Source organism: Silene latifolia, chromosome Y, assembly GCF_048544455.1.
Source record: "Silene latifolia isolate original U9 population chromosome Y, ASM4854445v1, whole genome shotgun sequence".
Taxonomy (NCBI): domain Eukaryota; kingdom Viridiplantae; phylum Streptophyta; class Magnoliopsida; order Caryophyllales; family Caryophyllaceae; genus Silene; species Silene latifolia.
The window spans coordinates 232,610,911-232,682,999 of NC_133538.1; positions in this window are offsets into that span (position 1 = coordinate 232,610,911).

Consider the following 72,089-nt stretch of genomic DNA (forward strand, 5'->3'; position numbering starts at 1 on the left):
CGATATGGATGCGTCAATTCTTACAAGGGCTTTCGGTAGTTCCTAGTTCGAATGACCCGATCACCATCTATTGTGACAATAGAGGTGCCATCTTCCAGGCTAAGGAGCCAAAGTCTAGCAACAAATCTAGACATGTACTTCGGAAGGCTCACCTGATCCGTGATTACGTGGAGAAAAAAGAGATAGTGATTGACAAGATTGCGACGGATGATAACATCGCAGACCCTCTCACCAAACCGTTGAATTATGATAAGCATGTAGGGCATGTTAATTCCATGGGAATTAAACATGTTCCATAGTTGTAGTACTTGATTATGGATTTGATACATTATCTTTTTCATATATTATTTATAACTTCATCGTTTTATATATAATATTTTGTTTTTCATGTGGATTGTACCGACAACATTGAACGCCACAAAGTGAACTGAATTACATTATAATTGTTTAGGTCCGTAATCGCCAATGTGAGCTGATAACTCCGGCTATTATATTGTGCAGTCGATTGATGGTGGGTTCAATGAGCCATAAGTTAAACGGTTGACTAATCAATCACAGATACGAGATTATGACGATACCTCGTAGGAAAATTTTTTTATTTGTGACAATGTAATGGAGTCATAAATGTTTAATAACATTCGGTGTCAGGTCGTGGATAGGACATCCATTGTGTTCCTAGAGTCGATTCTTTTGACTATCGATTGTCTCCTGAGATTAAGGCAGTCTTTGGGTGACTTTGGTTTCTTTCTCACGGTCTACCGTAACTGGGGCTAAGTAGATTTTTTCTGGGTCATTTCATACTGTGCTTACATCTGCAAGATTTGAGTTGAGGAAAATATCCAACCTTTATCAGGTATAGTTATTTCTCAGGGCCACTCGAGGAGTTGTAACTGAAATGCATGGCCATGCTCGAATGTTGATTCGTTTATCAGTTAAGTTACTCTCTAGTCGGCAAAACCACTCTTGATACTGATCTCTTGTAAAATACGACCTTTGTGAATTCGGATTTGAAAATTGTTTTACATTGAGTGGGAGAAATTTTAAAGGATATGAGAATCGGTTATCGCACATACACTTGTGAGGACAAGTGGGAGTTTGTTGGAGCTTGTGTCCTCCACAAATTAGTGAGATAACATTTGTAAATCCCTTACAGGTTCACAAGGGTATACTTCGTATATTTAATCAGTTGATTAACGTTTACCTAATAACGGTTGGCTTGCTAGAGAGTTTGAAGTTATTATCATACAGATGGCGGTGATCAACTGGTCCCTAAAGGTCACACCTATAGGACGTATTTGAGAAATGTGGTTATAGAAATATGATTACATTGATGCCCAAAATGACTAAAAAGTTAGTCAATGTGTTGATTAGATAATTATTTAATGAAAATTAAATAATATTAAGTTGAGACGAATTAACTGTCAATTCGTAAATTAAATATAATAAGTTATATTTAATTAAATATATATAAGGTTAGTTTGGACGAATTAATCTGTTAATTCGTAGTTAAATATAATCAGTTGTATTTAATATCAACAAGTTGAATGTGTCATAGTAGTAATAGTGAGGGTACTCATACCAAGAGGTCATGGGTTCGATCCTCACTAGATTACAATTTAACACACTTTATATATTTTTGGAAAGACCAAAAAAAATAAGGAAATTTTTTATTCATTATTGGCCGAAAATTAGGAGAATAATATATTTCCTAATTGAATTGGTAATTCGGTCTATATAAGATAAAATGAGAGAATTATTTCTACCCTAATGCTTTTTCTTGACCTTGCCTCCTCTTTCTCATCACAAAACACAAAGACAATAAAATTTTACAGAAAATTTTAGATTGATTTCTAGCATAATCAAAGGGTATATCTCAGATCGTCTTGGGTGCAACTAGTAGGCGAATATCAATTTTGATATTGTTCTTAGGCCATATTTGCTAGGACCAAAGTTTATTTCTGAATCCTTTACTTTTGTTTATGTATTTTATTTTATGACCATTGATCATCTGCATTAAATCGTTATAATCCTTCTAGTTTAAGGGAAGTATACAGTCTTATTTCCCACAAGCATATGAAGCTTACCACAAAGAGTCTGCCGCTATCAAAAATGTATTGATTTTTGCTATGGAGGCGGATCTCCATAGGAGAGCCTTTAAGATGGGCACCGCCTATCAAATCTACTCTAAGCTTGTGACAATATTTTCACAAACATCGAGGATCGTCCAATATGAGGCGGCCTCGGCATTCTTTGATCTCGACTTCAAAGAGGGCCAAAAGGTTAGCCCTCATGTACTCAAATTGTTAGAGTATGTTGAGACATTGAAAATTCAAAATGTTGAAATTCCCAAAGAACTCATCGTTGATAGAATTCTTCACTCCTTAAGCAAAGTCAAAGCATATGTGCAATTTCGGGTGAATTTCAACATGCAAGACAAGGATGTGTCCCTTGAAGAGTTGTACAAGTTACTTGTGCAAGCCGAAAGGGACATGGGGCTAAATTCTAGCTCCCCTAAGGATGTGTTCAATATATGCAATAAGAGCAAGGGAACCTTCAAGAAGAGTGGCAAAAAGGGCAAGAGGCAAGCTCCCATGAAAACCAAGGCTAGAACTTTTGAAGCTAGCACTTCCAAACCCAAGAAGGGTCCCCTTGAAAAGTGCCATTATTGTAATGGCATTGGACATTGGAAGAGGAATTGTTCCAAATATCTTGGTGACATCAAATCTGGAAAGATCACTGCAGTAGGTAAATGACTATCCCTTCTTTTATGTTTCTAATTCAACTATAGTATTTTGATACAAGTTGTGATAATGTATCCCTTTTTTATTGTAATTAGGGCCTCCTACAAGCAACAACAAGGGCAAGGAAAAGCAAGCTTGAGAGATCGTGAGGGAGCTAGGAGTAGCCACCCATGAAGCTTGGCTTTGTTTGTTGTCTTTATTATCATGTTGTATTTTGAATTTCTAGAACTATTTCAATTTCCTTGTTTGACATGGAAATTTGTTTTAATCCTTTGAACAATGGTTTTAATTTTGGATTAATAGTGACTTGGTTTGCAACCCAAGTCACTACGTTTATCGTATTTCTAATTGTTCTAAAATTCATCGTTATATGCTTGACATAGAATCATATGAATATCTACTTAAAATTGATCCAATAGACAATTATAAAGATAGATTCATTATATGTACATAAACTTGAAGTTTGTGAATGATCGATTATAACGTGATATTGAGTTAATGAACTCACTTAAGGGAAACTTAATGACCTACATACACCCATTAAATCTTTATAAATAAGTCTATTAATCTATGTGATATCTCTCTTTCTTCACCAAAACATCATTTGTGTTACGAAATCTATCTTTTGAATATTTAGGGTATTTATTCTAAAGATAGAGTGGGAGTAATATTAAGACACAAAGAATGCTTTGAGTCTAGTATACCTATGATTTGTATGCCTTGAGTAGATGAGATCTATGAATACCTATGATTTGTATACCTTGAGTAAATGAGATCTATGTAAGAGACAAGATTTAGTCTACATTTCTAATCATAGTAACTACGTGAGGAAACCAAAAGAAGATGTTCTTAAGGTAACTACGTGAGGACACCAAAAGAAGACGTTCTTAGGGTAACTACGTGAAGAAATCAAAAGATGTTGTTCTACTACCTGAAGAGACCAAAAGAAGATGTTCTTAAGGAAACTACGTGAGGAGACCAAAAGAAAGTACTTAAAGGAACATGACTAATGAAAAAACTTAACATAAAGATTCAACGTTAATGTTTACTTAAGAGCCTAATAAAACAAAAATACATCCTTGAATATAAATGAAATTTATGATTAAGAGTTGCATAGAAAGACATATCGATGTCTATAAATAGCTAAGTTAATGGTTAACCATGCTAGAGTCATTGCTAAACTTCATGGAAATGGACAAGTTGTACCTCCTTCCGAAATGAGTATTTTGAAAGGGACATATGAACTCCATGTTGAATTTTACTTTTGAGTAATGACATTGCTTCGTTTCATTTTAAGGATAAATAAGTTAAAGATTAAAGTCTCTTTCCATTGTTAGAGATCGAAACCTCTTTCCAAATAGGTATTTTGAAAGAATATGTTGATAACATATGTGGTTTTGTCAGAACAACATAGCAAAGCAAAAATGATTTCAATTCATGAAATGTTTCGATTGAGTGGTCAATCGTGAAACATGTGGAATTGAGTGGGAGTTTGAAAATTTCATATGCAGACATGAGATTTAGTGGGAGTAATCATCCTCCATGAATTTTACAACTTATTACTCATTGAGAATGACGAGCATATACTATCTTTGATAAAGAAAGCACTTAAGTTTTCAATTCTGGATGAATATGGACTAAGATGAATCCAATTAAAACATGGGATGTTGGATTGGTACTAAGATGCACACATCAAATCAACAAGATATGTAGGTTATTCATATCGATGAAGATGGAATTACCATGAGAAGGTCATGTTCATTCATTGAACCTAAGAACTGTTGACTACATGATTGAGATCACTAATGTTTCCGCCATTAGAATGATCATGCACATGTCCTAAATAAGTCACATGCTTAGAGCATGATGAGTCATTAGTAAGCCATATCAGAATCGTCATGAATTCTCGAGGAGAACTAATGAGCTATTCTAGAGTTTGGAAGAACACTCAGTTATGTGATAAGAAGTTACACATGCTGGAGTTTCCAAACACATAAGGATTTATGAAGATCCTAAGTCAATTACGATAAGAGAGAAATACGAATTTGGAAGGATACTTAGTTGTGGTAAGAAGTTACACAAAACTAGTATTTTTTCTAAAAGGGAAGGATTTGTCAGATGTCCCAGACCTGTCATCTTGACAATTGTTGCAGGATCCTACAAAACATATACCTAGTACATTGTGAGTTGGTGGAACACTTGACTAATGCAAGTTGTATCATCCACCATAATCCAAATTGCTGGTTATGTGATAACAACAAAAGGGTTTGTTACAAGTTTAAAGACCCAAGGTCTAGTTTGAAGACTAGACATGTGCTTGGTAGAGTTTATGCTATGAGAGATAACATGAAAATAAGGGAAATCGCAATTCGAAAGGTTGAGCACGTGGACACATGGTGTGCTAAACTTGTATTGCATCAACAAGTGTTAACACACTTGTAAGACATATTGTAGTAATATGGTATTGGCTACTCAAATTAAATGTCTACATTTATCGTTTGAGTTATGATTAACTCATCTTGTACTTTGTTACATCCAAACGGGTTGTAGAGACAATATTGAACCCCGTTAAAGTGAACCCGGATTAACATGGTATTCGCCCATAGTCACTTGTATGAGGTGACGTCTCGAAGTGACTAGAGTGTGATGCGATTGATGGCAAGTTCAAGTGCCATAGAGTCATATGAGATGACTATTCGAACACATAGGCAGACTATTATGAACACTTTGTCGAGCCTAATGACCGCTAATAGAGTTCTGGCAAATTTATATAGCCTGGTCGTGGCAAGAGCTACTATAGTATTCTAATGAGTCGATTCTTTTGACTAAAGACTGTTCGCCCAAGGTGGCACAGTTTCAGAGTAACTTTGATATATGATCCTACGACTTTCGTAAATGGGGTTAAAGGGCTTATTTTGGGTTAAAATGAGCTGTGGCTAGTCGAAGGGAATAGTGCGATAGGAATTGTCCACCCCTTTGTCAGGGTTAAAACAATATCTCAGGGCCACTCGAGGAGTAATGAACTGGAAATGCGTGGCCACGCTCAGAAGGTATCTATGGTAGACAATTTCGGTCAATGAGTTATTGTCCAGATCCAGGAAACCACTCTCGATATGATCACTTGCAAGTACGACCCGAAAGACACCTTGCATTGAGTGGGAGATAGTAATAGGACAAGAAAATTGGTGATGTACACTTGTCGAGGACAAGTGGGAGATTGTTGAAGTAAGTGTCCCCGACAATAATGCGATCACAATTGTCGCTCATGATGATCACATGTTTAAATCTCATATTTAAGAATGCATGAGGGAAAGTAATTTTTTTTTACCGTCAACTGGTCCACACATATCGGTAATGATTGGCTGACTAGAGTTTGACATTACTGTCATGCGACGGTGGTGATCAGTTGATACCCTGAGGTCATACCTATAGGGTAATACTCTTAATTGATCATTTAATTAATCGTATGCCGATACGAGTTAATTAAATTGCTTAAAATTGACGGATGATTTTATGAGTAAAATTAATGTGTCTCATTGTAATTCGATTAGATGAGATACGGTCTAAGTAATCGAATTGTTTTATTACTTAGATTGAATTATTGTTAGGAAACAATTGAAACAGAATGAATAATTTATTATAAATACAAGTTGTTATAAATTTATAATTTGATAAACCATTTTGGTACATGTAATTAAGAATTACTAGTTAATTTTGTGTGTGACATATTTTATTAATATGTTGATTTTTAATATGTTAAAAATACATTACATTGTAACATGTCATGTAACATGTAATATGTGACAAAAATTAACAAATGACAAAATAAAATGGACTACCCATTTTATCCAAGTGTACCGAAATATTGGAGGGGTTTAGGGTTTATATTGTGTTTTATTTTAAATAAAAACATAATGATTAAACCTAATACCTACCCTTGCATATCTAGTCTATTCTTGAGAAGAACGAGACCATGCATTGGCCTTAAAAACCACCCCCTACCACCCGGTTTTTTGAAGAGAAAACAATAGGGTTTTCTCTTATTTTTACACTACATACATTGATATTCTTGTAGTGTATTATTCATTCAACTACTCTCTACATTTTGTGAAACATTTTAGAGAAAGAAAACTCATAAAAATCCTCTCCTCTTAACCGAAATAAGAGAGAACAAAATTAATATTTTGTGTCAAGTTTATGTAAGATTTTAATTAATACTAGTTCATATTAATTATAATTATTAAGGGTATTACCTTGGGTATAATTCCTTAGGAGAGATTCTCAACTTGAATCTTATTCTTTCATTTTTGAAAGCTCAAGAACTAGTAAGTAGGTGAACTTACTAGTGCCTATTTATCCGAAATTATCAATGTAAGAATTGATTTTTCTCTTTATACTTTGTAATAGTTTTGCATGCATAAGATCTGATTTAATTTTATGACTAAATTAAATTATCATACTATGAATATGTAAACATATGAGATTAATGAATCCCAACAAGTGATATCAGAGCACATGGTTGTTGCATGCAAAATCGGGTTTGTTTTTCCGAGTTAATTAGTTAACATATAAAACTTGTTATTTAGGATTTATGAAGATAAATCATGAAATAATTTTGCATGTTAAAATTTTATGGTCCTAAATGGATTTTAGGTCATATGGGACGATTTATGGATTTTATTGTTCATTTTATATATTATTGGCATTAAAATGTGATTTTTATGAGGAAAATGTCATTTTTGGACGAAAAATAGCTAAACATCGAATTTTTAAGTGATTTTTGGATATATTTTCACAAATATTATCTACTAGTTGCATGTTAAATTTTATGAAAAACTAAGTTATTTTGCATAAAATATGGATTTTATAATTTCAAATCGAATTTAAAGGGTTTATTAGGTTAATATGAGTTATATTTCGAATCTGGTCATGAAAATTTTATATGTTGTCACATGAATTTTTAGTCAGTGTGTGTAAAAATATTAGACGAATTGAACTTCTTATGCATGATTTATGAATTTTTGAGTAAAAATTCAATAAATAGTGACTTAAATTAGCCTATAATGCTAAAACATATTTCATGACTAAAGAAAAACGTCATATGTTGCATTTTATCCCATATTTCAGATCTAAAAGTGAAAAGTTGATTAAAATTAATTTTCTCATATTTTAATGGTCATATTTGATAAAACCGGCAAACCGCAATGATGTTTTTCTCGGAAAATATTTCGGAATTTTTAACCTAAGTTTTGAACATTATGAGTGTCATGGTATTTTTTCCAGAATGTTCATGAGTTTGAATTTCAAATTTTGAAATTATTTGAAATTTTTATAATTTAATTTGTAGTTTATAGTATAATATTGTATTTTTGGGTCCATCATGAACAATATTAAGAAATCAAGTTGAATTATTGTCAAAATGTTAGTGAAGACTAAGTTTTGAGTCCTAAGATGGTTAGGGTAATTAACGTGAACATAAATATGAATTTATGTAACTTTTTGTGATTTTAACAAGTTTATAATCACGCAAATCCATAAAAACCGATAAAATATACGATATTGGCTCTTAAAAGGCGATTTAGTATAAAATAAAGCATGTTCATACATACTTTAATGCTGCATTTTATTTATGAGTGTCATATTTTGATTTATATAAATTTGAATTATGTAATTTTACTTAGTATGGCCTTAGTTTTTAACTGGTATTACCCGAAATGCATGGGAATATCGATTCGGTTGTAATTATTGTGATCTCGTATCACCATTTTGTAATTTAATAGATTTAAATTTTTATTACAAATGTAAAATAGGAAATTATGTAATTCTATTTATTATTTTGTAATTTCTCGGAGTTTCAATGAAGACGGTGTTACCTCGAGATGCGTGCCAAAACCGAAGTTCAAGGGACCAAAGGAGTTGGTTTCCGAATTTGTAATATTTTATTAGATTTACTATGTTAGAAAGGCCATACTAGGACTTTATATTTATGCTTTGCATTTTATTTATATGTTTGCATTCTTTGCTAAATCGCCAAATAACTAAACATGCATTTTATTTAATCGAGTCATCGACCGTGTCAATTATAATTATCGTAGTTCACCGCTTTAGTTCACTTAAAACGTGATAGATAATAAATTGACATGACTACCTCTCATTAAATTAATAATTGAGAAATAGCCTTACCAAATAGTAGAACCCATGAAGTACCAATTTCTTAAGGGAGTTGAGCCGGCTTTACCGTAATACAGATCTTGTTACATTGCCGAAGTGGGGTAGTAAAATGTTATTACATCGAAATTTGGATTGAGCTCAACGGAAGTATTCGTGACCGTAGTCACATGTGTTCCAGGCTAAAGATAAATATTAGGGTAATTTTATCGACCGAGAGTTCTAAAAGTAGAATCGATTAAAGAGTTAATCCACCGAGTTATATTAATAAGGGATGAATCGGCTCACCGTGCCCGAGTTAATATGAATTTGGATCTCGGGATCATTTATTCTAGTTGAGTAGAGGTCACTAGATAAATGCAATAAAACTTGTTTAAATAATCTACAAGTATTATTATTGAAACGATAAATGTTTTATTATTCCTTCTATTTTGTTTTGTAGACCGCTTTTATTTCTCAATAACAATGGCCGCACCAAACACAACCGCAAACACTCTCGCTAATGTTTCATGGCTCCGATCCTTTATGGATCGATGTAAACTTGAAAAGAATGGGTCAAATTTCTCCGATTGGGATGCCCTACTCAAATTAGCCGCTCCAGGTGACGACAAGCTTTGTTACCTCATTGAGGCCTCTCCACCCGAACCTAATGCTAGGTCAAGTGCCGCCACTAAGGAAGCATATGAAGCTTACCACAAAGAGTCTGCCGCTATCAAAAATGTATTGATTTTTGCTATGGAGGCGGATCTCCAAAGGAGAGCCTTTAAGATGGGCACCGCCTATGAAATCTACTCTAAGCTTGTGACAATATTTTCACAAACATCGAGGATCGTCCAATATGAGGCGGCCTCGGCATTCTTTGATCTCGACTTCAAAGAGGGCCAAAAGGTTAGCCCTCATGTACTCAAATTGTTAGAGTATGTTGAGACATTGAAAATTCAAAATGTTGAAATTCCCAAAGAACTCATCGTTGATAGAATTCTTCACTCCTTAAGCAAAGTCAAAGCATATGTGCAATTTCGGGTGAATTTCAACATGCAAGACAAGGATGTGTCCCTTGAAGAGTTGTACAAGTTACTTGTGCAAGCCGAAAGGGACATGGGTCTAAATGCTAGCTCCCCTAAGGATGTGTTCAATATATGCAATGTGAGCAAGGGAACCTTCAAGAAGAGTGGCAAAAAGGGCAAGAGGCAAGCTCCCATGAAAACCAAGGCTAGAACTTTTGAAGCTAGCACTTCCAAACCCAAGAAGGGTCCCCTTGACAAGTGCCATTATTGTAATGGCATTGGACATTGGAAGAGGAATTGTTCCAAATATCTTGGTGACATCAAATCTGGAAAGATCACTGCAGTAGGTAAATGACTATCCCTTCTTTTATGTTTCTAATTCAACTTTAGTATTTTGATACAAGTTGTGATAATGTATCCCTTTTTTTTATTGTAATTAGGGCCTCCTCCAAGCAACAACAAAGGCAAGGAAAAGCAAGCTTGAGAGATCGTGAGGGAGCTAGGAGTAGCCACCCATGAAGCTTGGCTTTGTTTGTTATCTTTATTATCATGTTGTATTTTGAATTTCTAGAACTATTTCAATTTCCTTGTTTGACATGGAAATTTGTTTTAATCCTTTGAACAATGGTTGTAATTTTGGATTAATAGTGACTTGGTTTGCAACCCAAGTCACTACGTTTATCGTATTTCTAATTGTTCTAAAATTCATCTTTATATGCTTGACATAGAAACATATGAATATCTACTTAAAATTGATCCAATAGACAATTATAATGATAGATTCATTATATGTACATAAACTTGAAGTTTGTGAATGATCGATTATAAAGTGATATTGAGTTAATGAACTCACTTAAGGGAAACTTAATAACCTACATACACCCATTATATCTTTATAAATAAGTCTATTAATCTATGTGATATCTCTCTTTCTTCACCAAAATATCATTTGTGTTACGAAATCTATCTTTTGAATATTTAGGGTATTTATTCTAAAGATAGAGTGGGAGTAATATTAAGACACAAAGAATGCTTTGAGTCTAGTATACCTATGATTTGTATGCCTTGAGTAGATGAGATCTATGAATACCTATGGTTTGTATGCCTTAAGTAAAGGAGATCTATGTAAGAGAAAAGATTTAGTTTACATTTCTAATCATAGTAACTACGTGAGGAAACCAAAAGAAGATATTCTTAAGGTAACTACGTGAGGACACCAAAAGAAGACATTCTTAGGGTAACTACGTGAGGAAATCAAAAGATGTTGTTCTACTACCTGAAGAGACCAAAAGAAGATGTTCTTAAGGAAACTACGTGAGGAGACCAAAAGAAAGTACTTAAAGGAACATGACTAATGAAAAAACTTAACATAAAGATTCAACGTTAATGTTTACTTAAGAGCCTAATAAAACAAAAATACATCCTTGAATATAAATGATATTTATGATTAAGAGTTGCATGGAAAGACATATTGTAACACCCCCATATTCCGAGGAGCCTTAACTAGGCCTTCCTTAGCATATAAGGGCGTTACCATCTCGGTTGCCCGAGGAAAGTAATTATCAAACGTCAACCAAAGAACTATTAAGTTATTTTACAAGGGATTCAAACCAAAATACAATAATAAGGTACAACTCAAAGACTACTCGCTATGACCACCACATCTCGTGAAGACTCATCCCTGCCCGGACCTCAGCTATCAACAACATCAACACCTGCTAAGACCGACTGCTCACCATAAGGGATCACAGCAGACACATAACAAACAACCACACAAGGTCAGTACGGAGACAAGATAAGACAACAGCAACTACAAACAACAACACAACAATAACATTAGACCCAACCACAACCACGATAATCCAACCGAACTCACATCGATCGTCCACCGGACCCGCCACTGCCGGGGGGACCGCAGCCGTTCCCACCTAAGCCCCGCTCATCATACGAGCGATAACCCTGCTCATTAATGTGCACATCCCCTTCCGTGGCGGGTTCCACGAAGGGCGAAACTAGGGCGTGAGATCACTCCCGCAAGTGACCCCACTCAGCCGAGAACGCATCTCGAGAACCATCAACAACGATCACAACCACAACCATAACACAACTCAATCACCATGTCAAGCAACCACAATACTATTACAACGACCGACACGCTAGACAATCTACAAAGAATCGAGTAGGCGGACCTACCTTTAAGCGACCGCAACCAATCCACGCCGACAAACAAAGTATCCAAACCGCACAAGCAAAGCCTATTACCATCACACAAACATCTATTACTAACAAGCAATCCTAACTATAGAGACAAAGGCACGGATGATGATTATGACATACCTATTAGGGGAAACTCAAAGAAAGACCGCTACCCGACTCAAGAGGCGCTATCCTAGGCACAAGAACCTTCCAAGAGGCATCCATGGAGGTTTTGAGGTGAAGGGAAGGGAAAGAGGCGGCTGAAGGATAGGAGGAAAGTGGCGAAAGTGATTTGCGGATTTAACAAAACGCGATATATAACCCTCGGCGAAAACCAGGCACTCGATCGAGTACCCAACATACTCGATCGAGTGACCCCTACTCGATCGAGTACCCTAGCTACTCGATCGAGTAGCCTCTACTCTATCGAGTACCACTCTTTCACCCAACTTCCGATGCCCTCGGCACTTAACTCTAAGGCTATTCCCGCTCCCAAGGTCGGTCAACGCTGGTCAAAGGGTCCCTAAAAGGGCGGGTATTACGATCTCCCCCCTTAAAAAGAACTTCGTCCCCGAAGTTCAACTCAACTCTCCCGCTCTCGACCCGGAACCAACACAGCCTTACCAAACTTCCCGGCCAAACCACCACTCCTTGTAAATACCATTCCCCCCCCCCCCCCCATGTCATCATCATCACCGTCCACATTTATACCTATCGATTCTTGCCACTATCATGTAAGCTTTATCACAACAACCAACGGTTATCTTATACATATAAAGCATCCAACTCGCAATGCGAATCGTCACACACGATCTCCGAACATACAATATCGACTATCAAACTATTGATCTAGAACATGTCTCGTATCAACTTTCACGTGGTACAACTAATGCCACCATATTACTTGGTAACGTGATGCAAACGCGGTTTATCGTACTATAGCTTTTCTCCATAACCGTATTTTGAAATATATTACCACACTCCCTTAAGAACTAAAGCAAGTCGTTACACATATATTTTATATTTTTTTTTTTTTTTTTACGCTACCAACCACATTATAAAAATTACCTACAACATTATAACCGAGCAAAACATCATTCAAACAACCTTTTTATTTTGCGACATTACTCTTCCCCTCTAAAAAGGAACTTCGTCCCCGAAGTTCACCACCCAAATATCAACACGTATTTACTTATTATGGGCATCAAAACATGAAAGGAAACCACATTATTCTGGACATTACTCACTAATTACACACTTGTTAAATTAAAATCATACCCACGCCACCGGAATAACTAGTCACCGTTGATAACATATAATAACATGGTATGCACAAATGTACGAGAAGCTACAACTCCGATAAATTAATCGCAATGAGGCGTATACAAAATCAAAGTAACAAGAAATTATTACCGCCTTGCTAGTTGTGACCAAAATGCTTATAAAACTTCAAACACGACTTCCAACACATGAATTTAACTGTCCAAAGGTGTTACTGCGCACTAATAATTATATGAAATGATAGACTTGCAATTATAAAACATTTGAACATTTTTAATTTTCGAAACCTCCTGTAACAGTGCTACTCGATCGAGTAACTAGAGGTACTCGATCGAGTGCCATGCTACTCGATCGAGTGCTTTGGGCTACTCGATCGAGTAGCCTACAGGTCAGAAGCTTTTCTTTCTCTAATTCCCGCAGCTACTTGATAGAGTACGAGGTACTCTATCTAGTACCTACAGGTCGAGATGTTTTATAAACCTGCGACAGATCGTGTAATGCATATCTTGGTCTCATAAAGATCAAGTCGGGACAATTTCCCCGACTTCTAATATCCTGCTACCTGTCAAAGTACCAAATCCGGCCTTATGGCCATCAATACAAGTCTAACAAAGTCTAGGAAGAACCAACCGCTAAAGTCTGGCAACAATATCCACATCTAAAACCAACTACTACTAACCAACATGAATGAAGATAGAAACAAGGAGTATCACTCCTCCCCTGCTTCGCCTTCCGCTCGAACATCGTCTCATCACCACCACCCGAAGTACCGCCCCGATGACCCGATCCCCGCATCCCCTCCTGCTCCTGCTGCTGAACTCGAGTACCATGGGGTCAAACCACCGTAAGAGAAGGACTGAGGTGTCCCCCACGTCGACTGATCCACCCCGTAGGAATGGAAAACCCCCGAGTAGTCTCCTACCCCACTCCACCAAACTGGATGCGGTCCCTCGGTCCCTATCCCCTGAGTGTACGCCATCTCATGCATGTTCCGGAGTGTCAAAGTAGATGACACTCTCTCCGACAAGTAGCTGGACCGCGTCTCCTGTATCAAGATAGGGGTAGTACGGGAAAGGCTGCTTCTGCTTCTGTGCCTCCGGGCCGTGTCCTAGTCTCCGGGGCCCTCTCTCTCACTCGACGGGGTCCCCTCACCACCCTAGGCCTCTCCGCCACCTGAACTCCCGCGTTCTCACCCTTCGTCGGCTCCGGCATCTCCGTGAGGATGGTGCCGTCGATGAGATAGGTCTGTAGCTGGCGGGGTGTGTCCTCATCCTTCTCCTCCTCCTCATCATCGGAGTCCACTGTCACTACAGTCGGCTCCAAGGGCTCCGTGGGTGGGAGGTGCTCGGAGCCGGGATCTTCATCCAACTCATCCCATGCACCCTCCATGCTAGGCTACCATCAGTCAAGGTCCTCAACCATTTCAGGTCGAGGTAGTATTCACGATCCATGGTAGGCACAGGGGTAACTAGAGGTACGTACGCCGAAGAAGCCTCAAAGGAGGTTAGCTTTTCAGCTAACCGAGTGGCAATAGCACCACAGCTCAAGTATCGAGAATTAGAAGAAGCCATCAAGGCGAGAGCAGCACAAACTATGGAAGGAGCATTGAAGACCACTTTCCTGGTCCGCTCCGGGTTCAGGTACGACATCAAAAGTAAGACCTCATGGTTGTTCAACTTACTGATATCCTTTCTATCGTAGAGGAGGTTTGAAAGAGAACGGAGGAAGATTCTCAAGGTGATGTGCTGAACGTCATTAATCAGCATATTGCTTGCGGTGGGAGCTTGCTTCCCAGTCAAGCAAGGCATTAGGCGGCAGACGCCGCACTCAGCTGGAATGTCGGTGATGGAGTCCTTGGGAGGCTTGGCCAACCCAAGGTGAGAGGCAAACAAATCCATGGTTAACAAGAAACTGGTATTCATCAATCAACTCAACATCGACCCGCTGGGTCATAGTTAAAGGAACTCATGAATTCTAGGGTAAGGAAAGGGTAAGTGTGCTTCCTCAACCAGTACAAACCCGTAAACCCCAAGGTCTCGAATATATGACGGACATCCGTCTCTATCTCCAACTCCTCTAACACAGCGGTGTCAATACACTTTGTAGGTCTCATCTTGCGTTTTTGTAAAGCTACAAAACGCTCTCTTTGCTTAAAGTCAACAAAAACGACAGAAGGGTACTCAGACACTGCGGGTACTACCGGTCCACTAGCCTCCCCCCTCTCAAGTGGATCAACCCTTCCCCGTTTACTCTGACGGGTTCCAAGGTTTAGTCTCGGCATCTGCTTTAGACATATGTTCAAAAAATTTATATAATCATGCAAGCATGTATTTCATGTAATTTAGGTTCTATATATTTAGTAAGTTTACTAATTCATCAACCAATTCCATATTTGAGGCACATAATTCATGTCACCAAACTTAGTTGCTCAGCTAGGTACACACCAAATTTCCAACCATTCTCAGCATGTGAAGCACATATTTCACGTTGTTACTTTCGTTATGGAAATGAGTATACATGTTCTTTAGCAGTTTATACGATTTCAACACACTAGTTCATATTATTACTACTCATAAGGCATAGTGGTGTAAGTAATTATCATGATGGCCGCATATGTTCAAATAATTTGAATACCCTATCATGCTTCTAAGGGTTGTTCCAAAGACATTGCTAGATACATGTTACTAGTTCAAGAGAATGTATAATTTATGACAAATCAATATCACCCTTCACTATTATGTAAAACAACTCAATCAAAATTTTCGACGGTCTTTACAGCTGTGAGATTTGTGGCATGTATTCATCAATCATTGTTTCTTTTATCATATTGGAATTCTATTCATGCTTATATTGTCAATTACAACATCAATTTTCTCATTCTAAGTCACGAATTTCTCATAAGACACTTTTAAGACGGAGTTTTAAGGCAACTTTCTAAGGGTAAAATCGTTAAAACCTATCCTCCAACATGATATAAACCATAATTAAAGCTCAATTTTGCTATCTAATCATTATAAAACAACCAAAAATCGATTTCAATTTGGAAACCCTAGAAATTTCGGGTTCAACTATTGTAATTTCTAATCTAATTTACAGCATATAATCACCAACAAGCACGATTAGGAGGCATGTGAATCATGTTTCAACAATTAAACGCACCAATTTGCTCATTATAATCGAAAATTTCAGATTACTACACTATTTTAACATATTCAAAATAACAAATCACATAAATTGAGAAGAATTACTTACCTTGATTGATTAGTCAGGTAAGAAACGAATTAAACTAAGAAATTAACCCCAAGATTCACTACTAACCCAAGAGAAAGCTAAGATTTTGGAAGAGGAAATAGGGAGTTGAGAGAAGTTTAGATGTGAGAGTGTCGAAATATAGAAGAATAAGAAGAAGATATAGGAGGATTAGGGGTTTTAAGAAAACCCGTAGAAGTCACTGTACAGTAACCTACTCGATCGAGTGCCTGGGGTACTCGATCGAGTACCACCCTACTCGATCGAGTAGGAGCTAAATCATCGAGTAATCAAGAAATTTTCCCACATCCCGACATCATAGCTCCCTAATTAGATCGAGTGAGGTCTACTCGGTCAAGTAAGCACTCGCACTCGGTCAAGTATAGTTAAGTACTCGAACAAGATATGAAGTAACTTTGAAGATTCCTGCAAAAACAACACCGCGTGTCGATTCCAACTAAGTTCGGAATTCGACACTAGTCATCGCATTCAATCACGTTTTATAACCATCGTCACACAAAATACAACTCTCCAACAACTAAGAGACATATCCCGTTACGTTATACAATTTACCCAACTCGGTCTACCTGTCACCGAGTTATGTATAAACCTAGCCGTGCCATTTTATTACATTTACTTACTTTATATGCTATTACTAAACTCGTGTTTACATCAAATTCAAACGTATGATTAACATTAATGTCCCCATATTTACTTATCACATAATTATATACATTGCCAATCACTTAATCAATTATGTATTATATGTGATTCTAAGCAATCTATTTTTGCATAATTCAAATATTTGCAGCGGAAAAATTTCAACTAGCTAACAAAGCATATACACATTACCATATATCGTGATCCGAATTATTACTCATCCATACTATAATTTTCATTATAGCTATCGCGGTATGATCTACAAGCTCACTTACAACTTCCGTCATCATAAATTTTATGACAAACACCTACGTGTTCGCTATTCATATTACACATTCAAGTTCCCACCTTCATGCATCCCCATGATGTATAATCTCGTCACATAACTCCTAGCTATCCTATAGGCTCACTAGTCATCCAACGAGCTTCAATAATCCCGTCACTAATTACTATACTCGGCCCGAACATTACTATCATACCTCTATTAATTCTAACAAAACTTAACCGGAGGTAGCTCTGGCACAATTAACATTCATAGCACACATAGACACACGGACTCCACATTCCCATCCCATGTGACTGGCTTAAGTGTCATGGGGCCAAAATTTTGAAATGAGGGCGCCTACTCACCCAAAATCTAGCATCAGCCGGGGCTCCCATTACACATACACCAGGTTCATTTTATTAGACTCTCTATGTTCATTATGTTCATTTGTTACAGGTTCCAAAATCGTCGCTCTGATACCACTTTGTAACACCCCCATATTCCGAGGAGCCTTAACTAGGCCTTCCTTAGCATATAAGGGCGTTACCATCTCGGTTGCTTAGGAAAGTAATTATCAAACGTCAACCAAAGAACTATTAAGTTATTTTACAAGGGATTCAAACCAAAATACAATAATAAGGTACAACTCAAAGACTACTCGCTATGACCACCACATCTCGTGAAGACTCATCCCTGCCCGGACCTCAGCTATCAACACCTGCTAAGACCGACTGCTCACCATAAGGGATCACAGCAGACACATAACAAACAACCACACAAGGTCAGTACGGAGACAAGATAAGACAACAGCAACTACAAACAACAACACAACAATAACATTAGACCCAACCACAACCACGATAATCCAACCGAACCTGTCACTGACTGTCCACTGGACCAGCCCTGCCAGTGGGGGACCGCAGCCGTTCCCACCTAAGCCCCGCTCATCATACGAGCGATAACCCTGCTCATTAATGTGCACATCCCCTTCCGTGGCGGGTTCCACGAAGGGCGAAACTAGGGCGTGAGATCACTCCCGCAAGTGACCCCACTCAGCCGAGAACGCATCTCGAGAACCATCAACAACGATCACAACCACAACCATAACACAACTCAATCACCATGTCAAGCAACCACAATACTATTACAACGACCGACACGCTAGACAATCTACAGCAACTGAGTAGGCGGACCTACCTTTAAGCGACCGCAACCAATCCACGCTGACAAACAAAGTATCCAGCGCACAAGCAAAGCCTATTACCATCACACAAACATCTATTACTAACAAGCAATCCTAACTATAGAGACAAAGGCACGGATGATGATTATGACATACCTATTAGGGGGAAACTCAGCAAAGACCGCTACCCGACTCAAGAGGCGCTATCCTAGGCACAAGAACCTTCCAAGAGGCATCCATGGAGGTTTTGAGGTGAAGGGAAGGGAAAGAGGCGGCTGAAGGATAGGAGGAAAGTGGCGAAAGTGATTTGCGGATTTAACAAAACGCGATATATAACCCTCGCTGAAAACCAGGCACTCGATCGAGTACCCAACATACTCGATCGAGTAACCCCCTACTCGATCGAGTACCCTAGCTACTCGATCGAGTAGCCTCTACTCTATCGAGTACCACTCTTTCACCCAACTTCCGATGCCCTCGGCACTTAACTCTAAGGCTATTCCCGCTCCCAAGGTCAGTCAACGCTGGTCAAAGAGTCCCTAAAAGGGCGGGTATTACACATATCGATGTCTATAAATAGCTAAGTTAATGGTTAACCATGATAGAGTCATTGCTAAAATTCATGAAAATGGACAAGGTTTTCCTCCTTCCGAAACGAGTATTTTGAAAGGGACATATGAACTCCATGTTGAATTTTACTTTTGAGTAATGACATTGCTTCGTTTCATTTTAAGGATGAATAAGTTAGAGATTAAAGTCTCTTTCCATTGTTAGAGATCGAAACCTCTTTCCAAATAGGTATTTTGAAAGAATATGTTGATAACATATGTGGTTTTGTCAGAACAACATAGCAAAGCAAAAATGATTTCAATTCATGAAATGTTTCGATTGAGTGGTCAATCGTGAAACATGTGGAATTGAGTGGGAGTTTGAAAATTTCATATGCAGACATGAGATTTAGTGGGAGTAATCATCCTCCATGAATTTTACAACTTATTACTCATTGAGAATGATGAGCATATACTATCTTTGATAAAGAAAGCACTTAAGTTTTCAATTCTGGATGAATATGGACTAAGATGAATCCAATTAAAACATGGGATGTTGGATTGGTACTAAGATGCACACATCAAATCAACAAGATATGTAGGTTATTCATATCGATGAAGATGGAATTACCATGAGAAGGTCATGTTCATTCATTGAACCAAAGAATTGTTGACTACATGATTGAGATCACTAATGTTTCCGCCATTAGAATGATCATGCACATGTCCTAAATAAGTCACATGCTTAGAGCATGATGAGTCATTAGTAAGCCATATAAGAATAGTAATGAATTTTCGAGGAGAACTAATGAGCTATTCTAGAGTTTGGAAGAACACTCAGTTATGTGATAAGAAGTTACACATGCTGGAGTTTCCAAACACATAAGGATTTATGAAGATCCTAAGTCAATTACGATAAGAGAGAAATACGAATTTGGAAGGATACTTAGTTGTGGTAAGAAGTTACACAAAACTAGTATTTTTTCTAAAAGGGAAGGATTTGTCAGAAGTCCCAGACCTGTCATCTTGACAATTGTTGCAGGATCCTACAAAACATATACCTAGTACATTGTGAGTTAGTGGAACACTTGACTAATGCAAGTTGTATCATCCACCATAATCCAAATTGCTGGTTATGTGATAATAACAAAAGGGTTTGTTACAAATTTAAAGACCCAAGGTCTAGTTTGAAGACTAGACATGTGCTTGGTAGAGTTCATGCTATGAGAGATAACATGAAAATAAGGGAAATGGCAATTCGAAAGGTTGAGCACGTGGACACATGGTGTGCTAAACTTTTATTGCATCAACAAGTGTTAACACACTTGTAAGACATATAGTAGTAATATGGTATTGACTACTCAAATTAAATGTCTACATTTATCGTTTGAGTTATGATTAACTCATCTTGTACTTTGTTACATCCAAACGGGTTGTAGAGACAATATTGAACCCCGTTAAAGTGAACCCGAATTAACATGGTATTCGCCCATAGTTACTTGTATGAGGTGACGTCTCGAAGTGACTAGAGTGTGATGCGATTGATGGCAAGTTCAAGTGCCATAGAGTCATATGAGATGACTAGTCGAACACATAGGCAGACTGTTATGAACACTTTGTCGAGCCTAATGACCGCTAATAGAGTTCTGGCAAATTTATATAGCCTGGTCGTGGCAAGAGCTACTATAGTATTCTAATGAGTCGATTCTTTCGACTAAAGACTGTTCACCCAAGGTGGCACAGTTTCAGAGTAACTTTGATTTATGATCCTACGACTTTCGTAAATGGGGTTAAAGGGCTTATTTTGGGTTACAATGAGCTATGGCTAGTCAAAGGGAATAGTGCGATAGGAATTGTCCACCCCTTTGTCAGGGTTAAAACAATATCTCAGGGCCACTTGAGGGGTAATAAACTGGAAATGCGTGGCCACGCTCGGAAGGTATCTATGGTAGACAATTCCGGTCAATCAGTTATTGTCCAGATCCAGGAAACCACTCTCGATATGATCACTTGCAAGTACGACCCGAAAGACACCTTGCATTGAGTGGGAAATAGTAATAGGACAAGAGAATTGGTGACGTACACTTGTCGAGGACAAGTGGGAGATTGTTGAAGTAAGTGTCCCCGACAATAATGCGATCACAATTGTCGATCATAATGATCACGTGTTTAAATCTCATATTTAAGAATGCATGAGGGAAAGTAATTTTTTTTTTTTACCGTCAACTGGTCCACACATATCGGTAATGATTGGCTGACTAGAGTTTGACATTACTGTCATGCGACGGTGGTGATCAGTTGATACCCTGAGGTCATACCCATAGGTTAATACTCTTAATTGATCATTTAATTAATCGTATGCCGATACGAGTTAATTAAATTGCTTAAAATTGACGGATGATTTTATGAGTAAAATTAACGTGTCTCATTGTAATTTGATTAGATGAGATACGGTCTAAGTAATGGAATTGTTTTATTACTTAGATTGAATTATTGTTAGGAAACAATTGAAACAGAATGAATAATTTATTATAAATACAAGTTGTTGTAAATTTATAATTTGATAAACCATTTTGGTACATGTAATTAAGAATTACTAGTTAATTTTGTGTGTGACATATTTTATTAATATGTTGATTTTTAATATGTTAAAAATACATTACATTGTAATATGTCATGTAACATGTAACATGTGACAAAAATTAACAAATGACAAAATAAAATGGACTACCCATTTTATCCAAGTGTACCGAAATATTGGAGGGTTTATGGTTTATATTGTGTTTTATTTTAAATAAGAACATAATTATTAAACATAATACCTAGCCTTGCATATCTAGTCTGTTCTTAAGAAGAACAAGACCATGCATTGGCCTAAAAAACCACCCCCTACCACCCGGTTTTTTGAAGAGAAAACAAAAGGGTTTTCTCTTATTTTTACACTACATACATTGATATTCTAGTAGTGTATTATTCATTCAACTACTCTATACATTTTGTGAAACATTTTAGAGAAAGAAAACTCATAAAAATCCTCTCTTCTTAACCGAAATAAGAGAGAACAAAATTAATATTTTGTGTCAAGTTTATGTAAGATTTTAATTAATACTAGTTCATATTAATTATAATTATTAAGAGTATTACCTTGGGTATAATTCCTTAGGAGAGATTCTGAACTTGAATCTTATTCTTCCATTTTTGAAAGCTCAAGAACTAGTAAGTAGGTGAACTTACTAATGCCCATTTATCCGAAATTATCAATGTAAGAATTGGTTTTTCTACTTATACTTTGTAATAGTTTTGCATGCATAAGATCCGATTTAATTTTATGACTAAATTAAACTATCATACTATAAATATGTAAACATATGAGATTAATGAATCCCAACATTAGGGGCAAGTGTGAGCGTCATTCCATTTGATATTGTGAAGCGACTTGAAATCAAAAGCTTATACCACACTTCTATAACCATCACGCTCGCCGACGGGACGATTAAATCTACAAATGGAGTCCTTAGGGACATGGTGGTTAAGGTGGGAACTCTATCTATTCCCACCGACTTTGTGGTGATGTACATCCCTATGGGAAAAAGCTCCCACATAATACTTGGTTTACCATTCTTGGCTACGGGAGGGTCTATCATCAATGTGCAAAAGGGAAGGTTGTCCTTCAATGTTCGAGATGAGATTGTTGAATTCAAGTTGTCGGGTACATTAAGAAAGTCAATAGTTGATGACATGGTCAATGTTGAGATGCTTGACTACCTCCTAGCCCAATAGACCCTAAAGAAGATTGATGAAAAATGGGAAGGTTAAGTGTTAATGGTAGAAGATGAAAAAGGTAAAGAGAAGTTTGAGCTTGAGGTTGGAGAGGATCACCCTAATGTCCTCCCTCTTGAAATTGATTTTAGCACCAATACCCCTCCAAAGACAAAGCCGAGAGTTGAGAAGAAGAAACCAAAGAGATGGGAAAAGAAATCAAAGGGAAATAGGGAATGTGATCCTAACCTTGAAAAGGAGAAGCTCTTGTTCATAGCAAGAAGAAACTTGAAGAAGAAGTGGCCCATAAATAATTGGAAGTACATCACGCCATGGGTGGTGTACATGAGTTGTTATCAAAGCTTAGAAGCTCTTGTTCAATGGAACAAAATGAAGTTGGTAAAGGGATAGTGGGATAGTGGGATTCCAATATGGTGATCCCGGTTGACTGAAGCCCTCTTAATAAAGGGTTTGGTGGAGTTCGCAAAGAACCACCACATTTTATATACTCTCCCTTGCTTTAATTACATTTTAGTTGCATTTGCATTTAGTTGACATGATCCGAATATGAGCTAATTTAAATTAGCTCTCCCAAATCATGCATTCATTTAGTTAGCCATGCCTTAGTTTAGTTAGCATTTGTAATATAAGCTAGAATCCCATTGCATTTAACTTAATTGCATTCATATAGTTTAACCTGCATTTTATTTCATATAGCATATAATTAGTTCATGCATTGCATTTCTTTAAAAAAAACACCAAAAATTTGAAAAATTGAAAAAATTACCAAAAACATGCTTTTAATTTCAATTTTCTCCCATACGTTAATAAAGTAAGTGTTGGGAGGAAATACCCATATTTAAAAACCACCAAAAATATGCATTTAATTTTCAAAAGGCCAAAAATATGCCATTATTTTAAGAAAATCAAAAATCCAAAAACATGTCTTTACTTTAAGAAAATTGAAAAATACAAAAATATGTTCTTTATTTTTCCCATTTTCTCCCTATATTAGTCCCATCGGGGACGATGTGAATCTTAAGTGTGGGGAGGGAAATATCCACTTTTTAGATATTTGTATATATTTGTAAATATTTGTAAATTTGAGAAAACTTCACAAATACCCTAAAAATAGAAAAATTTTCCAAAATATTGCATTGTATATATGTTTGTCTAACAAATGGCACAGGCACACATGTAGCATTGAAGACATTTGGTATAATCCTTCCAATCTCTTCTCCTTTACCTTTTTTTTATATATATTCATATGGAGGAGGATGGGCTATATTGATGAGAATGTTCTTTTTTGGAACTTGTGGTTGTGTGTTGGTTTGCTATTAGGCTTAGCATCTTATTGCATATTTAGTTCATAATTGGTGCAGGTAGTTACTAGAGCATTTTCATAACTTGTATATATGTTTTAGTTGCATTCATGACATATGCATTGAATTTGTAAATATTTTCATAAAATTGGTCTAGGAAGGGAATATGGTACGTCAATGATGATATCCTGTAACACCCCATATTTTTGGCTAAATTTAAAACTTACATTCACATACAAAACTGGCCAAAATATGGGATCTTATAATTAATATACAAAGTCTCTTATTACAAATCCTTTTAAAAATATATAATTCAAAATTGAACCAAAAACTTTTGGAAGCTTTTATAAAAATATTGACTTGAAAACAAATCCCTTTGAACTGCAGTGGAAGTCACCTGAAAATAAAATTAGAAAACAGAAAGTAACTATCCCCATGACGAGTAGCCTAGAAGGGAGAAAACACGTCAGCCGGAAAGCTGAGTAACAAATAATACCTCAATATAAGCAGCGTAGTTTTGGTCATGGCGTGGAAACATACACACATAAAAATAAAAATAAACACAGAGTATAAGAAAAACACTCCCCATGACTAATATGTACCTAAAACAAACTCCGTTATATTTCCAAAATATAATATACTCTCTTGACCAAATAATTAACCAGGTCTCGTCTTATTACTCCGCTTCACTCATTACTCCGTCTCATAATATAATACTCTAAAGTAGCCATGTATCATATTCTAATCGTCGAACCTAAGCCAAGGACAAGGGGTGAGTGAACTGGTGGATAAAACCGCTAAACAATATTTCCATCTCAATATCGATAATAAACTCAAATAACTAAATAACTATGGTCACTCTGGACCGTAAAACACAATATGGCTCAAAGGCCCCATAACTCAATACCAGTAACCAATCTCAATCTCAATATCAATATCAATATCGTCAAAGGTTCAAAGAACCATGCTCAACACTTAGAGTAAAACTCTAAGCTACATACCTGCGAGTCTTAGTCGAAGGAACTAACAAATCAAACACAATACATAACCAGAAATCAAAATTTGAAAATCTAGTACATCATACCAATCTCGGCTAAGAAACCATGGTGTCAACTCTCAATCAAAATCTCATAACACGGTACTCCCTTTCATCCACTAAAACAAAATTACTTTCAACAAGAACAAATCTTTTCAAATCTTGTTCCCTTAGCATTACAGCTACTCATTATCTTAAATTAACAATTAACCATGAATTCTTTATACTAATATGTAATCACGGCATCTAAACTAATCCACAATACAAACTATCTCCAACTTAATCGAACTCGACATCCCACCTTAACGAGAGACTAATATAATGAGTACAAAATTTATAATTAATAATATATGTAAGTAATACCAACCAACAACAATATACCGTCATTAAAATTTCAGCACATAAATTAATTAAACCAATAACAATTAGCAAATATACACACAGCCCTGAACAATAATATAATAAAAGGATCGGTAGAATCGTGTTACCTAAAATTTGTCCCTGAGACGCACAAAATAATGAATAGAAGAAGACCCAGATTGAGGTTGTCTATAAAATATAGTGCGCTGGTCACGCCAAGATGTTGGTCCGATGAAGGGTAAAGCTATTGCCATTAATAATGGTGAACATGCAGATTCTAGTGATTGGTTGTAATGGAGGCACAAACCTCACGGAGCAAGCCTGATGTGACTCCTATTTGAGCACGTTTAGTCCCCGAATTAACCTCGTTCCCATGCTTTCTAGCATATATTAGGGTCATTTCTTAGCTTTAGTTTCACATTTTTCATATTCTTTGAGGTTTTGTGTCCTTGGTAGGAGAGGATTACTAACCTTGTATTTATGGAGCGAAATGGAGCTAAATGGATTGCATCTAATGACCAAGCATGGAAGAGGAGACCGGCACTAGAGACCTATGCAAATAAATAAAATGAAATGGGGAATGATGAAAAGATCATTGCATCCCCAACAAGATCCCCGCGGATTGTTGAGGAGCCAAACAAGAGAAGAATCATGTGCCACGATCCGAGCGGCCCGAGCTCAGGATGAGCAGATCAAAGCAACGATCCGAGCATCCTTGAGCATGATCCGAGCGTACCATAGGCAGGATCCGAGCATCTCATGGACGATCCGAGCGGATCTTCTAACAGGACAACCCGTGCATCAGGTGAAGATGAGCGGATCCTAGTGAGAGTTGCAAGCATGATCCACGCAAGTCCCTCGGGAGTTGCAATTACTCAAGCTTCTCTTAGGGTCTTAATAGTCATTTAAGCCCTTAGTAACCCTAATCCTTGTATTTAATTTTAGTATAAATATCCCATTGTACTACCTAGATTATCATCAAGTTTTAATCAACTCTTAATCAAGCTTTAATCATCTCTTAATCTAGTCTTAATTTAGTTGTAATACACATTTCAATATTAATTATATCTTAATCTTTCCTTAATTCTCTCAATTGTTCTTAGTTTTATTTGGGTAATTAGAAGATTTTTTGGGTTTAATGGAGGATTGACAACCTTTCATCAATCATCAAGTACTTCTATTATTCGTTACTTTATTATTTGGATCATCTCCATAGGTATAATTCCTTTTTACCCTTGTTTAATTATTGTTAATTATATCATTTATTCATCGTGTTTTGTTAGTATGATTGACAACCTTATTAGCATGCTAAACTTGATCATGAGTGAGTAGTTCGTTAGCTAGGGTTAATGGGGAATTAGGGGAAACAACCATGGGAATTGATCTATGCTTAATTTAATATGTTTTCATAATTAATTTGCTTGCTTGTTGTAATTTCAACTTATGCACATGTGATGTTTGATGAAATGCGAGCCTATGAATCCTTGCATTTTTACCCATCTCTTATATTTTCAATGAGGCTTGTAAGACATAAACCAACTCGAGCCTCATTAGACAATGCATAGAGTTGAATAGGAGGAGACTAAGTCGACTTGTAAATGTTGTACAGTCTAGACGACTCGGCTCCGGGACCTAAATCTTCCTAGGGATTATAAGATATACACTAACTCGATCCCATCACAACAATAAGTGCTTGCATCTATTTGAGAACATGTTTGTATAATCTATTTCCATGAATCCCCTATGAACCCATGACACCCTCGCGCTTTTAATCGATTGTTTACAACCACTTTATTTGCTTTACATTGTTTTCATTCATCTTGTTGATTAGTTTAGATTACATCTCATCTCAACCCATAGTTTGTGACACCCTAAGACATAGCTACTTGCAATTGAAAATCCTACATCAATACCCGTCCCTTGGGATCCGACATTTACATACCTCTTTACGAAGAGTAGTTTGTGAAGTTATAAATATTGTTTTGGTTGGTAGCTTTTGACGACAAGTTTTAACCGGACCAAAAATGGCACCGTTGCCGGGGACGGTGTTCAATTGATTTGATTTTCGTTAATTGTTTTTAGTTGTGTCTTTCTTTGCCTTGAAGGAGAGCACTTCCTCAAGGTACTTCTCACCATTTTCTCTTAGTGTACTTTGAAACATGGATCTTATAGATTGTTATGTAAAGGACCATATGAGCACTACTCTCATCAAAGACCCTTTGCAAGCATTGGAAGCCTTAGAAGCAAGTGAGGCCAAAAACAAGCATTGGGCACTGGAAGTAGATCTCCGTGAAGCCGCTCTAGCTTACAAAGAGCTCACCTATGAGCAATCCATATTGATAAATAACATTCTCGAGGAAGCATCACAATCTACTAAAGAAGAACATTCAACTAAAGATCATACCATGCAAGTCGAGGAGCAAGACGAATATGTCGAGGAATTTGACTACATTGGGTATGAGGAGTTTGAAGAACAAGTTGAATATGGCATGAGGGTGGAATGTTTAATGGAGGTGGTAGATATCCCTAGTGAACCTTCAATGGTAGAAAGTGAGGTACAAACTCCAACTCTAAAACCACTTCCCCAAATTTGAAGTATGCTTACCTTGATGAGTCTAAAACCAAACCCGTAATTGTTAATGAAAAACTTGATGAGAACCAATTGGAAAGTTTGCTTAATGTGTTAAAAGAACATCAAAAAGCTATAGGCTATAGTCTAGATGATCTTAAGGGAATAAGCCCCAATTTTTAGATGCATAGAATTCATCTACAAGAACACCATAGGCCTACCATCCAAGGATAAATGAGACTAAACCCCCACATGCAAGAAGTTGTAAAACCGGAGGTTATGAAACTACTTGATGCGGGAATCATTTACCCTATATCAGATTCTTTGTGGGTTAGCCCCGTTCAAGTGGTACCTAAGAAAGGAGGTACCACGGTGGTAAAAATGATAAGAACGAGCTAATACCCACAAAAAAGATTACCGGTTGGCGTATGTGCATTGATTATCGTAAATTGAATTCTGCAACAAGAAAGGATCATTTCCCCCTACCATTCATTGACCAAATGCTTGAGAGGCTTGCCTCTAACAAATTATTTTGCTACCTTGACGGGTACTCGGGATTCTTCCAAATCTCGATACACCTGAATCCAACACAAAACTACTTTCACATGTCCCTACGGTACTTTTGCATATAGGAGAATGCCTTTCGGGCTATGTAATACCCCTGCTACCTTCCAAAGATGCATGATGAGTGTCTTTTCGGACTATTTAGAAACCGTAATGGAGGTTTTTATGGATGCTTTTAGCTTTTATGGAAAAGACTTTGAATCTTGTTTGCATAACCTTTCTCTTGTATTGCAAAAGTGTGAAGATGTTAGCCTTGTCTTGAATTGGAAAAAGTGTCATTTTATGGTCAATGAATGTATTGTCTTGGGTCATTTAATCTCGGAAAAAGGCATCGAAGTTGACAAGGCCAAAGTTGAGGTGATAGACAAACTCCCACCTCCCGTGAATGTTAGAGGGGTACGGAGCTTTCTCGGTCATGCGGGTTTCTATCGCCGTTTTATAAAAGATTTTTCCAAAATTGTGAAACCCCTTACTCAACTCTTGCTTAAGGATGCCCAATTCCAATTCACTAATGAGTGTGTTGAAGCTTTTGATAGAATCAAAGAGGCACTAATCTCGACACCAATCATCCAACCACCAAATTGGGAATTACAATTTGAGATCATGTGCGATGCTAGTAACTACGCCGTTGGAGCGGTTATTGGCCAATGGGTAGGAAAGGCTTTGCATGCTATCTATTACATAAGCAAGACTCTTGATGCCGCCCAAGTAAACTATAACACCACGGAGAAGGAACTTCTTGCCATTGTCTATGCATTAGACAAATTCCGTTCCTATTTGCTTGAATCAAAAGTGATTGTTTTCTTGGACCACCGTGCTCTTAGACATCTCTTGATAACGAATGAAGCAAAACCAAGATTTTTGAGGTGGCTTTTGCTACTCCAAGAATTTTATTTGGAGATAAGGGATAGGAAGGGAGCCGAGAATGTGGTAGCGAATCACTTGTCAAGAATTCGATTCCATGATGATGAGGAAGAGACCCCAATCAATGACTCTTTTCCCGATGATATTTTAATGGCCATCCATTCACAACTCGAGAAACACACAACACAATGGTTCGCCGACTATGCTAATTACATTGTGGGAGGAGTCCTTCCCCCAAATTTGAACTACAATCAAAGAAAGAGATTCTTGTTTGAAGTAAAGAGATACTTTTGGGTCGATCCCAATCTTTACAAGGAATATAGTGATGGACTTTAGCGAAGATGCATACCCCAATGGGAAGTTCAAGGTGTTTTAGAAGGATGCCATTCATCGCCATATGGAGGACATCATGGAGCACGAAGAAAAATTCATAAAGTCCTTCAATCGGGCTTCTTTTCGCCCACCATGTTTGAAGATGCTAGAGAATTTATTCTCCATTGTGATCCTTGCCAAAGAACCGGAAACATTTCTTGGAGAAATGAGATGCCACAACGAGGAATATTGGAGGTAGAAATTTTCGGTGTATGGGGAATTGACAACCAAGGACCGTTTGTATCATCTCAAGGAAACAAGTACATTCTTGTAGCCATCGATTATGTATCAAAGTGGGTAGAAGCAATTGCTACCCTAACAGATGACGCCAAAACGGCTACTAAACTTCTCAAGAAAGTAATCTTTCCAAGATTCGGAGTCCCTAGAGCAATTATTAGTGATGGAGGAACACATTTCCAAGAAAAGAAGCTCACATCTCTTTTGACAAAGTATGGTGTTCAACATAGAACCGGCTTGGGATACCATCCTCAACGAAGCAGTCAAGTTGAAGTTTCGAATAGAGAAATCAAGCAAATTCTTGAGAAGGTTGTTAACAAGACTCGTAAGGATTGGAGCATGAAGCTTGATGACACTCTTTGGGCTTATAGGACGGCCTATAAGACTCCCATAGGAGCCTCCCCTTACTAGCTAGTCTATGGAAAGGCATGCCATTTACCAATTGAGTTAGAGTAGAAAGCCTTTTGGGCAATCAAAGCTCTCAACCTTGATCTTAAGCTAAGTGGTCAAAAGAGGATATTGCAAATTCAAGAGTTGGAAGAATTCCGACTACACTCCTACGAAAATGCAAAGATCTACAAGGAAAGAACCAAATTGCTTCATGACAAGAGAATTAGGCAAAAAGCCTTGCACAAAGGAGACAAAGTCCTCCTATTCAACTACCGATATCGAATTTTTCCGGGAAAGTTAAACTCAAGTTGGATGGCTCCCTATGTAATCACCGAAGTGGGAAAGTATGGAGACTTTGAGATAAAGTCGGAGGATGGAAACAAGTTCAAGGTCAACGGTCAAATATTTAAACCGTACTATGAAGGAGCAGTCATAGGAAAAGTAGAGGTCATCCGCCTCGAACCTCTACCACCATGATATGACCATCAAATGAGAGAGTTTAGTGGAGTCCTCCTTAAACCACCACTTGTAAATATACTAACCCTTCTTACTTGTATTTTATTGCATTTGCATTTAATTTACCCATTGCATGATTTTGGCATGAGAGATGGTGAGGGAGTGCTACTAATCTTGTTTGATGAATGAAGGATATGACGATTCAAGTGTGGGGAAGCATCCTTGTCAATGAATGAAACAAGAAGAAAGAAGAGCAAATAAGAGGAATCCCCATGAGCAGACCTGAGCTCGTGGGAGATGAAGATGATCTGAGCGTCCCCAGAGACGATCCGAGCGTCCTGATATCGGGACGTGGGGGCTGGAGGACTTCAAGATATGGGAAAAAGGTCATGTAAGAGAATCTGCATAGATCAGCATCAGGACGCTCGTCCCCAACCTAAGGGCGCTCGTCCCACCATCGAGCCGCGCGGCTTGGGAAGTTCCAAACTAATGAGATTTCGCTGTAAGAAAATCTGCACGTCCCAAGAACGAGACGAGCGTCCCAGACTGAATCCGCTCGAGCCGAGCTGAAGCCGTGCATCTCAGTTCTGTTTTTGTTGTTCCCTAATTCCCTGTAATGAAATCCACGCGTCCCGAGCCTGATCCACGCGTCCCTACCTGCTTGTGTTATTTCTCTACAAAACCGAAGACGCCCGTCCCGACTGCGAGCGACGCGGATCCCTCCCGTGCTACTCTTCTACTTTCGACAAGTATACTCTTCCATCAACCACACATATCAAGATACCTCATCCCTCTCTCCTCATTCAATGTAACTTAAGTGTCGTTCGTATGCATGTGCTTGAAATGCGAATAAAATGATCAAATAGGTAGAGCTAAGCGACTAAGCTAACTAGGCAAGATGACTTTTACTGTTTTATATTCATGAGCAGTGGGGCCATACGCCCATACCTATGCAAGTTGTCACTTTTAACAGAAAAGGTAACGGAAGTAGTGACATAGGTTGAGCTCCTTAACTGGAAAAAAAATTCAAAGTTCAAGTCCTTATCTTACCCTTAACTCAATTAGAATTAGAAGTATATTTGGAGATAATATCTATCTATACTGATAATGTTTGCAAACATTAAGAATATAAATAACATGCATGAATCAAAGAAATACCAAAACTATATCAACAACTAAAGATATTCGTAAATATTGCAAACTTATCCTAAATCTATCTATCTATATTAATAAAGCAAGCTTTTTTCGAGCTATTACAGAGAGACTCCAACCTTTTGAAACTACCTAAAATAATTATGAATAAAAATATATTTGGAGATAATACTAATTAAGCTAACAAAATTCTATCATGAAATTGTAGACAACTAATAAAATTCTATCATAAAGTTGTTGATGTAATAATTAGAATTAGAAGTATATTTGGAGATATTATCTATCTATACTGATAAAGTTTGCAAACATTAAGAATATAAATAACATGCATGAATCAAAGAAAAACCAAAACTATATCAACAACTAAAGATATTCGTAAATATTGCAAACTTATCCTAAAAAGACAACACATAATCAATTAATCCTGAAATAAGTAATACAAGTAATATTATATGTCCAATAAAACCAAACTCTCCTAACCATTAAGATAAGAATTTGAGTATGAATAAAATTGGAGTCTTGATTTACTCTCAATATGAGACAATTATTACGAAAAGGCTACACATACACATTGTGTATAAAATTTTTGTACACAAACCAATAGCTACGTGACACGTGACAAATCATATTAGTTAGGTTAAATTAATTTAGGGTTAGGTTAGTCATTTTGCATATATAGTTAATTAATTTAAGGTTAGTTTTATTTCCTTATTTGATTTATTTTGTTTCCATTTAAATTTAGTAAATTACTTAAAAATAGAATTATTTATTATGCAATTAAATCAATTTTGACCCAATATAATTATGATATTCAATTACCACAAATTCTCATTATAGACGGGCATATCCGTCTATAATAAGAGACGGGTCGGATCCCTCTCACAAAGAGGCAAGTGGAAAGCCAAGTGGAAAACCAAGTGGGTTACCATTTGGCCTCCCACTTGCCTCTTTGTGAGAGGGATTCGACCCGTCTTTCATTATAGACGGATATCCCCGTCTTTAATGAGACTTGGTGTTCAATTACATCTAACAAATTAACTTTACTGTTTTTTTCCATCAAGGATCTAAACGTTCAAATTTTTCCGTTAAGGACCTCCTTACCTTAACTCCGTTCATGTTGCCGTTAAAAGCCAAGAAACAAGCAATTTACCATTAAAATGCGGGGCTCTAATGGCTATTTATGGAATAACTTTTGTATTTTATTTTTTTATAACGAATTTTCTTTTTAATTAATAAGTTGGTTTAACTTGATTCTCTCTTCCATTGTCCTGATAAGTTTCACTTTTTCCTCAACGAGTGACGGTTTTCATCTCCTACCTTGCACCAACAACCCCAACCAAGCAAGTATTTATCATCACCATGGTGATGCCATCTTCATCAAAGCTCGACATAGTTGCAAATCAATAACCTATCATCCAGGCACCGCAGCCCAGGTTCAACCTTAACAACCAAGCGTAGAGCGCATGACGACACGCTTGTCGATTCACAACATCAGTAGGTAGCATAAGTATCGAAATAACAGCAACAGAAAGCCCCAAAATGACGACGAATTTGGGGAAATACGTTTGATTAACATCATCAGGAAGTTGATAATTGATTAGTAAGTATACATTGAAGACGAATACTAATACGACGACGATAATTGCTATGATTAGTAATGCGAGATTGAAATCCCCCATTAATTCAGGAAATTAGGGTTTGGGATTTTGTTGATTTTGGGGAAAATTATGGAAGTCTTGTTAATGTGTTTGTTAAATCTTGGTTTGAGGAGAGAGTAGAGGAGGGGGACGGTGTTGTGTTATTTTTTTTGAGTGGAATGACGGTTTTGTCCATGTGGGGAAGGGGATCATAATAATAATTTTTATTATTAATAAAATTAGGGTTCATAATAATGAATTTTGATTCTTTGTATAAGGATTCATCAATTTTTATTAATAGAATTTAATTAGGAATTAATTATTCGAATAAAATTAGGGTTCAAATAATTACGTTTTTACAAAAAAATAAATCAATTATAAAAAAAATTACTAAATCAGAAAAAACAAAGTAATTCCTAAATTCCTTTAATCAATCCCTAAAATAGTTGAATCTAAATTTGGAAATTTAGAAAAATAAATGAAATATAAAAAAAACTAACCATTAAAAAAACTAAACATAAATTAGTTAACTACATTTACAAAATGACTAACCTAACCCCAAATTAATCTAACCTAACTAACTATGGTTTGCCACGTATCAAGTAGCTATTGGTTTGTGTACAAAAATTGTGTACACAATGTGTATGTGTATCATCTCCCCAATTATTATGGACTGTAGTATATAAATCGTTATAGTATAATGAAACTTTCAAATTTTAGATTCTACCTACCCTTTTTAGTGTATTTTCTTGTGATGTTTGCTTGATAATTATAATACTTATTGTTTATTATAAGACTAATATAGGTATTTTGTTTTGTGTAGTTGAAAAAAATGTGATATTTTACAAGAATTCACGTATTTAAGGTATGCGATCTTATCTCCCCTTTCCTCGCATGAAATTCGGTATAAAATTTATGCGCTATTTAGTGTATAGTTTTTCTGTCTGATAGTCGATAGTAATTCTTTATTCTTCATTATGATTTTCCCCATACTCATGCCCTTTATCGTTGGTTTTAGTTCTTTTATGTAGTTAGTTCTTCTGAATTATTACCAATTATTTATCTTGATGGTTATATTATGTATTTTCCTTTTACTATGGTTATAACTTATTATTAGCCTTACAAGATTACATGGGCGAGGTACAACCGTACAATCATGCAAGTGCACAATGCCATAAGAAGATGGTTCAAAATATTCATATATTAGTAATCGTCTTTTTATTCTAAATTTGTTATGTGGTGAGTTTAATTAATCTAAGCAAGTTCATGGAAGAAAAAGTAATGGTGTGCATAGCACTAAGTAGTTAAGAGCATAATAAATTTAAGGGTAAATTGATAAGTTATACCTAGTATAACCCACAATTTCATATTTTATACCTAAGATAAAAAAATTTCAAAACTTATACCTAAAATCCTCATTTCTTTCAAACTTAATACCAAGTTGAAATTCCGACAAAAAAATTGATAAAGTGACCGTTTTACCCTTACTTTTTAACCCATCAACTCCCATTTTGCCTAGCAACTATTCCCCAATTCCCCACCACATAAACGAATCAACGCCCACTACTATCACCACATACACAGCCCTTTCACCGACGCCAGTTTCCCTGCCACTCCGTCACCGACACCTTCTTTCTCGCGTGAACACCGACCTAACAACCCTAACCCCACCATATTCCCCACCCACTACAATCACCACCCTACCCACGTATCCACTTGCCCATCCCCGAAAACAAGACACCATTCCACCATCGTCGCACTACACCTTACCTTCAGAACCCCAACCTCACCATTAACAACCTTAAGAACCACAAAACACACGTTCTCCTCACAATCAACTTCCCTGGCGACCTTAAGATCGATCCGTTGCCATCCAGATCTGGGCACTATAAAGCATGAGAAACTTGTTGGGCTCGACGGCGACATAAGTAAAATGAAGAGAGAAAGGTGAAAATTGGTTAGAGGCAGTGCGGTCTGAGTGGTCGGCGACGGCGTATAAGGGTGGTGGATGCGGATGAGGTGGGTTAGGTTTTAGTGTGAATATAATGTGTTTGGTGGTAGTTTGAGAAGGGAAGGTTTGGGAAAACTAGAGTTGAGATGGTGGCGAAGAGAGGTCGTCGGATACATCGAAGGTAGCCGGTGATGTCGTTAAGCGTGGGTGGTGGCCTGGTGGTGGGGATTGGGATTGGTGGTGGGTGATTATTGGGTTTATGACTATGTTGGGCAAAATTAAGTAAGGGCAAAATTGTCAAATAATAACATATTTTATTATTAAAAATTGAATGTCACCGGAATTTAGTCATTTTTTACGCCGGAATTGAGATTTGGTATTAAGTTTGTAAAAAATAAAGTTGTTAGGTATAAGTTTTGAAAATAAATTATCTTAGGTATAAAATTTGAAAAAGTGGGTTATATAAGGTATAAATTATCAATTTACCCTAAATTTAACTTTATCAATTACCATCTTTTTGTTGCAATATTGCCATATTGATAGTCATTGTGCTAAAGTAGAATAAAACTATTATTATATGTATCCTTCGAGCAGTGAACTCAAAGTATACTTCTTAGATTTCTCAAAGAACTAAGAGGGTGTTTGGTTCACGCGTGGGTATGGGTTTGGAATCGGGAATCATACTTGGGTGGTATCGGGTTGGAACTTGATACCTCATACCTTGTGTTTGGTTCAATTTTGGGGGTATGGGGTTAGAAATTAATCAAAGCTAAAAACTCTTCAAAATACAATATTTTTAATAATAATTTTTATACTATTAAATCATGTAGAGAAAATTTAATCAAATAAATATATAAAATGATTTTTTTACAATTGTTATTATCACTTTTTAATATTTGTAATTTGATACCATGGGTATCAATCTCATACCCACCCCCCTCCCTGGGTATGAGAAACCCATACCTCATGGGTTTGAGGTATGGGTATCAAACCTTCAATTTTGTCAACCAAACACATGGTATGGGTTTGGTTCATTCCAAACCCATACCTCATACCTATATTGGGTGAACCAAACACCCCCTAAACATATATTAAAGTTAAAGCCAAGTGTCAATGGTTAACAAAATACTTAGTGGACAAGTCTTGACAAGTTTTAAGTGTTTCATTAGTTTTGAAGCTCGAAATTCACATCCTCGATTTTCTTAATGTCATTTTGTAGGTGAGTTAATCATAAGTTAATCAATTACTAAATCTTTAATTTAGCTTAGCATATTTTGTACTCCAATACTTTGTTTAATGGCATTTGATGTATAAAAGGAGCTTTTTCCAATCGATTATTACAAAAGAAAATCAAACCTTTTCAATAGACAGAAATAATATTTTATAAAAATTAATCAAATACTATATGTTTTATAATATGAATATAATATATTGTATTATTAGATAGTATAGTATAATAAAAAGTAATAATCAAGGTTATTGGACATCTCTGTGTTTCGAAACTCTCAAAAATTATTTAAATTAGAAAATGAACAAGAGTTTTGTTCGACGTCAAACAACTAACATTACAAATAAATGGGTATCATAAAATATGTGTCAAATAAGTGTTTCTAGGATACCCAACAAGTATGAATTTGTTTTGACAAGAAATATTCGCACTCATATATATACAGAGTATAAGTAAACTGCAAGGGTAATACACATGATACTATATAATATTGTATTAAGGATGACCTAACTTGATTTACATCATCTCAAGTAATAATGAGGGCCTGAGGTGGGAGGACGATAGGTTTAAGTGTAATAATCAAGGATAAGAAGAAAAACGTTCACCACAGAGACGAAGCTAGGGTTAACATTATATCTAGGGCCGAAATATCAGTTTTACCTAAACGTAGAATAAACAATTTTATTAAAACCCCATCTACCGGAAGTCTATATGAATATGATCGGTTTATAGTGACATAATGCATCACTATTTGTGCAAATTATGTGTTTGATTACCGCAACCTCATACTAGCTTTGTCTGTACACGACCTTCCCTTTCCCTTCATAGAAGAGTGTCTTTTATTTTCAAATTTAGCTCCATAATATTATGCACGGATGAGTAATTTAGTCAATTTAGAGATGGGGTTCTCATCGAGTTTGTTTATAGGCTGGACTTAAAATTTGTATTGGTTGTTTTCTCTCTTAAAGTTCAATAGTTGTTTATAAGACAAAATATTACAGGTGGTTCGTGCATCGCACGAGCATTAAATCTAGTCTAGTATATAATTAAAGGAAGGTTTTTTCGAGCGATTAGAGAGTGTCCAACTATTTTGAAACACCTAATATTAAAATAAAAATAGATAAAATAAAAAATTAATTAAGAGTTACTACACTACTACAACAATATTTAACGAATGCTATGGCATCTAAAAACCCAAAAACAAATAGTAAAGAATGTGTGTTTAACTATATTTCAAACATCGTTGTGAAAAAATACTATATATAGATGAAATTCACGCTCAGTTTTTATATCCTTGAAACAATTATTTTGCCTCTTTTTATGTATCGTATTTTCTAATTTTTTTTTATTTTTTTTTATATTTCAATCTTTAGATGTTTTTCTCTGTTTTTTTTCTCTTATAGGGTGTGTATTATACTTCTAAATCAAAGTAGCATGTTGTTTATGTTGTACTTTTTGTATACTTGACCTTTTAGAAAATGAAAGGGCGCCACCGAGTGACACCCAATTTGGGCGCCACCCTCTCATATGGGGTGAGTGGGGACCCCTCAATAAACAATTGTTGTGAGAGGGTGGCACCCAATTTGGGCGTCACCCGGTGGCGCCCTATCACTATCCATCGTTGTGTATGCAATATTATATGTGTCTGTTGTCTGCCCAATATTAAACTAACAGAGTGAAAGTGTGAGGGTGAAACATCATATCATCCGTAGAGATCATCTTTTCCGCTATTATTGACGATCAGTGTTTATAAAGTACGACACTAATTGTAGTTTTGCATTTTAGGCCTCTTTACTTGTGGTTATTTTGTAAACCCATGGTTACTTGAATACTAATTAGACAAGTCACTGATGATCAACACAATAGACATTAATTGATGACTAATCAATGGTGCGGAATAAGTTTTACGTATACCTTACTCTAGAAAAGTGAGAGAGTGTGTTTTTTATATATAGTATACTTCGTACTCCGTATAGTATATGAGTTCACTATCCTTCAAAATATGAACATTATGCATGAATCTAATGAAGAGGGTAGAATTTGAACATTATTGTTAATGAAAATTCTCGAAAAATCATAATTTACTGATAATTCTTTAAACCGATTTACAATTAATTAAAGGACTTTTTGTGTTGCTCAGAATATCGACATTGTTTTTCTTTTTTTTTTTTTTTTTTTTTTTTTTTTTTTTTTTTTGCTGCAGCACTATTTCAATTATTTTGCATTGTTTACTTAGATTAATGTGCTGTTGTTTGCGTAGTCTATACAATAAAGGTAACAACTAACTATCTACCTCAATCGAAAGTTAAAAGATTGTCGGTTTTATCTTTATAAAAGAAAGATATTCATGATATTTATATATTGCATGATTAGCAATACTAACCTCTTTAATGCTTAGCAAAAAGATTAAGTTTTTATTTTTGTATTTTTCAACATGTTGTTTTTGTTGTTGTCGTGAAAAATCAGAAAGCTATTCTCTCTCTATTTTTTTTGTTTACTTTTTCCAATGTTGTGATTTTGATGTAAAGAAAAAGGCTCAACCAATCTTTGAGCATCCACAATAGAGAGGATGATATTCTTTCTATTTTTTTTGACACCTCATTCCCTCTTTCATCCATCTCATTTCCCACTATTTACATCCTCTTCATTTCTACTACATCTTTTTTCCTTCACAATAAAGAGGATCTTCTTATATTACTTTTATTATTATTATATTTATTTTATTTATATTTAATATTATGGGTTACTTAGCTTTATATTGTTTTAATAATTTACAAATTAATTAAACTAATTTTAAAAAACGTTTGTGTTGCTAAATTAAATAACATATAAAATTCATAAAATAAAATACATCAAATTCATAATACAAAGTAAGATATAAAATTCATAAAACAAAATACATGAAACTTAACATTAAATTATAATGCATATTTTTAGTTTATGTTCGAGCCTTGAAACATAGTCCATATATGTTCGAACAAATATGAATGTACAATAACAATTAAAAGTATATTGAGTAAATTTTTTTTCATAATAAATAAAAATTATAAATAAAAATATTATCCATATAGCAAATAAACATTAGCTTGTGGGCATAAGGCCCTATGTCTCATTTCCTCTACTTTCCTCTAAAAGTAGAGGAAGCACCCATCTTCCTCTATACAAGAGAACACCCAACATAGTTCCCACAATAGAGAGGATGTCTTCTTAGAGGAGAGAAAGGGTTAAGAGGAGCCTCAATCCTCTCTATTGTGGGTGCTCTTAAGCTTGCTCCTAACAAAATGCAACTGAACCCAAAATAATGAACATATGTCAGTTAAACACAAATCACGAAAATGATGGTTCATTAAAAATATGTAAGCCCATAGTTATTTTTCACAGTTGGCAGATCAAACGCTAAACAAACACGATACTGCTACAAAACTTTGTGGAAAACGGAATAAAATACATACGACAAAAACAATAAATAAGTATTCTTTTATAGAGAATTAAGTTAAGCAACCCTCATTCAAAAATATTAAGCAAAACTTCGAAAGATTACTAAGAGTTCAACTTTTGTAAAAAAAATTTGAACGATATTAGAGTCTTCAACTTTTACGAAATACCAATAAAAGACTTAAATCTATTTTAAAAGTTATAACAATAAGAGATAATAATAATCTATTATTGTTCTTCGTATAAACGTTAAAAAAACATACAAAGCAAATCACAACAGATATAATTTAAGACTTGGGGTTATTATTCCTACATGTTTGACGTTAATTCGAATAAAAAAGTTTGAAAATCCCATAATTGTAACTTTGTAAGAACATGCACAAAGTGTGGTATTGTGTTCTCTGCTAGAAGAGTTGCAGCACAAGAGATCTAATTAATTAATAATTAATGAAGTTAGATAGGTTGATATTCTTGATAGAGTTTTCGAGTATAGTTATAAGAGTATTATGTAATCGTCTTTACCACTTATTTATGTGTGACATTCGACATGGGATGAGAGTCTACGTCCAAATTTTTGTAAAACTATATAAACGATGAACATCGAATAATTTTGATATTTATTCTCATTATTCTACATTAATTTATATAGTAACTATTTCCACTTTTGTTTTCTTAATGTCTATGAATATCGTTGATGAGTAGTAATGAAGATCCAATAAATTCAAATATTTTTTGAGCGATGATGTTGGTCGTTTGTTTTAGTTTAGAGATATTTACATTGTTTAAATTTGAAGTAAGTCTCCTGTAAAAGACAGTACTGCCATTATTATGGAAAATAGTTGATGGGGCATATTCTGCACCGCTGACCAAGTCAACACATTGAGCAAGGTCAAGGGTATTCACAGCAAAGTCAACGACTTAGACAGTCTAGCCGGTGAAGCCCATCGGCCTGTCACCTGGGTCTCGGCCGACAACCGCGCCAGGGGACACAAATCCGCGTACTCATATCCAAGACCCTCGGCGAGCCTGCCACAGGTCCATCGGCCGAGGGTATAACAGTCTTTTCACCTGATAGCCACTTGGCCACTACGTGACAAAAGGCGAAAGCCTATAAATACTCCTCAACCTTCATTGAGGAAAGGATCCACAAATTGACCTAATAACCACTATTCATCTGGTAATATCTTCCTTATCTCTCTACAATACACTCTTAGCCAGGTTACAACAACTTCTCTCTAAGTTTACCGACTTGAGCGTCGGAGTGAGTACGCTCGGCCAAAGCCGAGCCCCGCGCTTGTTCATCGTTTCAGGAGACCGCAAGGAGGATTCAAGCAAGGACATCATTCTACTAGCTACGAGTGGTAACAAACACCGCTTCTCCGGAATTAAACCCGAACAATTGGCGCCCGTCTCGGGGAAGGCAAACTAGAAGCTAGTCACATTCATTCCCAAACAACAAAAACAAAAACACAAAAAACCCACCCAAAAAGCTAAGATGTCGAAACAACAAGAGATAGTCGCAACCGACGAAGCCACATTCTACCAAGATGATACATTTCACCATTCTCGAGTAGTAACCCTCCACCGGCGGAGTAGTCCAACCGGAATTCGGAATGCCGATAACATCGGACACGCCGCCGCCCGCCAACCAGGTCACCATCATGGGACAGGTGGTTGACGTAGCAAAACTGAAGACACTCCTGGACCTAATTGGGAGTGCACCAGCTCAGAGCGTGACTCCAAGAAACCTGAACGGAGCACTGGGAGAAGCAGACCCTACCAAGACGCCGGAGGAGCCCAAAGTGGTCGTGGTAAACGTAAGTCCTTCTCGTACTCGGGAGAGGACATCGCCGCCGCAACACCGACGAGGCACACCCCGGGGAACCGGCGGCCCGACTCAGGAGAGCCGGAGAAGAAGCCCGAGCCGGAGAAGAAGTCCTTCCCGCTACGAGGAGAGAAGCCGGACTAGGAACGCGAGGAGTCGGTCGCCGCGTGTCATCCGACACGTGGTCAAACAGCCCCTCAGTGATTATGTCCTAGACACCGCCGTGCCAACCAAGCTGAAGTTGCCGGCGTTCACATATAAAGGAGACAGCGACCCGACCGACCACGCCGAGGCTTTCGAGTCTTACATGTCGGTATGGGAGCAGCCTGATGAGGTCTGGTGCCGAGTCTTCCCAACGACTCTGCATGGGATAGCTCAAAACTGGTACAAGGGGCTTCCCGACGGTTCGGTATACTGTTTCGCCGACCTAAAAGACGCCTTCTTAGCCCAGTACTCTTGCAACAAAAGGACGGTCGTGGAGACGTCGGACCTCCTGACTATCAAGCAGGAGGAGGGCGAGTCTCTACGAAGCTATATGAAGAGGTTCGACGGCAAGGTCCAGCAGATTCGAGAAATCAACCCCGAACTTGCGGCTTTCGCACTGATGAAGGGCCTCCCAAAGGGAAACTTAAAAGACGAGCTCATCAAGCACGGGGGTTTGGGCCTGGACGCCGCCAGGAAGATGACCGATCAGGCCATCAAGGTAGAAGATTACCACAAGACCTGGGTAGGCCCCAGCGACGCCGAGCCCTCAGAGAGGAAAAGCCGCCGGGATGATAGCCCGGATGAGAGACACCGCGGCGACAATAGGTCACGGTCCGATAAGTCCGCCAGGAAACAGAACTCGGCGGGCGCCGGGGGGAGTTCGGCACCTCACTACCGAAAGCAGTACGATGATCACACCCCCCTGGTTGTACCCGCCGCAGAAGTCTTCGCTCTGAGCAAAAGCGAAGGTCAGAAGTGGGAAAGGCCCCCTAAGCCAAGGGGCGACGGTGACAAAAGCCAATATTGCGAGTACCACGGCTACACCGGCCACTTAACAAACGATTGCCGACATCTGAAAAATGCCATTGAGGAACTGATCCGGAAGGGAAGCCTAGGCAAATATATTGCCGGAGGCCGAAGAGCAGATGCCGGCGGATCAAATAAAAAACCCGTCTTAGAACAGAAAGGAGTAATTAATGTCGTCATCAGGGGCAACGAGGGCGGCGAGTCCACTCGTGGGTACAAACGGCACCTGAATGAGCTATATCAAGCCATCAACTTTGTGCCCAACTTAGCAACCCCCGCTTCCAACGTCCCCGATATGACAATCGGGAAGAAGGACTACGAAGGAGTCGTCGCTCCTCACAGCGATCCACTGACAGTCCACCTGGACATAGCCAACCACTTGGTGAAGAGGTGCCTAATTGACACAGGCGCTTACACAAATATTATGTACGGGGAATGCTTTCTTAGCCCCGTCTGAAGGTTGAGGACTTGACCCCCGCACCAGCCCGTTGTACAGCTTTCTCGGGGCCGGCATGGTACCCCGGGGTCAATCAGCCGCGATAACGTTCGGAGAGCGAGGTGCAGCCAAGAGCGTTATGTCGGAATTCGTGGTCATTGACGGATCATCCGCCTACAACGTCCTCATAGGCCGAGACACCCTGAGTGAGGTAGACGCGGTGATGTCCATCCGGCTCGACATTGATGTATGTCTCGGACCGGGGAAGCGCATAAGCTCGTCTCTCAAGAACGAGACCGATGAGGTGGTCAATATCCAAGTATCCGCCGAGGGTGCAACCCGCAATCCTTCAAAGCGGCGAAGAAATCAGAAAAGGGGAAGAGCCCATCCTTACGACAGGATGGCAAACACACGGATACCACCGTCGGCATGGTAGAAGGAGCGGAGACCGAGGAGGTAGAGATTGACCCGGGCCGCACCGTGACTATCGGTGTCGACTTGGAGCCAAAGTTCGAGCCGCTCTCCTAGATCTGCGAAGGAAAACAAAGACGTCTTCGCCTACTCGGCCCGAGATGCCGGGCGTGAGCCGGGAGGTAATCATTCACAAGCTAAACGTACTCCCCACCGCTCGCCCTGTCAAGCAAAGGATGAGAAACTCCTCGGCCGAGAAAGATGACGCCATCAAAGCCGAGGTAGATAAATTACTAGCAGCAGGCTTTATTATGCCTTGTACTTATCCCGAGTGGTTAGCCAACGTCGTAATGGTGAAGAAATCATCGGGGGCATGGAGAATGTGCGTAGATTTTACCAACCTTAATAAAGCATGCCCCAAGGATTGTTACCCTTTGCCTCGGATAGATAGCTTAATCGACGCCACGGCAGTTACACCATGCCGAGCCTGCTAGACGCCTTCTCAGGATATCACCAGGTATTCATGGATGAGGAGGACATGCCTAAATGCGCATTCATCACCGCGAACGGCACATACATGTACAAAATGATGCCGTTTGGTTTGAAAAACGCCGGTGCAACGTACACCGATCGGTGGACAAAGTATTCCAAAGTCAAAAAGGGCGAAACATTGAGGCTTACGTCGACGACGCTATCGTGAAAAGCAAGTCCGACAGCGAGCACCTGGCCGATTTACGGGAAACGTTTTGTTCGCTAAGGAAATACAAGATGAAGCTCAACCCAATGAAGTGCAACTTCGGTGTCCGGGCAGGTAAATTCCTCGGTGTACTCGTCAGTGCGGAGGCATTGATGCTAATCCAGTTAAAGTCCAAGCAATCCTAAATCTGCCGGAACCAAGGAATCGAAAAGAGGTTATGATGCTGACCGGGAGAATGGCGGCTCTCGCCCGTTTCATCTCTCGGTCAGCCGACAAAAGTACTCCATTCTTCAAAGTGTTGAAAGGGAATAAAGACTTCAGCTGGGGGGAGGAACAAAGCACAGCTTTCAAGCAGCTAAAAGCTCATCTTCAGACTCTCCCAACTCTGTCCAGGCCGATGCTGGGGGAGACGCTATACCTTTACATAGCAGTTACCTCGGCCACGGTCAGTGCCGTGATCATCAGGGAAGAAGACAAACAGCAACACCCAATCTACTTTGTCAGCCATACACTGCTGCCCGCCGAGAGAAATTACCCGCTAATTGAAAAAGCAGCTTTCGCCGTCGTCGTCGCCGCAAGGAAGTTAAAACCCTACTTCGACGCTCATCCCGTGACGGTCCTAACCGACCAGCCTTTGGAAAAAGCTTTGGAGAAATTCGAACAATCCGGTAGGCTTATCAAATGGGCGGTAGAACTCTCTGGCTTCGGCATTCAGTACAAACCAAGGCCTTCGATAAAGGGGCAAGCACTTGCAGATTTCCTGGCCGAATGCACATATCAAGAAGAGCCAAACCTGTGTATGGGAGGTTTACACCGACGCTCCTCCACGACGAACAAATCGGGAGCCAGATCCTTATCATCAGCCCAAACGGAGACGAGTTTGAGTACGCTTTGAAATTTACCTTCTCGGCGTCGAACAACGAGTCCGAATACGAAGCGGTGATAACCGGAGTCGAGATGGCCAGAGCCGCCGGAGCAGAACACATTGTGTTGAAGACAGACTCACTTTTGGTTACTAACCAAATCAGAGGAGAGTTTGAGGCTCGGGATGACGGGATGGTGAGATACTTGGAAAGGGTAAAAACCGACATAGCAAAATTAAAATCTTTCCAAATCCAATGTGTCCCCAGGTCCGAGAACAACCGAGCCGACGCTCTCTCGAAGCTTGCCAGCTCAACCGTCAAAAACGTCGGCCGAACCGTGCTTGTAGACATCAGGAATGCGAAGAGCATCACTGAGACCATCGGCATGGTAGGGGACGTGGAAACCGAGACGACGTGGATGACTCCGATAATGAAATACAAACTCACAAGTGAGTTACCGGATAACCGCAATCTCTCGGCTAAGCTCAAAAGGATCTCCGCTGGTACTTGGTATTCGAAGGGAAACGTACGGAAGGTCCGTAATAAGACCACTCTTGAAATGTGTCGGCCCGACCGACGCAGCTAATCTTGACAGAGATTCACGAGGGCATATGCGGACACCACATGGGGCAAGAACACTAGCCCACAAAGCTCTCCGAGCCGGCTACTTCGGCCCACCATGCTTCAAGACTCCGAACAAAGACCAAGAAGTGCACGAATCGTCGATGCATGCCCTGGTGATACATGCTCCTTCCCGAGACCTACAACCGGTGCTTAGCCCCCTCCCTTTCGCACAGTGGGGGATGGATATGCTAGGGCCGTTTCCAACGGCCTCCGGAGGAAGGAAGTTCCTGATCGTCGCCGTTGATTACTTCACCAAATGGGTTGAAGCTGTAGCGATGCAAAAAAAAGACCACGGCCGGCGTCGAAAGGTAACTGGGAAAATGTTATAACCCGTTTTGGATTGCCCCAAGTCATGGTATTTGACCACGGCCGAGAATTTTGGAGTGACCTGATAATGAACTGGTTAGAAGATCTTGGCATCAAGTATGCGTATTCCTCCGTCTGCCACCCACAGAGCAACGGACAGGCGGAGGCAGCCAATAAGACAATCCTCAACGGTTTGAAGAAGACAGTGGAAGACCTTAAAGGAAGATGGGCCGATGAGTTACCCGGCGTCCTGTGGTCCCTACGGACCACCGAGAAAGAAGCAACGGGGTACACTCCCTTCCATTTAGTCTACGGATCCGAAGCAGTCCTACCAATTGAAGCGACGGCCGACATTGAACGGCTACCTTTAATCCAAATCGAAAATGAGGAAGGCCTTAAAGCCTCCCTGGATCTGGTCGAAGAAAGCCGAGATACGGCACGCCTCAACTTGGCAGTATACCAAAACCGGATGAGAAGAGCCTACAACCGAAGAGTCCACAAGAGGGACTTAAAAGTAGGAGACCTAGTCCTAAGAAAGTCGGCCGCCACCAACAAAGGAAATATTCACGGTAAACTAACGGCCAACTGGGAGGGTCCCTATGAGGTGATTGAAGAAATGAGACCGGGTACATACCGGCTGACGGACATGGAGGGTGTGCCTTTGATGAGCCATTGGAACACCGACAACTTAAGAAAGTACTTTGTATAGCGGCGGAGGTGTCCAAACCCAATGTGGACACCCCAACGCGTGATCTTAAATGAAGAAACAACCAAGTTTTCCATCCAAGTGCCTGTCCTCCATAATCGCCACCCAAAAAGAAGAATTGCTACCGAGCCATAACCCCGTTACCTTGGCAATTGGCCGAGAGCGACGGGGACACATTATGACCGGTACGCTAGAAGAATTGCTACCGAGCCATAACCCCGTTACCTTGGCAATTGGCCGAGAGCGACGGGGACACATTATGACCGGTACGCTAGAAGAATTGCTACCGAGCCATAACCCCGTTACCTTGGCAATTGGCCGAGAGCGACGGGGACACATTATGACCGGTACGCTAGAAGAATTGCTACCGAGCCATAACCCCGTTACCTTGGCAATTGGCCGAGAGCGACGGGGACACATTATGACCGACGCTAGAAGAATTGCTACCGAGCCATAACCCCGTTACCTTGGCAATTGGCCGAGAGCGACGGGGACACATTATGACCGCACGCTAGAAGAATTGCTACCGAGCCATAACCCCGTTACCTTGGTAATTGGCCGAGAGCGACGGGGACACATTATGACCGGACGCTAGAAGAATTGCTACCGAGCCATAACCCCGTTACCTTGGCAATTGGCCGAGAGCGACGGGGACACATTATGACCGACGCTAGAAGAATTGCTACCGAGCCATAACCCCGTTACCTTGGCAATTGGCCGAGAGCGACGGGGACACATTATGACCGTACGCTAGAAGAATTGCTACCGAGCCATAACCCCGTTACCTTGGCAATTGGCCGAGAGCGACGGGGACACATTATGACCGACGCTAGAAGAATTGCTACCGAGCCATAACCCCGTTACCTTGGCAATTGGCCGAGAGCGACGGGGACACATTATGACCGACGCTAGAAGAATTGCTACCGAGCCATAACCCCGTTACCTTGGCAATTGGCCGAGAGCGACGGGGACACATTATGACCGGTACGCTAGAAGAATTGCTACCGAGCCATAACCCCGTTACCTTGGCAATTGGCCGAGAGCGACGGGGACACATTATGACCGGTACGCTAGAAGAATTGCTACCGAGCCATAACCCCGTTACCTTGGCAATTGGCCGAGAGCGACGGGGACACAATGACCGGTACGCTAGAAGAATTGCTACCGAGCCATAACCCCGTTACCTTGGCAATTGGCCGAGAGCGACGGGGACACAATGACCGGTACGCTAGAAGAATTGCTATCGAGCCATAACCCCCGTTACCTCCGCAACTTGCCGAGAGCGACGGGGACGCACCGGTCAGTACACCAAAGACGTTACGCAGTTGAGATATACATTCGAACTGCCTCGGCCATACCAAAGGTAAAAACGAAGGCACTCAATTAATAACGCAAAAAGGACAAACAAAGATGGTTGATCAAATGCCTCGGCCAAGCCAAAGGCCAAAAGGATAAACTTTGTTAAAAGAGTTGTAAGAAGAATACAGACGACGGCCGTCCCCATAGGGGTAAGCCTAAACACAACCTACCAAGAAAGTTTTTACAAACAAGGGAAAAGAAAAGCAAAAGATTACAAGCATGTCAATTGAAGCGCCAAAAGATGGCAGGGAGGAAAGGCTCAATAGTTGGCCCCCGAACAGCTAAGGCTATCCGAGATGCCGGGTGAGTCTGGTGACGACCGCCCGTATCCCTATGCCTGTTGCTCCCCTCCATCAGAGGCAGCAGCATCCACGGTGCCCGGCTCAAGAGAAGGCTCGACATTTTCAGGCACCTTTAGCCTCTCAGCCTCCTTTTCGGCCTCCTTTGCATCATAGGCCGTCTTGGCCAACGCTATCTGAGCTGCCTTCGCCGCCTCCGCCTTCTCAGCGGCCGCTGCTTCCGCAGCTTGACCATCTCATCCAGGAGCTGGTCATATTTATCCCACGGGAAAACGCCGTCGGGATCGAGCTTTACGATTGCCTCCTTGGCGCCTCCCTCGGCCTGGTCCCGGAATTGAACGCACATTTTTGGGAGGAGATCATCTTGAAGCATGTCAATATCCTTCTCTTTTTGAGCAAGGATAGCCTGTGTGTCCCTGAGCACCTCCGCCTGCTTCTGGAACCGATCCTCCCACTCGTCCCTCTTGGCAACCACGGCGTCGTAGGCACCCTTATACCTCTCCGGTTCCTCCATCATCTTGGCCGTGGCGCCATCGCCTCCTCAACCTTGGCCCTCTCGGCCTTCGGCGGCTTCTCGGCCTCCTCCGCACGCTTCTCGGCAACACGAAGATCCAGCTTAGCCTTACCGGCTTCCCCTCTCGCGGCAGAGATCAAGCTTGAGCTTTGCAATCGGTGGCCCGAGTTGGGCCGCGGCCTTTTCCTGCTCCATGATGAGGGAGGCGGCTAGACGGCTCCATTTCCCCAACCTCTTATATATTCTCTCACCCTCCGCCACGAGCTCGGTAGGAGTAGCCTTCTGGGGTGAGGAGTCAACGGTGACATTCTTGTCACCCGCCTTCTCAATCGTCTTTTCAGGCTGCTTCCCTGCTTGCCGTTCAGTGAGAACGCCGGCTGCCGATGATGTATCTACAAAAAATTTACACAGGGCATCCATGTCACCGTGCATTGGCACATCGAAAGTCACATCGAACGCCCAACGAACCGGCTAAATCCGAACCACAAGTTAGATCCGTACCAGTTTGGACCTTCTTTTTGGAGGGTCGGTAGAGGCGGAGTTTCTCCCAAGATCGGTGGAAGCAGACGGTGGGTCTTTCCTCTTCTTCGGAGAAGGGGCCTTAGCAACGGTCACCTCCTCCTCAGTAATGTTGATCACCTCCACATGATCCTTTTGGACCACCGGGGGCGAAGAGGGAGTTGGCGTTGAAACCGCCGCCGACCTGGACGCCGCCTTCTTTGACCTTTTCGGCACGCCTACAAGAACCCGTGCATGGGCCGTCTCCTGATCCAACCCCCTAGTCTGCTTTTCCATGATTTCGTTGGGGGATAGCCTGCGATCTTTCGAATCAGCCGTGGGACGCAGATCGACAACCTTCCCGTCCTTGTCAAGCCCTAGCCTCTTCAAGTCCTTCTCAGACAGATCCCGCCCAAACCGATCTGCAAGAAATCAAACAAGAGTTACACAAAGGAAGTAAAACAACGCTCTGAAAAAGAAACATAACAAGCAAAGGTGGGCCTCACACCGACCCCACTCACCCCAGCTGAGGGCCGGTATGAGGCCGACGCGGCATAGCAGCTCATCCTGGATAATAATCTGAGTCGGGGGCAGCCATCCCTCCTTAGCATCAAACAGCTGCATCGCCCGCTTCTCATCCGCAGTAAGGGGGACAAACGAAGCGTCCATCTTAACCTTGCTACCCCGGGTGATGTGTTTCTCATACTCATCCCGGGTCTCACACCGTAAGTGAACGGGGCTCTGGAAAGACCGAGGCAATGGGTAGTCATCCCAAGACTGGACGTACACCCATCGCCCTTGCCGATCTTTGCAAGAAGTGAGTTTGTTCACGAGACGTAGCCCGCTCCGCCCGTACGCCGTACCACCCCACTTTGCCGGATTTTGACGGCCGAAGACTATGGAGGCGGCGAAACAAGTTAACTGATGGGACCTCCCCCCTAAAAAGACAGATCCATACAAAGCTGACTATCGTCCTCATGGCCAACGGATGCAGTTGGGCCACGGCAACGTTCATAGCTTTGATAATGGCCATGACGTGCTCATTCAAAGGAAACCGGAGCCCATACTCCAGATGCCTAATATACACGCCAATATGACCCGGGGGAGGACAGCAGACCGCCTGACCCTCCCCAGGGATAACAATCTTATACCCCTCACCGAAGGAGAAATGATCTCCGAAAAGAGTCTCTCCGGAACTGCTTGCGAATTTATTTGTAAATACACGGTCGAGGCCAGTCGTGCAGGCCTCACCATGATCCGGGATAATCGTCCTTCCACCATCAACGGGAGCCCCCTCATCATCGACATCATCCTCATCCTCCAACTCCTCCAGAAGGGGCAGACCAGCAGCGGGAGAGGGAGAGCTAGGGCCCCCAAACCTTAACGGGACGGCTTCTAATATCTCCTCCTCGTCAAAGCGCGACGGGGAACCCCCCGGCGCAGAAGTACTAGCCCCGGCATCAACAGAGGACATGTTCGCAAATTACTAACGAAATAAAAGAAAATTTGTTTGATTACCTTGAAGAAATACACTCGCCGGATCGAAGACCGAAGATTGGAAGAATAGAAAGCCCTTGAAAGTTTAAAGAGAGGAAGATTTTGGGAGAATTTTTGAAAATTTGAGGAAATGAAAGTAATGGCCAAAATCACGGAGTAACTACCCTATTTATAGGGAAAAGCCCATGAAGAAGGACCAATCAGGGCACAGCCCATGAAGCGTCAACCAATCAAAGCAAGCGGACACGTGTCGACATGCAACCGCGGAATGTCAATCAACGCAATGCGCTTGAATGTCAATCAATGCGACAGTTACCAAGCGTAGTCAACACGCCCATTCACATCTCTTCGCCTGGTCATCTCCCTCAACAAATTCCTAGGCACCGCTCTCCGCCGCCACATGATCGACCAAGCCAGGAAGCACCGGCCGGGGGCAATCAAAAGTGACCGGCACTCTTAGCCCTGGTCTCGGCCAGCGTCATATTATTTCCCACATCGGATACCCTTTACGCATCCATGTGGAGGGGGGATATATGGTACGGCCTAACAAGAACCACGCCGATGCTTCAGAAGAAGCCGATACCAAAAATTTTGCAAAAATACTTACGCAGAATATACGTTCACATACATCGAAGCCCATACCACGGCATAGACTACGCTGGGGGCAAATTGATGGGGCATATTCTGCACCGCTGACCAAGTCAACACATTGAGCAAGGTCAAGGGTATTCACAAAGAAAGTCAACGACTTAGACGGTCTAGCCGGTGAAGCCCATCGGCTGTCACTGGGGTCTCGGCCGACAACCGGCCACCGGACACAAATCCGCGTACTCATATCCAAGACCCTCGGCGAGCCTCGCCACAGTCCATCGGCCGAGGGTATAACATCTTTTTCACCGATAGCCACTTGGCCACTACGTGACAAAAGGCGAAAGCCTATAAATACTCCTCAACCTTCATTGAGGAAAGGATCCACAAATTGACCTAATAACCACTATTCATCTGGTAATATCTTCCTTATCTCTCTACAATACACTCTTAGCCAGGTTACAACAACCTCTCTCTAAGTTCACTGACTTGAGCGTCGGAGTGAGTACGCTCGGCCAAAGCCGAGCCCTCAGTTTGTTCATCGTTTCAGGAGACCGCAAGGAGGATTCAAGCAAGGACATCATTCTACTAGCTACGAGTGGTAACAAACACCTGCTCTGGAATTAAACCCGGAACAATAGTGATTGGTAAAAAATCTCTTGGTTTACAATTTTTTTTCTCATGGTATATAACCTATTGATAGTCATAAAAAAAGATTAAATAAGACGATATTATTTGTAGGCCCGTACATCGCACGAGTATTAAATCTAGTATATTATTAAATGAAATGTTTTTTGAGCGATTATAGAGACTCCAACTTTTACGAACTACCTAAGATTATTTAAATTTTAATTAAGATAGATATACAATTAAAACATCATCCACCAATACATGTATTTTTGTAAATTCCTTATCATCTCAAATACACATGTATTTGAGTTGTTCAGAAACTAAAATTTTGTGAGAATAACAAGTCCAAGCAAACGCAATTACCTCCCTGTGTATATATAATTCCTTCGTTTATCAAAATATATGATTAGTATACATGTTTTTGGTTCTTTTTCTTCTTAATTTTTTCATTCTCTAATTACGTATTTACGTACCATTTTGGTTTTGTTTTGTAGGTACTATGTGAATTCATGATTCAACTTGAACATCCACATACAGCAGTAGACTTGCGAAGTAACGAATCATGTTAATCAATGTCATATAGGTTGGTGAATATTATTTGTGAGAAAGATCTTTTGCATGGTTTCTTATATATTTAATATGTTTGCTAACAATACCAACATTCTCATTTCTTGTACTCGTTGTCTTCAGATTCTCACGTAGGAAATATGTTTTTGATAATTATGATACTACGGTATGTCGGTAATACGCATACGGATGTTTTATTCTTACTTATGTGTTATGATGTGTTAGCTTATCGATATTTTGATATGATTATTACAATTGAGATATTTTATGATTCCATGATACGAGTTTCATTTGGTGGACAAGCGACTTTTCCAAAATAAAAGTGAATAAATGACTTTTGTATTGGTAATTATTGTGTGAGAAGGTTATATATATGGCTATCGGTTGTGATTTTGTATCTGTCTACAACAACTGAGAGTTGCTGGTTATATATGTAGATTATACCTTTTAATATATATATCTTATGAGGGAGAAGAAAACACTTTAATCTACATAACTATATACAATATACATATCTTTTAATTCTGAAATTCTCTATTTTTTGTTTTTCTTTGTACGCATCTTGGTTAATGATTTTGCCTCTTTTTTGCAGCGAAATGAATTTATGCGGTTCGATGTGTTGGAACACAACTCATTATATGATTTAAGATTTCATGTATATTTCAGATGTTAAATTGTTAAAAGGATGATCAATAATCAACTCTATACTTATACGGTTGTCGGTTATGTCATCATAATTGTATATTAATTTGTGTTATTCCCATCCTTTTTTTCCTTTCTCCATTTTTAACGTCATTAGTTCAAATAGAGTTCTAACAAATTTTGTACTCCCTTTATTCCGGTTAATAGTTTACACTTTTCTTTTTTGGGTGTTTCATTCAATAGTTTACACTTTTAAATTTTCTCCTCATTCAAGTTATAAACCCTATTGGGTGGAATTTGGATCGAATGGAGTAATACTCTAATAAAGCAAAGAGCTTGTAATACCTCAGATATTTGAGCTGTTGGGTACTCTATTGAATAGGACTTTGTCGAGTAAGTCATTGATGGATTATGGAGTACATTCTGCTTTGAATGTACTCGATCGAGTAGGCGGTACTCGATCGAGTAATTCGAGTTTTACAGACTTTTCGGCCGGGTTTGATAGTAAACGCGGAGAGCTCTTTAAAGTCTCTATCGATAGTTTTGTCACTTTTACTTTTACTTTTACTTTTCTAAACCTTTCACAAAAGAAAACAAAACGACGTTCAATCTCTCCTCTCTTTGCTATCAAATCAAGGCTAGGCTTGTCGGATTTCTGAGTTCGTCATACCTTTGTGATCGTCATCGTTTGGGTAAGATTTCTATGTTGTTTTTATGTCAAATAGTTAATGTTGGTTAAACTCTAATTGGCTGATTTGGGGGTTTTGGGAGTAATTGTTGTAGTAGATTGTAATTATATGATTGTTGATCATAGGAGGTGATTTCGTAGAGGAAGCTTTTTGATCTGCTGCATTTGATTGTTGGTGATTCCGTCTCAGGTAGGGTTTTCCTACTCAGTTGACTGTGTAATTATGTATAAGATGACATGATTATTTTACTGGCATGATTGCTATCATCGTTACTTTGGATTTGGCATGTTTATATTGGTATTGTGGTTTGGTTGTAATTGTATGTGGTTCGCAAAGCGCGCCCTCGGCTGAGTGGAGTCATTTGCGGGAATGGCTTCACGCCCTTGATTGGCCCATTGTGGTTTCCGTCATAAGGGGGATGTGCACATTAATGGACATGGGTTATTCGCTCTACGGTTTTGAGCGGGGCTTAGGTGGTACGGGTTCTGTCCCCACTGGTGGTGTGGAATATCTGTTGCGATGGGTATTCTGGCAGGGCTAACACTTTAGTGTGTAGTCTGGTGATTAATGATGAACTAGAGTTGGAGGATTGTGTTTGTGTAATTGGATGTGTTGTTTACTTATCTTGATTATTCAGTAACTGACCCTGTTTAAATGTTTTGAAAACTGTGGTGATCCATTCAGGGATGGTGAGTAGTTGATTAGAAGGTATTTCTTTGGAGTACGCGCAGGATCTAGCTGGGGATGGAGTCATCACTAGTCCGAGTCTTTTAGTATTCCGCTGATAGTTATGACAGTTTTTATTTCAGTTTGGATTTCAGTTTGAGACGGTAGTATTTTATATTTCAGTTTTGGGTTAAGTTGTACGCACATTAAAATTTTAAACTTAAAGTATGTTTCTTTATGGTCTTCATTGATTACTATATCTCGGGTAACCTAGATGGTAGCATCTCCATGGGCTAGGGTGGTCTTGGTTATAGTTGTTCATGGGTCATCCCGCCCATTAGGCCCGCCCGTCCAACCCTCTTATTACGTGGGCTTGGACAAGTATTTTTTACCCATAAAATTAAGAGGGCGGGTCAAGCCCAGCCCGCCAAGTTAAATGGGCGGGTATGGACAACAAGAAAATCTCGTGGGCTGGCCCATTAAGCCCATTTACTATTTAAATCCTTTACTTTTACTCTTAAAAAAAGACCTTTTCAAAGAAAATTGTATCAATTTTATATGGATGTGGAACATAAAATAATACGTAAACTATAAAGGTTAAAATATAATGAAAATATTTATATATTGGGTACCCTTATGTATTTTAATTAATAAAACATATAATTGAAGTTTCGTGTTACGGCCCATTAGCCCACGGGCAAAGATAATTAGCCCATAATTAAGGCCCATCCCGCCCATTAAGGTCTTAAAGGGCAACTTTTTCCTTCACAACCCGGCCCAAGCCCGCATTTGAAAAACTCTAGTCTTTGTAAGGCACCTTGGTGCATGAGGGTGTTATAAAATGGTATCAGAGTTACGATTTTGGAACCTGTAACCAATGAATCTAATGAATGTAGAGAGTCAAATTAATATAAACCCGGGTAGGAGTTGTTAGGAGCTAATGCAAATGCTTGGGAGACGTCCTAAAGTCGCGAACTTGCCCTTGCAACTTTGAACCGGTCACTAAGGGGTGTCATGATATGGGATCACTACTTGTTTATTGTTGTTTCATAATGTATATGTTGGATGAAGTGTGTAATGGAAATGGATGACTTGGTTGGAAAAGGTGAAGTAAGTGTTTGCATAAGAATATGGATTTCATGTTAAGAGCATGTTTATGTGATGGAAGGTGATTTTTATAATGTTTGGTTATATTAGTAACATGTGAATAGGAGAATGTGATGTTGTATATTCTTTTATACGTTGAAGTTATACATGTATAAGCATGCAGGTAGTATAATTCGTGAGCATGACTCGATCGAGTAAGCGTGGCTCGATCGAGTGGGTATTTTGCGCATTGGGCAGTAGCTACTCGAGTCGTGTTACTCGATCGAGTAAGGGGAGTACTCGATTAAGTGTCGTGTACTCGACCGAGTACGTTAGTTACTCGATCGAGTATGTTTTATGTTAGTTCTGGACAACTTCTGGAGTTGGGGTACTCGATCGAGTTTGTAGGTTAATCAATCAAGTGACTCCTACTCGATCGAGTAGGTGTGAGTACTCAATCGAGTGTGTCTTTGTGCGGGTCATAATTGCTTTGAGCCGTAGGCTATGTGCTTACGTTTATTGCCCTTTTATAGCCCAAAGATATGCCACTAAAGAGATCGGCCGCGTATGTTAAGGCTCAAGAGATAAGCATTGAGGATATTGCCAAAATGCTTGAGCACCAAGATGCGCTCACTGAGACCCTCAAGAGGATGGGGAAATATAAAGAGAATGGCGTAGATTTCTCCAAGATGAGTACTACCATATCTCGATTCAACCCCACTACCTATGTGGGTACATGTGCGCCAATTCTGCTCGACAACTGGCATCGTGAGATGGAGAATATCTTTGGGGTGGTGCACTGTCCATAGGAGTTTAAGGTAGAACAAGCTGCATTCCACCTAAGGGACTCAGCTGGAGAGTGGTGGGATAAGGTGAAAGATAATGCCTTGGACATCTATCTGAAGCAGGGAAAGACTGCAATTTCGTGGTCCGAGTTCAAAAAAGCTATGAGGAATGAGTTTGTTCCGGAGCATGTTCGTACCAAGATGCGAGATGAGTTCGATTCTTTTAAGATGAATGAGGACATGACCATGACAGAGTACTACCATAAGTTCAACGAGAAGTCGAGGTATGCCGAGGATATGGCACTAAATCTAGTGAACTTAGCACTTCGACTTGAGAAAGGGCTAACTTACCAGATCATGGAAAAGCTACCGGCGGGGACTCTTACCAATGTGAAGGAGGTCTATAAGAGAGCTGGACGAGCTGAAAGGTTGGTCGAAATGGCCAAGAAAACTAGGGAGAAGAGCTCAAAGAAGAGGAAGGCTGAGAGTGATGGCGGTGTCAATCTAGATACAAGTGTGGTAAGCACAATCAGACGAAGGCTTATTCTTCTAGGTCGGGATTCAGTGGAGGATCTTCTTTCGGTCGTGGTGGTCGCAGTGGTAGCAGTAGCTGGAGTATCACATGTTTTAACTGTGGCGGTGTTGGCCACAAGAGGCATGAGTGTACTAGTGCTGTTGGGAGAGGCTTTCAGAGATAGTCTCAGGGGAACTTTTCTTAGGGACCGACGCAGAGCTATGCAAGTAATCTACCAGCTGGGTCGTTGAACAACCAAGGTAGGCAGTGTAATAATAATGATGGTTTCAACCGCAATGGTGGTAATTCTTATCAGCATCCGGTGGTTAATACCAATCAGGTGTCAGCTGCCAAGCCTACTACATCAGCTAATACGGTGCAAGGGGGAGGCCAGAAGAGCAGTGGTAAACTTTTCATGATGGATAAGGAGGCTGGGAAGGATGATGCGCACGTGATCACCGGTACTTTTCTTGTTAACAACGTTCCTACTTTTGTTTTGTTTGATTCAGGGGCGTCACACTCTTTTGTATCAAGTCATGCTAAATCTGTGGGTTTGGGGAAGTTTGTGTCTGTAAAAGATGAAGTCTTTATACGGTTTGGGGAGTCAGTGTCGTGTGGGAAACTGTATAAAGGGGTATCCATGGTAATTGGGCAAACTGATCTTCAAGTTGACTTGTATGAGTTTCCTATGGATGGTTTTACTATGATAGTCGGGATGGACTGGTTGGGTAAGTATAAAGCTAGAATAGACTGTCACCAAAAGAAAGTATCTTTACGAGGTCCTACGGGTGCTAGTGTATCTTATCGTGGGTTTGTTGTCAAACCCAAAGTCAAAGTAATTGCAGCAGTGACATTGAAGTCTTACTTGAGGAAGAAGTGTCTTATGATACTTTGCCATGTGAACGATACTCGCATGACAGAGCTGACAGCAGCTAAGATACCAGTGGTGGGAGAGTTTCAAGATGTTTTTCCGGATGAGATACCGGGATTACCGCCCAAGAGAGATATCGGTTTCAGTGTGGAGTTGAAACCAGGGACGGAACCGATCTCTAAGGCCCCGTAATGTATGGGTCTTAAGGAGTTAGATGACTTAAAGAAACAGTTGAATGAGTTGGTGGACAAGGGGTGCATTAGACCTAGTATATCACCTTGGGGTGCACCAGTTATGTTTGTGAAGAAGAAGGATGAGAGTTTAAGGCTGTGTATCGACTACAGAGAGTTGAACCATATCACAGTGAAGAATATGTATCCTTTACCGAGGATAGATGATCTTTTGACCAGTTGAGTGGAGCTGGTATCTTTTCGAAAATCGATCTAAGGTCGGGGTACCATCAGTTGAGGATTCGGGATGAAGACATACCAAAGAAAGCTTTTAGATCGCGGTATGGTCACTATGAATATGTGGTGATGCCGTTTGGGTTGACTAATGCGCCAGCAGTGTTTATGTATCTGATGAACCGGGTTTTTTGCCAGTACTTGGATCAATTCGTGGTGGTGTTTATAGACGACATCTTAGTCTTTTCCAAGACTAAGGAGGTGCACGAGGAGCACTTACGATTGGTGTTGCAAACTCTACGGGATAACCAATTGTATGCAAAGTTGTCTAAGTGTGAATTCTGGTTGGAGAAAGTGGCTTTTTTGGGCCACGTGATTTTTAAAGAGGGTGTAGCTGTTAATCCTAGAAAGTTGAGGCGGTGTCTAATTGGGAGGCGCCGAAGAATGTGGCCGAGATCAGAAGTTTCTTGGGTTTGGCGGGATACTATCAACAGTTCGTGAAAGACTTTTCAAAGATTGCCAGACCTATGACAGCTTTGATGAGGAAAGAAAATAGGTTTCACTGGGATGAAAGTTGTGAGACAGCGTTCTAAACCTTAAAGGAGCGTTTGACTACAGCTCCAGTCTTGGGTTTACCTGAAGGGAGTGAGAATTTTGAGGTGTATACGGATGCTTCGAAGAACGGGTTGGGTTGTGTGTTGATGCAGAACGGGAAAGTCATTGCCTATGCTTCTAGGAAGCTGAAGTCTTATGAGGAGTACTATCCGACGCATGATCTTCAATTGGGTGCAGTTGTCTTTACTCTACAGATTTGGAGACACTATCTATATGGGGCGACCTTTAAAATGTTTTCTAATCACAAAAGTTTGAAGTACATCTTTACTCAGAAGGAGTTGAATATGCGACAAAGGAGTTGGATGGAGCTCATTGGAGACTATGACATGGATATTATCTACCATGAAGGAAAGCGAATGTTGTGGCCGATGCGTTGAGTAAGAAGAGTGTGTATTCCCTATGCACAACTATGTCACTGATGAGGTTGAAAGATTAAGCGACCAAGATCATTTTGTCTAATATAAAAACTCAAATAAAACCGTTGTACAACTTCATCATGCACTCAAAACTACATAGATTAATTCTTATCATACAATTAACAAAAGGAAGAATAAATAAATGAAAGTAAAGCAAAGTAAGCAAATAGAGTTTTTAAACAATTGATTAAAACACTAGGGTGTCATGGGTTCATAGGGGAATCATGATGAGATCACATAAATAAGTTACATAGATGCAAGCAATTTATTGTTGTAATGGAATCAACTCAAAGTCTTGCCCTTTGAAATCTGTTGGAGTATGTGTCCTTAACAATAGTGTGATCACATGTTTAAATCTCATATTAAGAATACGTAAGGGATGATTCATTATATAGTCAACTGATCATCATTAATCGGTAAGATTGGCTAACTAGATTTTGACATTACCGTCGTTTGACGGTTGTGGTCAGTTGATCCCTTAAGGTCAGACCTAAAGGACAATTCCCTTAATGGACAAATTGATTAATTGTATGATGATACAAGTTAATCAATTCCTTAAAATTGAACAATTTACTTGCGACAAAGAATATTAATATCTTATTGTAATGGGATTAAATAAGATTTATTTTAGTAATAAAAAATACTTTATTACTAAAATTGTTTATTGTTTGTGAAACAATTGAGATAAGAATGAATGGTTGATTATAATTATAAGATGTTGTGAATTATAATTAAATGACCCATTTTATTTATGTGATCAAGTATCACTGGTCAATTTGTTGTATGTAATTTAATTAATTTATAAAATGATATTTATGTGATAAATATGCATTAAATTAATTAATAACATGTAACATACTACATGTGACATATTGTGTGACAAATGACAAATTGACAAAATAAAATGGTAGTCCATTTTATGTAGATGGACCGAAATGGAAGGGTGGTAGGTATTAGTGGGTGATTTATTTTATGTGATAAGAATAAATTAATCAAACCTACTATACCTATTTCTTACATACCTACATTTTGATAAGAGTAAAAGAAAAATAAAATTCCTTCTTTGGCCTTATGCTAGCCGGCCACTCTACTCTTTTATGAGTAGTTTTGGTTCTTTTTCACTCACTTAATTCATATTCATTATTATTCATTCATTCACATGCAACATCTCTCTTACTTACTTCATCTTTCTTTAAAACTTGAGAAATGATAATCCAAATTATTCAACAATATTACTAATATTATTAGTGTAATATATGAGTATTAGTAATCAATTTTAAGGTAGACTACTAAATAAATATCTAGTTAATATTATTTAGTAGTGATAAGGGTTAAATCTTGGGTGCAATCAAGTGGAGAGCTATTAATATAGAGTTTTGGAGGATCATCCTAATACTCATTATAGCTCAAGAACAAGTGAAGGTAGAAGACCTTACTTGTGCCCAAAAATCGAAAAATAATAATGTAAGGGACATTCTTTTTCTTATTAATCTCTTATTTTGTTATGCATGCACTAGATCTAAAGAACTAATAATTAAAATATTAATTTGTTCACTATTAGAAGAGTCTAATAATAGGTATATGAACCTAACAAATGGTATCAGAGCATAGGATGTTGCATGCATAATCAGTTATTGTTTTTCCGAGTTAAAATGTATAATCGGTTATTTTAATAATGTAAGGGACATTATTTTTCTTTTTAATCTCTTATTTTGTTATGCATGCACTAGATCTAAAGAACTAATAATTAAAATATTAATTTGTTCACTATTAAAAGAGTCTAATAATAGGTATATGAACCTAACAAATGGTATCAGAGCATAGGATGTTGCATGCATAATCGGTTATTATTTTTCCGAGTTAAAATGTGAACATATAAAACTAAAAATTTGTGATTTATAAGAGTAAGTCACGAAACCATGATGCATGTTATATATTCTGGTCCTAAAATGTTTTTAGGTCATTTTTATGATTTATGGTAATTTATTGAGCATTTTAATGATTTTTAGTGATTTTATTGCATTTTTATGAGTAAAATAGACTTTTATTTACTAAAAATAATTAAATATCACTACTGGCCGTGATATTTTAGTATGACCTCATATGAATATTTTATGTATTGTATGTAAAATATTATATTAATGTGATTAATATTTCATGATTTATGATTTTTATGTGATAAAAATGGCATAAATGAAGGTTAAATGACAAAAAATGGTTAAACTTACTCTCTGACCTTGAAAATTTTATATGACCTCACATGCATATTTTACAAGTTGTTTATAAAATCTCGTATTAATTTGATTAATATTGCATATTTTATGATTTTTATGAGATAAAAATGGATTAAAAGAGGTAAAATGGTTAAAAATAGTTAAACTTCGAACCAGGCAATGAAACCTTAATATCTTGTCACATGCATGATTTACACAGTGTATGTAAATTTTGAGATGAATTGATTTTATTTTGCATGATTTATGAATTTTTAGTGTAAAAATGGCATAAATAGTGACTATTTTAGCATAAATAGCTAAAACGAATTACATGGCATGAGAAATTTATTTTAGTTTCATAAATATCCCACTTATCAGATCTTAAGTTTTAAAATTTATTGGATTAATTTTTGGATACTTTAGATGTTTTATGAGATAAAACCGATAAATTGTAATTATATTTTCTCAAAAATAATTCGAAAACTTTAACCATGATTTTTGAAATTATGAGTATCATGGAATTATTCTAGAATATTAAAAAGTTAAAATTCAAATTTTGAAATTATTGTAATTTAATTTGGATTTATTTCATAAATGTTATGATTTTAAGGTAAAAAATGAGCATAAGATTAAATCAAGTTGAATTATTGTCAAAAATTGAGTGATGACTAATTTTTGAGTTCTAAGAGTGTTAGGATAATTAACTTGAGCTTAAATGTGATTTAAGTGTTAATTTGTGATTTTAAGAAGTTATGATCACGCATTTCCATAAAACCGGGTTATATAAACGATACAAGTTAAATAGGGCGATTTGGCACATAATTTGGCATGATAGACACATATTATAAAGCTGCATATTTCAATTGTTGAATATTTTTATTTATATAATTTTGAATTATGTAATTTTATCTTAGTATGGCCTTAGTTTTAATCGATATTACCCATAATGAAAGGGAATATTGATTCAGTTGTAATTTAATGTGATCTCATATCACTTTTATTTTTACTAGTATATCCATTTTACAAATGTATAATAGGAATAGCTTTGTATTTTTATTATTATTTGTAATCATGGAGTTTCTTCAAGACGGTGCCATTCGGAAAGGTGTTCCGACGAAGACGGTGTTCTTGGAAGGCGTGCCATTTGAAGATTCAAGGGACCAAAGGAGTTGGTTTCCGAATGTATATGTAATAGATTATTTGATTTTCTATTTTAGGAAGGCGATACTAGGAATTTTATTATTTCTTTGCATTTCTTTTAATATGTTGCATGCATTGTCAAATCGCCATAACAACACATGCATATCATATCGAGTCATCGCCCGTGTTAATTATAATTACCTTAGTTCACCGCTTTAGTTCACTTAAAACGTGATAGATAATAAATTGACAAGACCTCTCACTAAATAATAATTGAGAATTAGCCTTACCAAATAGTAGAAACCATGAGTCCTAATTTCATGAGGAAGTAGGCTCGGCTCACCGGGGTACTAAACTTGTTACGTTGGGAAAGTGGGTAATAAAATGTTATTACATCGAAATTTTGATTGAGCTCAACGGAAGTATTCGCGACCGTAGTCGCATGTGTTCCGGGCTAAAGATAAATATTAAAGTAATCTATACGCAATGAATTCATCTAATACTCCTACACCAATCACCATTGATTCGTGGCTCTAATCATTCGATGAAAAGTGCTCCGAGTATGACAATGATACGATTAGAGAATTACGTTGTGGCATTGGTCAGGATGGAAATCTTTGCTTCTTTACCACCTCCACACCAACCACTCCAATATTAATGCCCAACACTTTTGTAAGAAAATCTTGTGAAGAAAATCTCACTAAACCCAAGGCATCCTTGTTTGAAGAAACAAGGAGAAATATTAAATTCAGTGGGAGTTCTAGCAAGAATGTTCTTGAAACTAAAAGGAGTAATGGTATTATTAAAGAAAAGGCAAAGATGGGTGAGAACCCAAACCTGATAATGAATTGGTAATGGATAGTGAGACTACCACAACCAAGACCAAGAAGGGTGCCCAATCTTATGAAGAATGTCATTATTGTAATGTCATGGGCCACTCGAAGCGAAATTTCCCAAAGTATTTGAGAGATATCAAAGTTGGACTTATTACTCCAAGTGGGACTTGGAAATGTGGAAAAGCTAAACAAGAGTGATATAAATCTCCGACAAGGAAATGGAGCTAGGGTAGCCGCCACTTCAAGAGGGACTTATGTACTTATTTTAGCAAACAACTTTGAGTTGTAATCTACATAATTGTTATTATGTACCCATTTTGTCTAAAAACATTATTACCATTTCTATGTTAGACATAGAAGGATTGTTCTTTTGCAATCAAAAACAATTGTTGTAATTTTGTTGAATATGATTTGGCTGTGAGTCAAGCCACTTCTATCAATGGTATTCATGTTTTAGACACTTCCAACTCAACTAAAGATATCCATAACATACAATCCAAAAGACTCATATCAAGTGATTCAAATGATTTGTACATTTGGCCATTTTACGATTAGGTTACATAAATGAGAAACACATTTAAAGGCTAGTGTTGACTAGATTTATTGAACCATTTGATTTTTCAATCATATGGAATATGCGAATCTTGTCTCCTTCGCAAAATGATTCGTACTCCCTTTAGTGGTAAAGGAATACGAGCAAGTGATTTGTTAGGACAAATACATGCCGATGTATGTGGTCCAATGAACATCACCACAAGGGGAAATTATGACTACTTCGTCACTTTTACCGATGATTTAAGTAGATATGGGTATATTTACTTGATCAAATATTAAGTGAAACTTTTGAGAAATTTAAAAAATTTCTAAAATGAAGTAGAAAACCAATTGTATAAAAGGAATTAAAGCATTACGATCCGATCATGGTGGCAAAGATCTAAGTAATGAATTTGATTTATTATATATGGATTATGACCTTGTGTCACTACCCATAAGATCAAACTAACATGAGTCAAGTTGAGTTGTTGAACTCACTTTTGGGGATTTTTATTTTAATCTGGAGGGTCAACCAGGAAATACCTTAAATAGAGAGTCTATTTAACAGATGACATGGATAAGACTCGTATAATGTCTGCTGTAAAAGAGCTGGTCTTTTATGAGCTAATGCGTTAGTCTAGAAAAACTTCTTATACTCCACCACATGAATGTTTGTAACTCACAAAACTATCTCTTAAGAAGATAGAGGTATTTCTAAGAGATAGAGTGGGAGTAGATTAGATTGTCACAAACATGTCTTATAGTTAATGTGTTACTTTGTGAAAGTAATGGAACTATAATCTATAAAGATAGAGTGGGAGTATAGTTCAGTGGGAGTTTTGCACATATGTCTTGTTGTTAAAATATTGCTTTGCGAAAGTTATGGTATTGTCCTAAATCAACTTTGTTACATACGAGCCATAGCATTACAATTCATAGATTGTTACTCAAAGAGTATATTTACTTAAAAGCGAGGATCTTCTTAAAGTGAATAGAGCTTTAGAGTTATATGAGCATAGATCAACATGAAAATGTTGATCAAAATAAATTATGTTAGGAATTGCCATATTTTATTTCATGATGAATGGCAAATGATAATTAAAATTCGCTTTTCTAAAATAGGAATTTAGAAAAGGAATGTGTTTGGAACACAAAACCTTAGATAAAGATCTAAGAATCCTAACATATTATGCGTAGCTTTCTTAAGTGATCTCAGAATGGTCTTAAGCAAGCATTAAAGGATTATACTTTTCGTTCATGTGATAATTGAGAATGGTATCATTCGCATGATTATACATGAAGTTGAGTGGGAGCAAGAATTATTTTTCCATGTCTTATATGTTGATAACATATTACTTTTTGAGAATATGTACCCCCAATGCTCTCTTATGTGAAAGAGTGATTGAGAGACTAGGAAAAGATGTGATATATTCTAAGATTTCTGAATCTATGTGAGAGAATATTGGCATAGAGTTAAGTATCTTATGATGATAAGATCTTTCAAATCTGTTTAAAATCAACAAGATTGAATAGGTTATTCATAGTGATAAAAGTGGAATTACTATGATGGAGTCATAGTCGTTCACTAAACCTATTGAGTTGTTGATTATATGAAATCGTTTGCTAATGTTTCCGCCATTAGAATGATCATGTATGCCAACAGACGCATACGCCGTGATGAAGTATATGCTAGGAGCATAATATGTCAATAACCGATTAATTCATAAGATGGTCGTGTGAAAGCCTTAAAGAACAATTGAGGATTTGTTCAATTGTTTGGATGATGAACTAAGTTATGTGTTGAAGGGTTGCACAAACTTTTGTTTCCAAACCGAGAAGGATTTGTCGAAATCCTAAGCTGATTTTATTGACTAAGGAGTAAGAAACTAGAGAAGTGTTTTAGTTTCGACCATTGCAAATACTACAAACAGAATCTAAGTAAATTGTGATAAGATGGTCAAGATAGGGATTAAGGGTGAATTCCTCTACCAATGACTTTACCACAAGTTATGTGATAATAGTGGGAGCATCATTTAAGTTAAAGAGCTCAAGTCTAGTAAGAAGACTAGACATAAACTTAGATAAATTCATGTCATTAGAGATGACATTGAATAGAAGGAAATGGCAATAATAAAGTTGGAAAACATAGATATCTGGTATGTCCACTTGCCAAGCTTTTATTGCATTTCAACTAGTGTAAAAGGTACACTCAAGATTATAAGTTATGAAGTAGTAATAGTGTATTAACTATTCATATATGATAATTGCATTTATCGTTTGAGTTTCTTTAAACTCACCCATTACTTTGTTATATCCAAATGGGTTGTAGAGACAAATTGAACCCCATTAAAGTGAACTGGATTGACATAGTATTCGCCCCTAGTTACTTATATGAGGTGACGTCTCGAAGTGACTAGAGTGTGATGCGATTAATGGCAAGTTCAAGTGCAATAGAGTCATAAGGAATGACTAGTCGATCACATAGGCAGACTGTATGGGACACTCTGTCGGGCAGCGACCGCTTATAGAGTTCTGGTAATTCATAGAGCCTGGTCGTGGCAAGAGCTACTATAGTATTCTTATGAGTCAATTCTTTTGACTAGAGACTATTCACCCAAGTTGGCACAATTTATGATTGGCTTTGATTTATGCTCTACGGCTGTCGTACATGAAGTCAAAGGGGTATACTTTGGGCTATGATGAACTGTGGCGAAACGAAGGGAATAGTGCGATAGGAATTGTCAACCCCCTTGTTAGGGTTGTTTAAAATCTCAAGGCCACTCGAGAAGTAGTGAACTGGAAATGCGTGGCCACGCTCGGAAGGTATCTATGGTAGATAATTCCGGTCAGACAGTTACTCTCCAGATCGAGGAAACCACTCAAGATATGATCAAATGCAAGTACGACCTGCGAGACACCTTGCATTGAGTGGGAGATTGTAATAGGACAAGAGAATTGGTGACGCACATTTGGCTTGGACAAGTGGGAGATTGTTGAAGTATGTGTCCTAAACAATAGTGCGATCACATGTTTAAATCTCATATTAAGAATACGTAAGGGATGATTCATTATATAGTCAAATGATCATCATTAATTGGTAATGATTGCCTAACTAGAGTTTGACATTACTGTCGTTTGACAGTGGTGGTCATCTGATCTCTTAAGGTCACACCTAAAGGACAATTCCCTTAATGGACAAATTGATTAATTGTATGATGATACAAGTTAATCAATTCCTTAAAATTGAACAATTTACTTGTGACAGAGAATATTGATATCTTATTGTAATGGGATTAAATAAGATTTATTTTAGTAATAAAAATACTTTATTACTAAAATTGTTTATTGTTTGTGAAACAATTGAGATAAGAATGAATGATTGATTATAATTACAAGATGTTGTGAATTATAAATTAATGACCCATTTTATTTATGTGATCAAGTATCACTAGTCAATTTGTTGTATGTAATTTAATTAATTTATAAAATGATATTTATGTGATAAATATGCATTAAATTAATTAATAACATGTAACATACTACATGTGACATATTGTGTGACAAATGACAAATTGACAAAATAAAATGGTAGTCCATTTTATGTAGATGGACCGAAATGGAAGGGTGGTAGGTATTAGTGGGTGATTTATTTTATGTGATAAGAATAAATTAATCAAACCTACTATACCTATTTCTTACATACCTACATTTTGATAAGAGTAAAAGAAAAATAAAATTCCTTCTTTGGCCTTATGCTAGCCGGCCACTCTACTCTTTTATGAGTAGTTTTGGTTCTTTTTCACTCACTCACTTAATTCATATTCATTATTATTCATTCATTCACATGCAACATCTCTCTTACTTACTTCATCTTTCTTTAAAACTTGAGAAATGATAATCCAAATTATTCAACAATATTACTAATATTATTAGTGTAATATATGAGTATTAGTAATCAATTTTAAGGTAGAGTACTAAATAAATATCTAGTTAATATTATTTAGTAGTGATAAGGGTTAAATCTTGGGTGCAATCAAGTGGAGAGCTCTTAATATAGAGTTTTGGAGGATCATCCTAATACTCATTATAGCTCAAAAACAAGTGAAGGTAGAAGACCTTACTTGTGCCCAAAAATCGAAAAATTATAATGTAAGGGACATTATTTTTCTTATTAATCTATTATTTTGTTATGCATGCACTAGATCTAAAGAACTAATAATTAAAATGTTAATTTGTTCACTATTAGAAGAGTCTAATAATAGGTATATGAACCTAACAAAATCTACTAACCTCTTAGGCCGAAATTCATTTGGTTTTACGATCTGCGTATCGTCATGCTTTGTAATAATTTATTTTTCGTCTTGTTATTCGGCCAATGTATTATTATCTTAGTTCATACGATTGCGGGCACATCGTATTGCAATGTAATAATTTATTGCTTTCTTTTATTTTTATTAGCTAGTTTGTAATTTGTAAAAATAGTGTAAATTTAAGACGAAGTCCAGAGAAGATGGAGGATGGAGATCCAAAACATTCGAGAAAGGTTTCTTGAAAGATGCAGATTCGGAAGAAGCTTTTGGAGCTAGTTAGTTTGGGGGAACTACTAGATCACTGTTTTTTTTATGCTTGTATTTAAGTTCGTTTTATGCTTTCTTTATCTTGTAAATGTGGTTATTTTATTATGAGTTCACCGTATTCTGACCGACATTTGATCCTCAAATTTTTAATATCGAGTCTTATGTTTTTCCAAGCAAAACTTATTAAGGCTTAGAACATAAGTGTTACGTTATGCCTGTAATACCATGGTTTTCTAAGTGTAGCTTACTCGGCCGAATAGGGCTAACTTGTCCGAGTAAGGTGTCGTGTGTTTTCTGGCCAGGCTACTGTCCAGGAACACTCGACCGAGTAATGTAATGCTAGACCGAGTAAGAGGTACTCGGCCGAGTACTCCGAGTACTCGTCCGAGTAACCGGTCTGACGGTATTAATTTCTACGGTTTGATTAAAGGTGATTAAAGATTATATAAATCGTGTCTTACAGTTTCTATTCATTTTAGAAAAACCTAAACTACGTTTTTCACTCCTATAATCATCCTTAATCACTCTCAAAGCAATTGATCGTTCATGAGTGTTTCGTTCATCTCTTTCGCATTAGTTTCGTCGGTAAGTCACTAGTATTGTGTCTTGTGATTAGCGTTGTCTCTTAGGGTTTGCCCTAATGCTTACATTTGGGGAAAAGGTTCATTGTGTTGGAGTTAGTGTCCTCCACAATAGTGCGTTAACATAATAAATCTCATTAATGGAATATCATCAGATATTTAATTATTTGATCCTCGTCAGTTGATTAACGTAAATCGATAATGGTTGACTGACTAGAGTTTGACGTTATTGTCGTGAGACGGCGGTGATCAACTGACCCCTTTCGGTCACACCTATAGGAACGAACCCCAATTGATAACTAATTAATTGTATGAGATACAATTTATTTAGTCCCTTGATTTAAAGACTAAAAAGTTAGTCGATTATTTTTAGAGAGATTTCGAGTTGCGAACTCGAGGAACTGCAGTTATTATTTAATTATGTGATAACTGAATAATAAATTTTGGGAGACGGGTTTTAGTTAATTAACTGTTTATTTACTAAAATTGTAATAATTGATTAATGTGATTAATATTAGTATGTAAATAATATATGTAGTGGTACACGTATATTTACGGAGTGAATTGGACGAATTAATTGTGGAAGTATTTAAACATGAAACGATGTTTAAAATAAAAATTACACGTATTTGTGCGACAAATATAAGAACCAACATGGACCCGTAAATGGGCAAGTGGACCATGTAATATTGAGTAGTGGATGATTAGAAACATAATCATTTCACCTTACTTTGTATACTACCATAAGTTATCTTATATAAGATTTTGAATGTGATGTAAGATAAAAAATATAAGATAAATTTTACACTCTTCCTCACCTAACACTCCACCCACCCGGTTTTTCCTTCCCATATAGACCAAATTATTGTTCTTTTTATCACTCACTTCTTCACTTTGCATGTGAATCATTTTTGGTCTTCCTCTCTCTAAAATAACACAAATCTCTACTAAAAATTGTTAGTATTTTATATTTTAATTACTAAGACTTGTTAGTAATATTATAAATAATATCAAGGGTATAATATTAACAAGTTCTAGTTCAATACTTGTTATTATTTTTGGGTAAGTTCTTGGCTGCAACAAGAAGGAGATCTTCTCTTTGAAGATTAGTAAGGAGGATCATCCATTTGGAATAAGCTCAAGAACAAGGTAGTAAGGTGAACTAGTTTGTGCCCTTTTTACCACAAAATCAATGTAAGGAAATTGTTTTTCCTTGTACTTTCATTTTTGTGCTTTCATATTAGCATGCATGTTACATAGATCACCTAAATGAAAAATTATGAGATAATTTAATTTTTATTAGAGAGTCTAATATGGATCTATGACCTTTCAAGTGGTATCAGAGCTTAGGCTTGTAATTTGCATGTTGATTTTAAGCATTTTAATGAATTAGGAGATAATTTATAAAACCTCAAAAATTGTGTTAGAAGAGGTTTTAGCACGAAAATTTTGGGACATGCATACTTACTAATCTCAAAAGGTTTGTGGTATTTGTTTGGTGATTTTTGAAGTTATTTTGCTATTTTTAATGATTTTTGGTAGAAAACCGAGTCAAAATGCCGTATTTTAGTTAAAATTGACTAAAAATAGTTAAAAGTTGATTCGGTGCATGGATTTTTTTATGGTATTTCATGCATATTTTCTAATGATTTTATGCAAAAAGTTGAAGGTTGGTTCGAAATTTTTGCATGTTTATTGATTTTATGAGATAAAAGTCGATAATAGTGAAATTAATTAATCATAATTTCAAAACATTTGATTCTGCCCATGATAAATTTATGTACATTTAAAAATATTATTTAAATGTTAAAAGCGATTTTGCATGTGTGTTTTCACTTTGTTTTGATGTTTATTGGTTTTAGTGGTTAAAAACCGATAAATATCGATCTTTTTCTTTATAAAATTTATCCGGAATTTTTGGGCAATTTTTCTGACATTTTGTTGTTCTTGGGAGTGTTCCAGAATACTAATTTTTTTTTTCCATTTTTTGGGTAATTTTTCAATTATTTTGGATTTTTACTTAAATATTATGATTTTATCGATTAAATTAGCAAAATAT